This window comes from Petaurus breviceps, unplaced genomic scaffold (genome assembly GCF_028583685.1).
Source record: "Petaurus breviceps papuanus isolate PSGF00001 unplaced genomic scaffold, PetGlider_PUasm1.0 90919, whole genome shotgun sequence".
Classification (NCBI taxonomy): domain Eukaryota; kingdom Metazoa; phylum Chordata; class Mammalia; order Diprotodontia; family Petauridae; genus Petaurus; species Petaurus breviceps.
Window position 1 is genome coordinate 36546334 of NW_027187378.1, and position 72089 is coordinate 36618422.

The 72089-nt window shown below is 38.8% G+C and overlaps 2 protein-coding genes across 3 annotated transcripts in view; one reads left to right on the forward strand and one right to left on the reverse strand.

Moving 5' to 3' along the window:
- The window catches only part of PLAT (plasminogen activator, tissue type), a 38973-nt gene extending 37392 nt beyond the window's left edge, over window positions 1–1581 (forward strand). For both annotated transcript variants that reach the window (XM_069075825.1, XM_069075826.1), the window contains one exon: window positions 585–1581. In XM_069075825.1, coding sequence (XP_068931926.1) covers window positions 585–743 — 159 coding nt within the window. In that variant the 3' untranslated portion in view covers window positions 744–1581. The remainder of the gene's footprint in view (window positions 1–584) is intronic.
- Window positions 1582–4798: 3217 nt separating this feature from the next.
- Window positions 4799–37089, reverse strand: AP3M2 (adaptor related protein complex 3 subunit mu 2). Its single transcript, XM_069075827.1, has 9 exons — window positions 37027–37089; window positions 34757–35089; window positions 19088–19259; window positions 17749–17886; window positions 17147–17232; window positions 16760–16893; window positions 14702–14909; window positions 14139–14283; window positions 4799–6974 (listed from the first exon to the last, which is right to left on the reverse strand). The coding sequence occupies exons 2-9, from the start codon at window positions 35027–35029 to the stop codon at window positions 6874–6876; spliced, it is 1257 nt and encodes a 418-aa protein (XP_068931928.1). The 5' UTR covers window positions 35030–35089; window positions 37027–37089; the 3' UTR covers window positions 4799–6873.
- Window positions 37090–72089: the final 35000 nt, after the last annotated feature.

The window sequence follows — 72089 nt, forward strand, 5'->3', positions numbered from 1 at the left end:
TAGAGCACAGGGCTGGAGTCAGGAAGACCTGAGTTCAAATCCAGCCTCTGACATTTTACTAGCTGTGTGTCCTTGGGCAAGTCACTTAACCTGTTTTGTTCTGTTTCCTCAGCTGTAAAATGGAGATGATTATAGAACCTACCTCCCAGCGTTGTTGTGAGAACCAAATGAGACATTTGTAAAGCCCTTAGCACAGTGCCTGGCACATAATACTATATATTATTATATGTAATAAATAATATAAATATCATATCTATATATCTAGGCCATACAAGACTATATATTGAAATGGAAATATTTTACCTCAATCATTTTTCTATATCAAGTCTAAAATGGATGGGTCGGGGCCTGATTCACCTCAACCTTCACTTAGTAACAATTTAGCTATTTAGGCAGGGTCTCCAGGACTTTGCAAAAGATGAAGAGTATTTTTTCAGGAAATTGACTGCAAAAGAACAAAGGCGATTGCCTGTCATTATTAAGAACTATTCTGGTCCCCACAGCACTGCTCGCACTCTCCAGACATGGTGGCAATGCTCATCTGGGTGGCTAAGGTGGTTTATTGATCTGTCCTCCCATTGCAGGGTGACTCCGGAGGACCTCTCGTGTGCATGAAGGATAACCGTATGCATCTGATTGGGATCGTCAGCTGGGGCATAGGATGTGGAGAGAAAGATGTTCCAGGTGTATACACCAAGGTTATCAATTACCTCAAGTGGATCGAGGACAAGAGGAGGCTGTGAACAATTAAAAAAAAAAGCAATTGTCCTCATAATTTAGTGGTCTCCCATCTACTTCCCTCTCAGATGAAGCACTGAAAAGACTAAAGTGCAGCTTTTTATTTTTTCAATCAGATTTCTCCATAAACTGTCATACAGTGAAAAATAGGAGAGGAAGAAAGAGAAGGAGTGAGCATTTATTTTCTAAGGTACTTTTCCACTTTGGAAGTTATCAGGAGTTAAGGTTTGGTTTTAACTTGCAATCTGTCAGGAGGAAACAAAGAAAGATGAATTGCAATCACCCTGGGGAAATATCACCACCTAGGGACAGATGGGCAGATAGACAAGCAGACCAGAAGATGGGGAGAAGAAAAAAATCAAGCATGAGGTTAGAAAAATGTTTAGGAAAAAACAATATCGCCATAGTGAGAAATAAGGAAAATAAAGAAATTAAGGGAGAAAAGGATGTCATTAGTTAAGAGTGTGTGCCAGGGAATCCAGAGAATGCCCCACTGGGACTTTAGGTATCAGTGACTCACTGGTTGGCCAGTACAGGGATTCTGGTTTTCTCAGATACTGAAGAGCCTTCCAAACAATTCCATTATCCCCATGGTTTCTTTTCCCCATTTGACAACTGCTGAATGACATTCCTGGCTTCTGGGTACACTGTAAATCTTTTCATGTGTTACTACTTTTTAATCTGCTTTGTTGACTCGGGCAGAATTTATATCATTGTAGGGACTGATCTCTTCAGTATATTTATAGCGATCTATATTTTTGCTTGTATTCGTTAGTGACACAATTCTGTACCATATTTCTTCAATATAATAAAAAGATATATTTTTCACATTGTTGACAAACAGTACTGTGTGTTTAGTTGCCCAGCATGGGGTGGTAGTATCCGCCTGCCTGTTCCAACTATCATCACACTTTTAGGAAGCTTTCGTAACTTCAGTTTGTCTCAGACCTAAGCATCACCTTGATGAATCATCTGTAGCCCTAATGTTGGTCTGGATCAGAGGAGATGATATGAAATCTCCATCAGAAAAAAAACAACACCTGCAATATTGTACCCAAGTACAGTTATCCCTTTCACATTGTGACTTTTCCCATTGTGGTTTTGATATATCATGGGTTGGCATGAGAAATTAAATGGGAATTTTGGGGGAGTTTTGCAGAAGCCACAGATGGCATAAGAAGGCCAGCAGATCACAGAGATAATTTAAAAACTCAGAAATACATAAAATATATGTATAGTATTGCATCATAGCAACATATGCTATCTTTTAATACTGTAATAATTCAGACTTTTCCAGTACGAAGGGAGGGCCAAATATTATTACATGAATTTTCCAGATCACAGGGTAGGGGTGGTGGGGTGGGGTGGGGGTTCCCACGCCCCTGACCCCCATGATGTGGAAGGGGTAACTATTTCTAGTCTCTTCTCCCCTTATTTCCAGTTTGCCTTTGCTCACAGATGCAGCCTAGACCTCCTCCTCCTTCTCCTCCTCCTCAGTAGAGCCTGTTGTCTCTGGAGTCAACAACACCCTGTATCCAAGAATAAAACTGATGATCCTGTACTAGCTTTTGGATATATGCTGACACAGATGCAGAGAAAGGGGAGAAGGAAGGTGACAGTTTTCTACTATCTCTTGAGATATTGTCAGATCTGTTCAGTTCAGCATTTTCTTGGTAGAAAAGCAGGTTCAGCTAAAAAAAGAGAGAGAGAGAAACGAAGAGGATATATTTTGTTTGAAGCCTTGGGGCACAATTTGGGAAAAAGAACTCCTCTAAAAATTTGGACTCATACCCAAAGCCAGTTAAATACATGCAGACCACAGAAACTTGAGTCATAGATTTTTGACTTTAGGATGCCTAGGTTTTGACTTTCCCTGAATCAGTGCCAGACATGCAACTGAGCCATTTAAGAAAAACATAGATCGAAGAGAACAGTGTGGCAAGAATCCCAGGCTGCTGCATCTGGCAAGAATTCGAGCAGATCCGACCCCCACCCCCACCTCACCATGCATGGGGCAGGCTTTGTTCCGACACTTTGCTTAATGAAATGAACTGAAGAAGTATGGCCTCCTGGGATGGAAATGCAAAGTTAAAAGACTCCAGCATTCCTCTGAGTGAAGTCCTGGAAACCACAGACTATGTCAAGACAATAGCTCAGAAAAGGTCACTGACTCAGTTATAGGGCAGACACAGAGCCCAGCAAGGAGGGGTCATGTGAGTTACGCTAAAATGTACTCAAACAGCATGATGTGATCTGTTAGCAACACTCTTGTTTAGAGTAGCTTTGGGCAGGATGATTCAGGATGAAATATCCAAAGTGGGGTGAGAGGGAAAAGGCAGAGAAGGAAATCAAACATTTCTTCCTAGCTATCACTTGCTAACACATGGCTTCTAAAGAAGAAAGCTGCCACAATCAGTGAATAAGTATGATTTTCTGCCAATGGCGCTAAAAGTCTCATTGAACAAAAGGGAGAGGGACCCACAGATGACTGGAGCTGGCCCATAATCCTAGGCCTGCCTATCAAAGCATGTCATAGGCTTTCTCATTCAACATTGAGTCAAAGAATCGGATTTAACAAAGCTCCCTAGTGTTAGCATTTTGAGGAAATTTCAAAGCTTGAAGTTAAGCTCCCTTTAAAATACAAAATATTTTCAATCATTTGCTTGTCACTGGCATTAAGTCACCACCTACTGGTCAGAGAAATAAAGTGCTAGTATTGTGACAAATAGTTGTTTGTTTTTTTTTAGTTACATTTATTTCTATCAAAATATCCTGGCCCATTTAAAAGCTACTAAGATGGAAAGACGGGGTATGGAAAGTGTGGACATACCAAGAGAAATCTGTGACCAGCGTACAGTGACTACTGTGCAACGTAGGTCTGTCCTTGCCAGTTCCTACTTGATTAACACACATCTCCCTACTCCCTCCAGGATCAAATTGAAAGTTCTTTGGCATTTAAAGCTCTTCACAACCTGACCCTAACTTTCCAGTCTGTTCCTCTCCTCTCCTCTTCACCCATTCCATGATCCAACCCCACTGGGCTTCTCACCCAAGACATTCCATCTGACAGTTCCTTTGCACTTACTAGCTACTCCTCATGCCTAGAATGCTACCACCACTACCCTGACATGCCCCTACTTTTGACTTTGAGAATCCCCAAGGTTCTTTATGACTCAGCTCAAGCCTCATGTCTTCCATCCAAGGAGGCTTTTTCCTGGTCCCCCCAGCTGCTAGTGCTGGCCCCTCTAAGGTTACTTTCTATCCTCTATCTTGTACACCCCAATTTATATATTGTTATGTCCCCCATTAGAATATAAACTCCTTGAGGGGAGATTTTGCTTTGTATCCCCAGAGCTTAAGACAGTGCCCAGAACATAGTAAAGTTTAATAAATGCTTACTGATTGACAGCTACCTCCTACATATTTATTTAAGTGAATTTCAAAAGACAGCTAGCAATCCCAAGGCCCTCAGTGATAGCATCTTTCAAGAGGGTACTAATCTCCACTGTTAGTTTAATTAACAGTGCAAGTACAAGTTAGCAAGAAGGTACTAGATTAGGAACTAGATCTAAATTCTTAGATCTGGACTTGTCATTAACTCTAAGACCCTTAGCAAATCATAATTTAGTTTTCATGACTGTAAAATGAGGTTAATACTCTCTGCTTTTACAAGAGACCCTATCAAAAATAGAAGTACTTTTAAGGTTTTTTTTAGACAAAAGCAGTAACCATCGAAACCATATAGTATACATAGTAATATATAATGACAGTCACTATATATCACCATTAAGAACTTCCTCAGATGGGACATTCATAGCGTCCTACATGGGTTTAGAGATGGAAGACATGTTAGAGATCATACAGTTCAACCCCATCATTTCATGAATGAAGAAACTGAGGCCCCGAGAGACAGACTTGTCCTTGTGATTTGTCCATGAACATAGTGTTAGTAAGTAGCTGGGTTGGGATTCTGAGCCAGGCCCTTTGACTCTAAGCTCAGTGCTTTTGCTACCATGCATTTGTGGTAGGCCACATGAAACAAAACACCTGGGACACAGAGTTCTGGTAAAATTAACCTTTACTGAGGCTTGGGTGAGCATCCAGTTCTGTCTGTGCTAAACACATGGCATCTGAAGAGCTCTGAGACAAGCCGGCATCACTCATGCCAACAGCACACAGAGCTGTGTGGCTGGAACAATGGACCACTACACACCAGCGATCCACTACACAGCTCATAGATGATGATGATCCTACTGTGACTTTATATGTTTAGCATTGCACTCAGGAGGATGCCCCCCTTCCTCTTAGGTGTTTTGCCTGCAATTAGCATGAGTTGCTCAAGAGGAAAGTGAACAGCCTCTGGAATTTTAGATTTATAAACTCACACATATGCAGTAACAACAGGAATATATCACACTATGGAAAACAACGCACTGGTTACACTGTCATCCCAGGAAGCCGAGACGTCATTCAGGGACCTGGGAAGAGGTGAGTCTAAGTGCTACAGAATTCCTAAAAAGGGGGACTCCAAAGCTCATGTGATTCCACAGCAGGTTTTGAGCCCAAGTCAGATTCTGAAGTGAGACCCAACTGCTGTTTGCACAGTACCTAGGACACAAAGTAGAATGCCTAGGGAAGTTGGGAAAGAAACACATTTCTCTATTCACAGCACAGTTCAACCCAGAGGAAAAATACAGTGCAATACAAAGTTACATACTATTCATTAGCAAAAACAAGTCCAGAAAAGTAAAGACTTATGGAACTGAAAATTCACAGAAGTATCAGCAAAAATAGGATCAGGAAATAGATTTCTTTTACTTCTTTCTATCCACCACTCCTGCCAGGAAACAGGGAATAGCACCTTCATTTAAGCTAAAAATGAATGTTCATGGCTTTTTAATATCTAAATCAATACTACATATATTCCCTTGAACAATTATGAAAATTGCAAGCCACTTAGTCACCCAGTGACTGAGAACAAAGACTAAGTAACTGTTAAGCAACCATAGCATGTTCTTCATGATCCAGGTGGCCAGTTCTGACCTCCTTAAGAATAGAACTTGAATTTTTTTTCTGCATGGAATCTAGCCGTATAACCTGTGCCCCAGACCCTTCATTTCCCAATACTGAGACATCCCTGAACAAGCTAGGCTAAAATATGTGGGGTCAACTTTCCCCAACCCTCTTCACCTTGTGAAAGCTAGATATCAGAAAGGAAGTTAGTGAAAGTGTAGTGAGTTAAATTATTTGGGGTTAGGCAAGGAGGAGTGAGAATTGTACAGCTTGTCTAGCCACTAGCTACGAGAGAGGCTCAGGTATTCTCTTCTCCCTTTCTGCCAATGATGGAAGATCTTACCTCCTCTGAATATTGAGATTAAAAATAATGGCCAGGACCTCATTAGAGTAATTTGTATAGGATTCTAGGTCTGCAAAAACAATTCTTTTTTACTGGGTTTTAGCATTTTAGTGATAGGTTTAAAACAATTTTGAGAATTCCCAGTTTATCACCCCAGTCCAAATTTAGTGAATATCTGACAAGTAGAGAAATCTATATATAAGAAATTAACCAAATCGACACTCATTTCTTTCTGCCCTCCTCTGAATGGGGTCTTTAATTACTTCCCATATCATTCATCCTCCTTCATATAACCTCCCTTACACAAAACTGTCCTCCAGGGATTTCTTATTCCTTCCCTCAAGTCCACAGTTGACCCTTCCTTGGCTAATATTCACCATTATTCAAATGATTGAACTTTCTTATCACTATCTTTTAGAAAGTACTATTTTCCTAGCTTTAAAAAGAAAGGTCAGGCAAGCAACATATGCCAGCCTTCTTCAGGAAACAGATTAAAAAGAGTTAAATATAAAGTCAAACAAATCTGCCATGTCTCATCTCCTCTTTGAGAATGAAATTATTACTGATTCAACTTCAGATAAGTCCAGTTCTCCTAGTGACTCTCTCCCTTGATTTGTTCAGTGAGACGAAAGGCTCAGTAGATTCAACACAGAGAAAGGGAGAGTGTTTGTTGTCCCGAGAAGAAACTGATGTGCAGAAGACAGGCTGGTTCTTTACTTCTGGGTAAGACAAAATGGAAAAAGTAATTGTGGCTCTCCCCTCAATCTGCTATTCTCTTCTCAGGTTCGGACTTGAAACTTCCCAGCTTTGGTCATGTATTTTATGCCCTTGAATGGTTTATATTTTTCTCCATACATATCTAGACGGTTCACTTTCAATCCTAGAATAGAGGAATATAATATAGGTGTTATTTCAAGGAAAGAGAAAACAAAATTGTATGAAGAGAAGAGAATGACACTATTGTTATATTATTATGCACTGCTACATTTGACATAACTGATCACTCTTCTCCTGGACTCCTTCCCCTCTCTGCATTTTTGGGTTCTCCTTTCCCTATCTGTCTTGCTCCTCTATCTTCTTTGCTGAACCATTAGCCACATAAAGCCTCTTAACTATGTGTATTCCCTTGACTCTTGTCCCAGGTCCTCCTCCTCTCTTCACTCTCTGCATCAGGGCTTCTTAGCCTTTTTTTGGTATCGTAGACCCCTTTTGGCAGCCTGGTGAAGGCTATCAACTCCTCAGAATAGTGTTTTAAATGCATGAAATAAAATACACAGAAATACATAGGAAACCAAAATAACCAATTTCATGGACAGTCGATTAAGAATCTTTCTAGTATACTCTCTCTTAGTAACCTCATCATTTCTATGGGTTTAGTTATCATCTCTATGAAGACAAACTCAGAGTGAAACAACCCATACTCCTGAGGAGCTCATATTCTAGTGGAGAAAACAACAGAAAATCTCTAAATGTATACAGACTAGGTAGAAAGACAACATAAATACAAATCAATTCAAAGCAGTTAAGTACGAGGCAGTTTGGGAAGGAGGACACCAGCAATGAAGGGATCATGAATGGTTCGTATAGGGAGTCCTGAGCTGCATTGTGGAAGAAGAGAGGCATTCTATATATCAATATAGCAAACTAAAGCCTCTTCTGTGCTTGAGTCTCACATCACCAATAGTTTATTGGACATTTCAGACTGGATATCCAAGAGATATCTCAAATTCAACATATTCAAAACAGAATCCATTATCTCCTTCCTCCACATCCTCCTCTCTTCCATTTCCCCCATTTTTGTTGAAGACATCACAGTCTTGTCACTCTCCCTAGTCTGTAACCCTGGCACTACCCTCCCTCACCTCATATATCCAAATGGTTGCCAAATCTTGCTGTTTCTATATCCACAACATTTCCTGCATCCAGCCCTTTCTCACAGAGCTACTACCTTACTTCAGGCACTCATCCACCTTTTGTCTAGAGCAGGGGTGGGGAACTTGCAGCTTTGAGGCCATATGTGGCCCTCTAGGTCCTCAAGTGCAGTCCTTTGACTGAATCGAAACTTCACAGAACAAATCGACTTAATAAAAGGATACTTCTGTAGTACTTGAACTCAGTCAAAAGGCTACAACCGAGGACCTACAAGGCCACATGTGACCTCTGAGGCCACAGGTTCCCCACCCCTGGCCCTAGACTACTACAAAAGCCTTCTGTCTGGTCTCAATTCTCTACCTCAAGTCTCTCTGCGGTTTATTTTAACAACTGCCATTAAAGTGATTTTCCTTAAGCACAAATCTGACCACATCAGTCTCTTAATCAACTCCAGTATCTCTTTATTGCCTCTATAGGATACTATGTCAACTTCTCTGTTTCATTTTTAAAGCCTTTCAGAACTTGACCCCAGCCTACCTTTCTAGCCTCAATGGACATAACTCACCCTTCGGCTCTCTACAATCTAGCCAAACTGGACTTCGCACATAACACCAGAGCTTCTGAATCTGTGATCTTTTTTTTTTTTTTACTGGCTGCCACATACCTGGAATGTTTTCCCTTCTCACCTCCTCCTCCTGACTTTAAGACTCAGCTTAAACCCCATCTTCTGTAAGGAGTCATTTTGGTCCCTTCCAAGCTTCTCTCTCCTCCCTCTATCCCCACCTGCCACTTGTAGGGGCTTCCCTCTGAGATTTCCTCCCATTTATCTTATATGTACATAGTTGTGTACATGTTGTCTCCATTATTAGAATGTAGGCTCTTTCTTTATATCCTCAACACTTAGTCCAGTACTTGGTACATAGCATATCCTTAATAAATACTTGATGGTGATGATGATGATGATGAAGAGGAGGAGGATGCCTGGAATATACTCCTTCCTCTGCTCTACCTCAAAGAATACCTCTCTTCTTCCACAATGCAACTCAAGACTCCCTTTGTAAACTGCCTTGGACTTAACTGCCTTGAATTTATTTGTATTTATTGTCTTCCATCTAGTCCATATGCATTTACAGATGTTCTGTTGCTTCCCCCACTAGAATATAAGCTCCTTGGAAGTATAGACAGTTTCACTCTCTGTATGTGTATCTCCAACACCTTGTACAGTGCTTGGCACATAGCAAGAGCTTAATAAATGCTTGTTGATTGACTGGTTATTATATGCAGAAAGTGAAGAATTGATATCATGCCCTCCTTTACAACATACTGCTCTGTTTTGGAGGAGGCAAGAAAATGAGGAAATTAAGGTTTTTGGACAGTGTTGGAAAAATCTCCACAAAGTTCCACTTTTATGCCATCATTATATGAAGGTGACCTTCAGTTCTCTAAGGCCACACCAATGGAGCACAAGCTTCAGAACGTTCTATCACACTAGAAGTTCTGAGTACAGTCCCCATTGCCCAATGACCAGCCTAGTGAAGTACTGAAAGGCTTATCATGAACAAGTTGGTCACTGTATGATGAATTCTTTGACCATGGCAGCCCACGAAAAAGAAAAAAATAAATAATGATTTTTAGCCCCATCCATGATAAGAGTAGCAAAAAAGAAAGAAGGTCCTACGAATCACACTGATTTTAGATCACATATGACCATTAGATTCTTATCTAATAAGAATTTGTCAATATAGTTGAATTCCTACTAAAGGAATGTCCTACTAGAGAAATTCAACTGTATTGACATACTCACTATAAATTAATTCAAAAAGTATAAGAATGTTGTAGCTACCTGGAAAGAAGGTTCACCAGATCTCTTTGAAGAACAAAAGGGGGAACTGGCAAAGTTGTTTTCAGTGTGTGCTCAGTGCCTATGATGAACATAAGCAAAAAGACTCTTAATGAAGACAACTGTAGCTGACAAACCAAAAACTGTTGAAGAGGATGAAAAGGTAGAGAATTCTATGAGGAATTTGACAAAGTTCTCCAAAACAAGTCAAGATATATCTCATTACTTAATGGCTTTAATGGGAAAAATAGTGAAAAAAAATGTTGAAAAATGCAATTCAGAATTAAGAATTGAAAGAGCCCAAAGATTATAGACTACTTAGAAGCCTCATGTCTTAATAATACTAATATTCCTTAAAAGAACAGAGTTAACCAAAGAAGAGATATAAAAATGAATCTTCTAGAAAACAGAAAGCTGGGAAACTATTTTTATAGTTAGTGTTTCTGATAAAGACTTCATTTCTCAGATATATAGAGCACTGAGTCAAATTTATAAGAATATAAGTCATTCCCCAATTGATAAATGGTCAAAGGATATAAACAAGTAATTTTCAAATGAAGAAATTAAAGCTATCTGTATTCATATGAAAAAATGTTCTAAATCAATATTGATTAGAGAAATGCAAATTAAAACAACTCTGAGGTACCACCTCTCACCTGCCAGACTGGCTAATATGACAGAAAAGGAAAATGATAAATATTGGAGAAGATATGGGAAAACCAGGACACGAATGCATTGTTGGTGGAATTGTGAACTGATTCAACCATTATGGAAAGCAATTTGGAAGTATGCCCAAAGTGCTATGAAGCTTTTTTTTGTTCCAGTAATACCACCAGTAGGTCAGTATCCCAGAGAGATCATAACAAAAGGGAAAAGAATTCACAAGTACAAAAATATTTATGCCACCCTTTTTGTGGTGGCAAAGAACTGAAAATTGAGGGATGCCCATCAACTGGGGAATGGCTGAACAAGTTGTAGTATATGAATGTAATGGAATACAATTGTTCTAAATGATGAGCACGCAGATTTCAGAAAAACCAGGAAAGACTAATGATGCTGAGTGAAGTGAGCAGAACCAGGAAAACATTGTATACAGTAACAGCAACATTGGGGATGATCAACTATGATAGATTTAGCTCTTCTAAGTAATACATTGATCCAAGACAATTCCAAAAGACTCCTGATGGAAAATGCTATCCACATCCAGAGAAAGAACTATGGAGTATGAATGTATATCAAAGCACACTATGTTCACTTTTTTTGCTTTTTAATTTTTTGTCTATCAATTTGTTGTTTACTTTTAGTTTACAAGATTCAGTTTCCCAATTCCTTGAGTTTCAAATTTTCTCCCCCTTCCTCTGCCCCTCCCATGGCAGCATGCAATCAAGTATAGGATCTGCAAATACTTTCACATTAGACATTAATCAGGTTATAAAGAAGGATTGCATTGGATGGAAAGAACAATGGGAAAGAGGAAACAAAACCAAATAAGAAAAAGGTTTTTTGTTTTAAAGAATTTTTTCTTTCTTGTGATTTTCCCTTTTGTTCTGATTCTTCTTTTGCAACATGACTAATGTGGAAATATGTTTAACATGATTGTATGTGTATAACCTATATCAGACTGCTTGTTGTCTTGGGGAGGGAGAAAAATTTAAGACTCAATCTTACAAAAATGAATGTTGAAAACTATCTTTACATGTAATTGGAAAAAATAAAATACTATTAAGTGCAAAAAAATAAAAAAGAAAATGAACTTTCTTCTTTGTAGAGATAGGGGATTATGGGTGAAGAACAACATAAACATCACAACTAGTTGATGAGTTGGTTAGTTTTAATGAATTTTTTTTTCTCTCTGTTTTATTCTTTGTCATAAGAGATGGCCCTCTAATAGGTAGTAAAGGAATGGATATATTAGGAAATAAAGGTATTTTAAAAGCTAAATCTGTTAAGAAAAACTTTAAAATGTCAAAAGGCTTGTTGACTGAATGATTGGTGAACAACAAAAATAGAACTATGTTAACTGACAGGAACTGACAGATGAGCCATGTAGGTGTCATTTTTTAATCAGCTGTCAGTGTGCAGTCAACTAGATCAAAAACTAGTTAGAACAAAGGTCAAAATCAACCCCCAATTGGAAGCGAAGATCAAGATAAGAAGAAGCTATGTATAACTACAATACTTCTGAAGTGATCTACATAAACCAGATACTGACAATGAGAAATGGGAAATAGAAACCAAGGAAAAGATATTAATAGATAAAGATGATCACAATATTTCCTACAAAATTTAACAAATGTAATGCAGTCACATCAAGGAGGAGACCAAAAAGTCCCAGAGTTAACCTGAACCAGCAAACATTTGATCTCGCCAAGGCAGAGGCAGGCTAACACTACTTTAGAATATGTTCATTTATGAAATATGATAGAAGCAGATAGATGCTAAGAAGAAGAGCCTCCCAAAAGAGTGAAGAAATATGGCAGGAGAATGAATCTCAAAAAAGTCTGGCATAAGACCACAATAATAAAAGAAAAATAGAACAGATCTGTCTGCATTTTATAACAAACTATTTTCATCATCAATGACAGTAGAAACAATATATTTGGACTCTAATACTTTAGTCTCAATATGGAATATGGTAGAAATGACACTAAGGGAAATTAAATAACAGCTAGATCAGACCAAATATAAACAGAAGAATTCAGAGACATAAGTGACAGGTCTGAAAGGTCTGCGAGTGATTTTGAAAAGATATCTCAAAGACAGGAATACTAAAAAAAAAAACAGAAAAAATCACAGTGTTTTTTGAAATTCATTTAAAAAGGCATTGATAACTACTACTCTATATGCCTACTTTTCCATGTCTATAAAATCTTTCAGAGAATACCTACCTATACATATGTCAAGAGTATCCTTGAAGAGAATAGGAGAAGGGAACAGGTAGACATCAATAAATACTTTTTCTGAGAGGCTAAGTAATTTACCTACAGTATTGACTGCTTGACACCCAAAAATATTAAGAGTCTCCTCAGTGAGTTCCAAAACTCCTCAAAATAGATCAATCTAACAAATCTAACAATTAAAAATCAAATGGATGAAGAATAACTACTGTTCAGATTATGACATGCAATTACATGAGCAGTTCATTGAATCTGTTCATCAAAAAGCTACCTGGATAGGTGAATAATCAAATAGGCCCATATATGAGTAGGTTAGATAACATTTGTGAAATTATATAGCACTTTAATTATTCCAAACAATTAACCCATCTTTTAACACCAATGTTCTTCCAATGATATTATATGGGTAGACACTTCTAGAACACTTCAGTCTTTTAAAAAAAAATCAAAATTGTGGTTGAGTCAAAAGGCAATAAACACAGAAAGTACATAAAGATATGGTAGTTCTAGTGGCACATGCTGTATTGGCACTCATGGAATGTTAAAAAAAAAAAACCTAGAGGAAATCCTCTAGGATGGTGGGTAGATCCTCCATGGAAAATTTATGGAAAGGCAGGGACAAGAATCTCAAAGGATGAAAGGGAATGTGTAGGTCATTATCTTATATCATATAAGGAGATATTCATATCAATAAAATCACTGATCCATCAAAGTATAAGTTAGAAAGTCTACTCTTTTGCTCTTTGACTGGGTGTGACTTGAAAGTGATTTATTTGGAGATTGCAAGAAAAAGCTAAGAATAAAACAGATTCCAAGTTATGTGTCATTAACAAGCTAATATTAACAATGTTCTAATTGTGATAGGACTATGATGATGCTGATGCAATCTTCAAGAATCTCATGTTCTAAGTTAATTCTAATCACCTGACTCAGTCAATAGCCTAAGAGTTAGGGGGGAAAGACTGATTTTATAGAGTTCTAAAGGCAAAGAGACTTGACAGAGCAACTCCAGGTTATGGTATGCTGATCTAGGTGATTTCAGTGGGTCAAGAATGATTATCAAATATAGGTAGGAAAAAAACATTTTTGATTAAAGCCACCATCTTAAAAAAAAAAAAGACATACCTTCAAACTGTAGATCTTGGGAATTAAGGGCAAGAACCTTCTCAAGTCAGAAAAGATTTAAATACAACCTCTTATCAGTATTTATTCATTCTTATTTGTGGCTAGTTCCTTTCATTTAGATGATTTTGGTGATTTTACAATCAAGGATTATTACATTTTCCCTGAAATATGTTGGAAAAGAACCACACACTTTCTAGTCTAAAACTTGTTAAAGAAACAAAACTCTGTAAATAAATAGTAAGCTGTCAGAAAGGCTTTTCAAATCAGAAAGTCATTTATATCTCCTGACATCCAGCTGTTGGTTACTTACCAGAGATGGCCAGTTGCTGGATTTTAAATTGCAGGTTGATGGTAGGGTTCTCATCAGGTTTGGAAGCCCCAGCTTGAAGGCTCATAGTCCCCTTCAAACTTGGCAACTTTTGGGGATTTATTTTTCCTACATCCCAAGAGAGCAACTTCAGAGAAAAGAAAAAATGTAACAGAATTAATGAGTTAAATGTATCAGAAAAATACTTTCAGTAATCCTGTTTCTATACAACAAAGAGTCCATAGTACTCTTCTTGAATGTATTTTAGCTATGTTCTTACAGGAAAAAAAAAATGGTTTTTAAACAAAAAAATTAGTTGCACTGGGATTAACATTTGAAGGAAGATGTTCTTAGGGTCCCAAGAATGTAACATAAGCTGCCCCTATGGTGTTTTTACCACCTATGTGTAATGATTATATTTTTCCTTTTCATTTCATCCCAATGAGGGCAAACTCTGTCCCAACCACCTTTTCAACAAATGACGCAGTCACTTTTGGAAATGCCTAAATAGTCACTGCTGTATCAGACATTTACAATTCAAAATGTACTAATCTAGAATCACTTACCTTGGTAACTGGGTCAAAAGTGTGCGCGCCCTGAGATGGAGTAAGGCTCATATTCAGGACCCCTTTGGGCATTTGGCTGGTGACAATCACTCCCTCTATAGTTTTTCCCATAGTCTGTTTGGGCCCCACTGTAATCTCAAAGCGTCCTAGTGAGCTACTATCTCGGAAACTGATGTTATGTTTGACATACACTGGAATTGCAACCAAGCTGAGAAAAAAAAAGATAGGCAATTCATTTTATTATTGCATTGAAAACATACAATATCTCTTCACCTTTCCCTTTTTCTTCTAGCATCATATTTTCCTCTTCACATGAATGAACTTATGAAATTACTTAGCATACCTTAAAGTACTATAGAGATGCTAATTATTACTATTTTTATAATTATGTCTTCATCCCTTACCTCAGCCAGTATACAAAGAATAAACAACAAAAATACTTTTCTCCCTTTTCTTTTTTCAAGGATAGGACAGTATCTAATAGCTAAATTACTAAATAGATAACATACTTTTTATTCTAAATTTCCAACCTTGCTGAGACAGTAGATTTTTTTATTTTTTATTTATTTTTTTTAAGCAATTGGGGTTAAGTAACTTGCTCAAGGTTACACGGCCAGTTATTTCTGGGTATGGTGCTAAGTATCCAAGCCTGGATTTGATCCCCAGGTCATCCCAACACTGGAGCTGGTGCTCTTACTCGCTGAGCCACCTGGCTGCCCCTAAGCAATTGGGGTTAAGTAAATTGCTCAAGGTTACATGGCCAGGTGTTTCTGGGTGGGTGCTAAGTGTCTGAGCCCGGATTCGATCCACAAGTCATCCCGACAGTGGGGCCGGTGCTCTTACTCACTGTGCTACCTGGCCAGTAGATTTTTTAAACACTAGTCTAAGATTCAGAAAACCAGAGTTTGAATCTTGGCTTTACCACTCACTAACAGTGTGGCTTTGGGCAAATTACTCTCTGGGCCTTAGCTTTCTTACCTATTAAATAATGTAGCCAGACCAAATGATCTCTGAAGTCCTTTCTGGCTCTAAAAGTCAATGTTTCTTTTTTTTTTTTTTAAGAGAAGGAAAAAGATCAGGTATTTTGCTTCCACCTGGATATAAACTCAGTTCTTTCTAGTTCTTTCTCTGGATGCACATATTTCTCTCCATCATGAATCTTTCGGCATTGACTTATATCACTGCATTGCTAAGAGGAGTCCAGTCTATCAAAGTTGGTCATCACACATACGTTGTGTCTGTAATTGTGTACAAATTTCTCCTGGTTCTACTCTTCTCATTCAGCATCAGTTTGTATAAGCCTCTCCAGGTAAACATGAAGACCGCCTGCTCCTTGTTTCTTATGGCACAATAGTATTCCATAACATGCACATACCACAACTTGTTCAGCCATTCCCCAATTTATGGGCATCCCCTTAATTTCCAATTCTTTGCCACCACAAAAAGAGTGGCTATAAACATTTTTGTACATATGGGTTAAAAGTCAATGTTTCTAAAAGTAAAATCAATAAAACCCACAAATGCTAAGTACAAGATATCCCATATGACAATAAGAAGTCACTCTTACTCCTGTATTTCCATTTTTAGATTTATGAAGTGTGGTTAACACTTCTTTTCTTGAGAGTGTAATACTATCACCTTCTATTTATATAGTGCTTTTAACTTTTTTCAAAGGCCTATTACATTCATGATATAATTTGATCCTAATAAACCAATAAAATAGGTGGGGCATTATTTTTTCCACTTGAACAAATAAATAAAGTGAAGTGGGTCATTTAAGAAGTTACTGGCAAAGTTGGGACGAGAACCTGGATCTCTGTACTTTTTTCTATGCCTTATACTCTTTTTATTAACTCGCACTTTCTCTAAAGGAATTTAAATCCTCAGATTAAAGAGACAAATGAAATTTTAACAATTGTTGTTTTTTATAGTTTTTAAAATGTTTGTTGAATATAGGAACACAAATCATACAGGCATGTTCACATTCTAGGTTGAGAAAAATATTCTGATTCAGACACATATAAATATGTTTCCTTTACATTGAGGATTTCTGCTTACTTCTGAGCACTGACATGGTAGGAGAGCAGGCGGAAGTTTCCATCAGGTGGGATGAAGGAAAGGATACGCTCAGATTCCCAGCGCTTGAAACGAACACACGGATGAAAGCTGACATCATCCAACAACCTAGGATTCTAAAGTTACCATAAAAGGAAGAGTAAGGAGCAGGTAGTAAACACTCGTATATCAGTCAGGGAAATTATTTAGATGTTTTTCATAAAAACAAACAAAAACCCTCTAGTTATGTAGAATGAATGTAGTTAGCTAAATACAAGTCTTTTGGACAAACCTTTTATTCCTCATTTCATTTATTTCTTTTTTCTTTACCACTAAGTGTGCCAACATCTCTTTTCTCAAGCACTGTATCTCTACCCCAGTGTTTGTTACCATGAAAGACAGTGTGAGGTCTGGCATCCCAGTCAGCTTGACACAAGCATCAATGACTCCTTGGATCTCAGCAGTGATTGTAGAACCTCACACAAAAAATAAAACAAAACAGATAATAAAAGGTCATTGAACCAGAAAAATGTCATCATTCTAACTAAAGTTCTAAGATATTTCATGTAAGCTAAAGGACCATAATAAAATGTAATTTTCCTCAAATTCCCCAAATTCAGATATTTATCTCAATATCTGTCAAACTAGTGATTTTGTTAGAGATAACCTTTACCATACGGGTAAAGGGATAAAATACCTCAGGAAAAGCAACACCACTAATTTCTACTGAAAAAAAAAGTTCAAGATGGCAAGGAGAATTTTCAGAACAAAGCTTAAGTCATATGAAATCATTAAACTTCCACACTAAAATCATAAAGTATCAAGACAAACTAACTACTGATAAATGGGACACGTTATTATATACATAACAACGGTCAGTTAAGTCATATAAGGGGAGCATGCTTCCAATACAAATTTATACTACTTGAAAAAAAATCATTGCTCTCAATTTTCTTAGTGCTCAAACACTTTTAGATCATAGCTGCAGGTACCTGATTTATCAATGATGGCATCAATCTCCTCAATCACATCAAAATATGCTTCATTATTAGTATATTTCACCCCAGTTCGTCGCCATGGTACCACTGATAACTGCCCGGTGGGAAGTTGATCACCCACATTTGTGCTTCCTAAAACAGTAATTAATACAATTTTATCCATATTTGATTCCAACTTCCCATTCCCCTTAACCAGACTTCTACACAATTAGCTGAAGTTTCCTAAACTAAAGATACACTTTTCCCCAAAGGCTTTTTTCCTCCTTACACCAGAATGACCTGATCTATTTTAAAAATTTCTTGTTGCCATTTGGTCTGGCACTCTTAAAATGAATACCACCACCCTTAGTCACCTTCTCCCTTCCTTCTCCTGGAGAAAAAAATAAAGCTACCTGAAGAACAGACTCCATTATTACGGTTTTGAATGTAACCCGAACTTACTTTCTCAAATTCCACAATAGTCTGCAGTTTAAATAATGTAATGGCTTCTACCAGGGATATCAGTATATACAGCAGTGTTCAATTTTCATGGGTAAAATCATCTCATTCTTGCTGAGTTCATGGGTACATCAGGGCTCTGGTAGCAGAGTGAATCCATCAATACAATCTCTCAGATCAATATTAAGGCCAGGGGTTTAATGGCATAAAAGACTACTGCAATTCCTTCCTATTATATGCCAGCTAAAGATGTATTTTCAAGCCATTTTTATATTCCTCATAAAAAGGTAAACCGAGATTTAAAAAGCACTAGTACTAAAATTCTGTAAGATTAGTCTTGTAAGCTTTCTTTTCCCACTCTTTCTTGCACTTTCTCAAACTGCAGGCAGACATAATGAATTTTAAGCCACGCCCTTAGCAGCATCTTCACAGTCAGGTGTTGGGGAAGTTGTTCTTAGACATTAGTGTCCTAGGACTGAATTGGATTCAGGTCAGTTATGACTTTATAGTGTTTTTATAAATGACCTACACTTCATGAAAAATATATGGAACAAAGCTGTAAAACTCAATTCTGACCTTCAGTGGTCTATTTCCCTTCCTTGTCAGAATGCTCAAACATGTGGAAAAAAGTTTTTTTTTTCCTTGAAAAGAGGTAGTGTGAGTTCCTTGGACCTGAAGAAATTTTATGTCTAATAAAGAGAATCATTTTAGTCCATGTTCAACATGTAAAGAATTCAGATACAAAGCAAGCATTAAAATTAAAGCAACCATAAAATCAGAAATCATTTCTCCCCTGAGACTAGCACTCAGCCAATACAAAACTTTACAACAAGCAACATGATGACTTCAGCAGTCAGTGCCTACTGAGTTTTGAGTTTTGTATCCTTCTCCATACCTGTGATAGTGTTAACAACAGTTCGAAGGATAGTCGGAGGTTTTATCAGTTCTTTCAAGATGTTTGACTCAGTAGCCAGTGGAAACCCATTGTCTAGCATCTCTTCGAGTACTTCATAAACCACAACAACATTGTCTTTGATAACTAGCTCTGAACAAACTCCAAAATAATCCTGGAGAAAATAAAACAAAGATATTAATCACACATAGAGAGTAAGAAATATAATAACTTTCCCATTGAATGGAGATCTAGTCTTATCCATATTACTTTTTTAAAAGTTTATATTTTTCTCAATAACATATAAAAGCAATTTTAACATTTGTTTTTTTAAAATAATTTTTGAGTTCCAAATTCCCTTTGTCTCTTTTTCCCTCTTCTTAAGAAGGCATTTTGACATAGATTATACATATGCAGTCATGTAAAATGTATTTCCATGTAAGCCATGTTGCAAAAGAGAAAAACAAAAAAAAAAAAAGAAAAACAAGAAAAATAAAAAAGTATGCTTTGATCTGCATTCAGACTCCATTAGCTCTTTATCTGGAGGTAGTAGCATTTTTCATCCTTCAGAATTGTCTTGGATCACGATATTGATCAGAGTAGCTAAGCCTTTCACAGATGATCATTGTAAAATATTGCTGTTGCTGTGTACAATGATCCCCTGGCTCTGCTTACTTCACTTTGCATCAGTTCATGTAAGTATTTCCAGGTTTTTCTGAATGCAGTCTGTTCATCATTTCTTATGGCACAATAGTATTCCATCAAAATCATACACCACAGAACAATAGAACTTCAACACAATCACATACTACAACTTGTTCAGTCATTCCCCATTTGATGGGTATCCTTTCAATTTACAATTCTTTGCCACCACAAAAAAGTTCCTATAAATATTTTTGTACATACAAAAGCTTTTCCTTTTCTTTGATCTCTTTGGGACAGAGATGTTGTAATGGTATTGCTGGGCCATGCACACCTTTATAGCCCCTTGGGAACAGGTGCAAATCACTCTCCAAAATGGGCTGGATCAGCTCACAACTCCACCAAGACTGCATTAGTGTCCCAATTTTTCCACATCCCCTCTAGCATTTGTTATTTTCCTTTTCTGTCATATTGTTGTTGTTCAGTTGTTTCAATTGTGTCCAACTTTTTGCAACTCCATTTGAGGTTTTATTTGCCATTTCCTTCTCCAGCTCATTTTATAGATGAGGAAACTGAGGCCAACAAGGTGACTTGTGACTTGCCCAGGGTCACATAGCTAGTAAGTGTCTAAAGACAGATTTGAACTCAGGAAGCTGAATTTTCCTAACTTCAGACCTGGCACTCTATCCACTGTGCCACCTAGCTGCCCCTTCTGTCATATCAGCCAATCTGACAGTGTGAGGTTGCACCTCAGAACTGTTTTAATTTGCATTTCTCTAATCAATAGTGATTTAGAGCATTTTTTTCATATGACTATACATAGCTTTCACTGCTTCTTAGGAAAACTTCCTGTTCATATCCTTTGACCATTTATGTGTATTCTTATAAATTTGACCCTGTTCTCTATATATTTAAGAAATAAGACCTTTATCAGAGAAACTTGTAAAAAATTTCCCTTAGTTTCTTGTTTTCCTCCTAATCTTGGCTGCATTCATTTTGTTTGTGCAGAACTTTTTCAATTTAATGTAATCAAAATTATACATTTTATATCCATAATGCTCTCTAGCTCTTGTTTGGTTATAAATTCTTCCTTCATCCATAGATCTGACAGGTAAAGTATTACATAGTCCCCTAATGTGTTTACGTCACTCTTTATTTCTAAATCATGTACCCATTTTAACCTTATCTTCGTATGTTGTGTGAGACATATCAGTCTGCCAAACTTATTTCCAGTTTCTCCAATTTTTGTTAATTATAAATTCTTTTCCCCAAAGCTTGAATTTTTCTGCTCATCAAACACTAGACTGCTATGGTCATTTACTACTGTGCACTGTGTACCTGATCTATACCACTGATCCATCACCCTATTTCTTAGCCAGTACCAGATAGTCTTGATGATTATCACTCTGTAATACAGTTTGAGATCTGGCACTGCTAGTCCATCTTCCTTCACATATTTTTCATTGATTCCCTTTATATTCTTGACCTTTTGTTCTTCTAGAGAAATTCTATTACTATTTTTCTAGCTCTATAAAATAATTTTTGGTAGTTTGATTGGTACAGTATTGAATATGAATTCATTTAGGTAGAATTGTAATTTTTATCATATTGGCTCTGCCTACCCCTGAGAACTATTTCTCCAATTGTTTAGATCTGACTTTTTTTTATAAGTATCTTATAGTGTCTGTAGTTATTTTAAAAGCACTTTCTCTATCTCTTCCTGCAGGACTTTATTGGTAAATATATTACCTTTTTTAAAACACTTTTTGCTGAGGTTTTCAGACAGTTTTTAAAAAGAGGTTTTTTCCTATTCCTTTTCAATATTTCTGTGTCTCTGTGTGACAAACCAATAACACAAAAACTACAGCTTATATTCTATTTCTATTGATTGGCAAAAATTTATTATAGAATCTTAGGAGTTGCAGGTGCCTCTTAAAGGTCATCCAACCCAACTCCAATCTAGTGGGAGAATCATTTTTACAATAACAGTGTGGCCAAAGTACTGTCTATTGAAAAGAAAGTATAAAAGTCTTGTTTTATTTCTTCAGAATATCTTCTATTATCTGGAAGTATCAAAATAAAAGGGAGGGGCATGTGCAAGTTTGTGAATAATTTTACATTGGTAGAGCATTTTATAGTTTTTTCTAATATCCTTGAACAATTACTTGTTCCAAAATCAAATGGACTATTTTGATAGGTAGCAAGTTCCTCATCACTAGGAATCTTTAAGCAGAAGCTAGATGACTACGTGGGAGTATACAGAATCCCGGGGTTAGAAGGGACCTCATATGTTATCACAGTTAGAAGCTCTGAGCTGCAGTAGGTGTCTGCAACAAATCTAACATCCAACACAGTTTGGTAGACCTTCAGTTTGGTAGGCAGCCTAATAATACCTCTTCTCTCCCATACTTTCCTTTGGAGTCTCCCAAACACTGAGCTAGCTTTAGCAATGCGTGTGTCAACCTCATTATCAACATGAACATCCCTGGAAAGTACACTACTGAGGTAAATGAACTTATCCACACAGTATGTGCTGATTTCATTGTTATATGCCGGTGAAACCTGGACAGCATACCAACGCCAGTGCCACGCCAGAAAGTTAAATCACTTCCATTTAATTGTCTTAGGAAGATTCTGAAGATCAACTGGCAGGATAAGGTACCAGACACTGAGGTTCTTCCTCGAACTACCTTGATTTCAAATACATTTGACCGCCATTTTAGTGCCTGAGAATAAATTCCATTTGTGTCTTCATCTAGTCCTTATGACTTGAAATCATAAAAAGCAGCTAGGTATTCTCTTACCTCATTATCTTCTGCCCCACCTTTAAATTTATCCCTTCTCCAAACTTTCCTATTTCTGTTAAAAGCATCACCATCCTGCAGGTCACCCACTTCGAAGTTATTCTTGACTTTTTCCTTCTAGTTTCCCACATAAATAATAATCTGTTGGCCATATCAGTTCTACATCCTCAACATCTCATGTCCATCCCCTTTTCTCTTCCCTCAAATCCATTCTCCATAAAGTTGCCAACTTGATACTCCTAAGGCACGGGTTTGACTATGTCATTCCCCTCTCTAGAAGCTACAGTGGTTTCCTATTGTCATTGGGAAAGACACAACCTACTCTTGGGGGCACTTTAAGCCTTTGTTTCTGGCTCCAATCTTTTCCAAGCTCATTACACAGAAATCTCCTTTATGTTCTCTATACAATCAGTCCAGTTGGATTATTCGATGTTAGTCTGTATACAACATACCACCTCCAGACTGTGCCTTTGTACTCCCATGCCTCAAATGCCCTTCTTCATCACCACTTCCATCCCTTAGAATCTCTAACTTCTTTCAAGGCTCAGTTTATATGCAACTCCTTATAGGAAGCTTCTCTTCATGTTTGCTAATGCTCTCTCCTATCAAATGATCACATATATTTATGTTCTATCTTCTCAGTAGAATGCAAGGTCCTTAAGGATGGATACTCTTTTTCATTTTGTTTTTATATCTGTAATGCTTTGCAGTACTGTAATTTTAAAACATTTATTAATTTAATATTGGAGTCGGTCACTTTACTAATATTGGGTACTTATCTTAGGTACCAATTCTCTAGTATTCATTTTTGTACTGTCTTTGACAGTCCAAAGAGCATTTTTCTTGCAGGGAAAAAAATGCACAGTAAGAGGTCAGCTGCTCTGCCTACTGGCCCCATGCACTCAGAAGGGTGATTCCATTCCCTCTTGAATTTCAACCACCTCTTTGTTGTTCTTTCCAGCCTTTGATCATTCTGAACTTTACAATACACCCCCCTCCCATTATTCCAAGCTTTTGTATTTATCATCTATAACCTATCTTTGCTTCCATCTTATGTGTTTCTCTTAAATCCAAGTTGGTAACTAAGTTCCACCTCTGTAACCAGTGCCTTATCATTGATGAGAATCAGATCCAGAATAGAATTTCTCCATATTGGTTCCTCCACCATTTGAAGGATGAGAAAAGAAATGATGAGACATTCTGCTTTTTGCACAGTGAGAGCACTCCAGCAGATGTCCAGGTAACTGAAATCTCCCATTACTCCTATATTAGTTTGCCAAGCCTCTGAACTGTTACTTTAACTGCTCATCTATTTCCTCTTTCTGCTCAGGTTGTCTATAGTATATTCTGATGACAACAGAGTTTGTTTCTGTTTCTTCAGGTGTTCACTCAAAAGCTGATCACCGTGCTTCTCCCTGGTGGTGTCCAGATTTCCTCACTAGACTTTCCCGTGGAGAGCAGAGACTGCTTTTTGCCTTTCTTTGTGTCCTGTGTACTTAGCACAGTGCAGTGAGTGGTACATTGGGAAAGGGATGGAAATAAGCATTTATATAGCACCTACTATATGCCACAAACTGTGCTAAGCACTAGGGATACATCATCATCATCATTACCACCATCACCATATGGGAAAAGAATGTATATATAATCCTTGTCATCCTGTCTCTTATGGGACTTATACCAAGAATACTTTCAGCAAGTCTACAGAAGATGAGCTTACATCCTAATACTTTTATTCGACTATAAGAATAATTCTTTTGTTCACTAGTTCAATAATCTACAGAACATTAAATATAAAAAACAGGATAGCAACTTGTCTCAAGATCATTTTTATCTGCAATCTATCAAACACTAAGAGAAGAATGAGCTTTTTGTTGTTATTTTATTATTACTATCAAATAATAACCTCTCAATGCCCAAATCATCATTGGTAGCATGGGAGGAGGGGAGTGGAGATGGCAAAATGGGGGAATGTCAGCTAGGATTACATATAGTAGAAATTTTGTGTGCCCTGAGACTGGTAGCTATGAAGCTCTTACAGGAACCCTGAAATGTATATAATGTGAGGTGTTGATTGAAACCTAATTTCTGCTAGACTACTTTCCAGTTTTCCCAATGACTTTTTGGCAAATGCTGTATCCTTCCTGCAGTAATTGGGGTCTTTGGATTTATCAAACATGCTACTGTGTTTGCTTCTACATGCTGTATATCTGATCTATTCCATTGATCTCTCTCTCATTCAGTACCAAATCAGTTTAATGATTACTGTTTTGTAACACAGTTTGAGACCTAGTACTGACAGACCTCCTTACTTCTCACTTTTTTTTTCATTTTTTTCCTTCAGAGTACTGACCTTTTGCTCTTCCCTATTTTATTATTTCTTTCTATAAAATATTTTTGAGAGTTTGACTGGCACTGCACTGAATAAGCAAATTAATTTAGGTAGTGGGGACATTTTTATATTGGTTCAATCTACCCATGAGCAATTAATGTTGCTACAATTATTTAGGTCTGTCATTTCTGCAAAGAGTGTTCAATAGTTAAATTCATATAGTTCATGGCTGGATCTTGGAAGATACATTCTCAAGTATTTTATAGCTTCTGACATTATTTTGAAAGGAATTTTTTAGAACTCATTGCTAGGAGTTGCTGGTTATATATAAGAATGCTGAAGATTTATGTGAATTCATCTTTTTCCTGTAACTTTGCTGAAATTATTATATTTGTTAGATGACTCTGTAGGGCTCTCCAAATACACCTGCAAAAACAGGATAACTTTTCCCCTTTGATATGCTTATTTCCTCAATTTTTTTTCTTGTATTATTGCTATGGTTAGCATTTCTAGCACTGTTAAAAAGTAATGGTAATACTGGACATCCTTGCTTTACCCCTGATCTTTTATTAGAAAGGACTATACACTGTCTTCTTTTGCATTGAAATAGTATTTGCTAGGGGCGGCCAGGTAGCTCAGCGAGTAAGAGCACCAGCTCCAGTGTTGGGATGACCTGGGGATCAAATCTGGGCTCAGATACTTAGCACCACACCCAGAAATAAGTGGCCGTGTAACCTTGAGCAAGTTACTTAACCCTGATTGCTTTAAAAAAAAAAGTATTTGCTATATTAGGGAAATGTCCATTTATTCTAATGATTTTTAGAGTTTTAATAAAAATGCGTATTGTATTTTGCCAAAAGCCCTTTCAGTATCTGTTAACACCATAGCTTTAAAAAATTATTTATATTATTAAGATGGTTTATTATATTTGTAGTCTTCCTTCTGACAACCTAACCTACATTCCTTGTATAAACCCTTGTGGCAAACCTGGTCATAATATATAACCTTTATAATATGTGGTTGTAGCTTATGAGATATCTTACATAAAATTTTTGCCTCAAGTGAAGTAAGTAGAACTACATCATACATAGTAACAATATCGTAAGGATGATCAACTGTGAAAGACTTAGCTACTCTGATCAATACAATGATCCATAACAATTCCAGAGGGCTCATGATGAAAAATGCCATCTACTTCCAGTGAGAGCTGATGAACTCAGTGCAGATTGAAATATATTTTTTTCAATTTATCTTTCTTTTTTTGTTTGTTTTATAACATAGCTAATGTGGAAATATGTTTTGCATGACTTCACATGTATAATGAATATTATATGTTATCCCTTCTCAATGAGTAGAGAAGGGAGTGAAGGGGAGAATTTGGAATTTTTTTAATTGCACCAATGTTCATTAGGGATATTAGGATCTATTTTCTTTTGTCTCTCCCTGGTTTAGTAATCAAGACCATATTATATCATAGAGATTAGAAGGATGTCTTTCTTATTATTACAGTTTATGTAGTATTTGAATTCATTGTTCTCTATATTTTATTTTATTTTTTGTCTTCTGGAGGGCAATTGGGGTTAAGTAACTTGCCCAAGGTTACAAGGCTAGTTTTTTTTATGTGGGTGTTAAGTGTCTGAGGCTGGAACTGAACTCGGATCCTCCTGACTCTGGGGCAGGCGCTTTACTCACTGTGCCACCTAGCTGCCCCATTCATTGTTCTTTAAATGTTTAATAGAATTGGCTTGTGAACCCATCTGAGGAGTTGCTTTTTTTTTTAATTTGGGAGTTTATTTATGGCTTATTCAATTTATTTTTCTGATACTGAGTTACATAGTCTATTTCTTCTTTTGTTAACCTAGGTATTTTATATTTTTGTTAGTATTCATCCATTTCCTTTAGGTCATCACCAGTTTTGTTGACATATAATTAGGCAAAAGAGTTTCTAATAATTTCCATTATTTCCTCTTCAATTTTTACACCTTCTTCTTTTTAATTTTTGATATGAACAATTTAGTTATCTTCTTTTCTTTTTAAAAATCAGGTTAGCTAACCACTCCTGAAAAAGAAGTTATCTACTCAAGATGCCAAATAAGTAATATAAGTAATAATATAATATAATATATAATACAATTTATTTTACTTAACTGTGAATTTTTGCAAAGGTTTTGTTTTTCTTTTCTCCTTTTTTCAATGGCGGTAGAGTTGGGACAAAGTATTTAGGAAAGGGAAGGAGGATGGGGATAGGATTGTTCTAAAAAAAAGAAGAAAACAAAAAGAAATTTGCTTTCTCAGATGCAAGTGTGTTTCTGTCAAGACTGTTGAACACCAACTTTTCACAAGGCTAGGGTTTTTATGTCCTCAGTGATTAGGAAAGCATATCAAGGATCATAAGTTTCCTAGATCAAAAAAGGACAGTTTCTCTGCAACTTTAAGGAAAAACTATGAAACAAAATGTTGCCCCTAACACAGCTGCACACTGCTTTCTATCAATGGTATCTTTATCTCTAAGTTATACAGTGATGTATTGGAGATCAAAGCTGAGCAACTCTAAGAAATAACTTTATTTTTTGTGTTCAGTCATTGTTTCAGTTATATCTTATTCTTTGTAACCCCTTTTGGGGTTTAGTGGCAAAGAGTAGTTTGCCATTTCCTTCTCCAGCTCATTTTATAGATGAGGAAACTGAGGCAAACAGGGTTAAGTGACTTGCCCAGGGTCACACAGATAGTATTTGAGACTGGATTTGAATTCAGACCATTCTGACTCCAGGCCTAGCACTCTATCCACTGGGCTACCTAGCTGCTTTATTTATTATAAGGTTAAATAAAATAAGAGCCTAATCCAAGGAGCTAAACCTAAAGAGGTAAAAGCTGTTTGTATTACAAGTTTATATATTTTTAAAATGCAATCCTTTTATCCATCTGCCCAATAGTTCAAAGAACACTAAATGCAAAAGGATATTAGACTGTTGACCTATCTATGTGAACATCATTAAATATAAAATGAGAAGAACAATAATAATACTGAAATTTATATAGCTCTTCAATGTTTGCAAAACATTTTATATCTGAAGCTCAAAAACAACCCTATGATCTCTACTTCATCTAGCTTGTTATACCTACTATGTGTATGCCATGAGATCTTTCTTCAATGTACAAGCTAATTTAGAGATCCTAACATGAAGAACATATTTGATCTCATAGGTATCCCTGAGATTTGATAGAACTGAATCTAACATTGCTCTAGAAAGGTATCTTATTCAAAAGGAATGGCATAGGTAAAAATGAAGATTAGTCTGGGTGGTAGGAAAAAAGCTGCAAATTAAGGGCCATTCATATGTGGAAATCTGGGAACCAGTGGAGTTAAGCATGGCAAAGATCATTTTGTTAAAGAACAATGAAGGAAGGACTTCCAGTGCCAAGATGGCAGAATGAAGAAAGAACTCACATTCCCCTCCAAACAACCTTGAAAAAGGCCTCAGAGATACCACATGTCTCAGAGAAAACTACAGACCACCTGCCTCTTACCTCTTCAATCCCTTCTCCACAGAGGTCCCAAAGTGAAACACAGGTTAGACCATGTCATTCCCCTGTTCAATAAACTCCATTGGCTCCAGGATCTAATAAAAACTCCTCTCACATTTAAAGTCTTTACAACTGGCACCAACCTAGCTTTCTATTCTCATTATATACTATTCACTTTCCAGTACTCCTTGGTCCAGTCAATTGACTTTCTTCCTATTCCTCACACACATTCTATTTCCCATCTCCAAACCTTTATTTAAGCTATCTCCCATACCTGGAATGTATTCCTTACCTCTGTCTCTTAGAATTAATAGTTTCTATCAAAGTTTTGTTCAAACATCACCATCTCTAACTTAAGTCAGACCTTTCCTGACTGCCGTGACCCAGTTATTAGTATACCTCCATTTCAAAATTACCTTGTATTTAGTTTGTATATATTTTTCATATACTTCTACCTGTACATGTTGTCTTCCCTTCTAGAATTTAAACTTCTTGAGGGAAGGGACTATTTATTTTTACTTTTGGCTCCCCAGTTCTTAGCATAGTGCCTGGCCCATTATAGGAGCTAAATCAATACCCACTGACCAAAGGATTGCTTGATTAAGTTAAGGAAACCATTTTAAAGACTTATGATACAATGAATTTTTGTCCCTGTCTGGATGGGATGGCAGCTGAAGACTCAGTTCTGTAGTTGAAATTCTAATTTTGTGACTCTGAAATTCTGGATTCTTGTCAATTCTTCCTTAGATAAGATCTGTCTTAAGTAAACATTTCTTTCCTACTAAAATGAGGAGTTAAGGACAAAAGATGTTTTACCTATAGTTATCAAGTTTTTATCCCAAAATGTATCTTTTTTTTAAATCACAAGATATTGGTGTCACCCCAGACCTTGAAAAAGAGGCCTCTAAGATAACAAGCCTTTAGTAATTATGAAGTGAACACTTTTGTACCAACTAGGCTACTCCTAAAAGCAAAGTGTAGGTATCACTTTCCAAAGAAGACATAAAACGTAGGTCTTGTCTGATTACCCTCAAAACCGTAAGTTCTAAAGTCAAACCTGAAACCCAACTAAATTTTTGTCTTCCTAAACTCCTCTGTGGTTTAACTAGCTCTTTTCCTACTTCCTGTATTATAATCAGTCATATATTGCTGCTATGCGGATGTTAACTAGATGTCACATGTTTCACCACAGAAACCGTTACATCTTAGGATAAGATAAAGTATCATATGTGTGGGCACCTAAGCAAAGAATGTACAGTTAAAGTGATTAAACACTAGCTCTCAGAGATCAAGTATCAGTATATACAAATCTTTTCTCCCTACCTTCCACTCTTCTCTAGATATTTCCCTAGGCCCTACTCCTTCAAAGTCCAAAATTTTCCCCTGTATATATATATATATATATATATATATATATACATCCTGTATCCACTGTATCCTCTAGAATTACCATGGCGGTTAACAAATACCCCCTTGGTCTTGGATCTCTTTGCTTAAACCTTGAGGGGCCAGAGCACTAAAGGGCCTGCTCCTAAACAACCTCAAAGCCTCACATATCCTAAGCCCAAGCATAGCAAAGGTACTTACGAGGGCTTTACTTTGCAGAACTCAGGGATTTGGAAGCTTAATGCCTGCTCCAATGTAGGCTATTTTCTGGGTATGCTTCATCTCTACCATTCTGGGAAATGGTCTTGAAACCTGAGTCCAGTTGTCAGCTGTCCATCAATCATGTTATTCTTTCTCTACCCTCAGGGTCTCAAAATTATAAACACCCTAGGCCTGGGAGAGCCAGCAATAGTAACAGAACCCTTAATGACTCTGTACTCAAGCATAATATGTCACTTAAGCATTGGGGTTCTGACCAACTGAAAAGGATTTTCCTCATGCTGTGGTAGGCTAATTCTCAGGCCCTACACTCTTTATCCGAGAGATTCAGGTACAGTCAGTGACTTCTGAGAGGATTTTTTAATATCTCCATGTATGTTCATCCTTAACTATTTTAGTCTTATCTTTTAAAAGTCCTCATTTTCTTTGGCCCTCCCATTCTACTGCATCCTTTAAAACCGAAACTCTCTTATTACTGCCCCTTCATCCTGAATTTCCTGACTTCACATTATTTCCCCTATAGGAGTAAAAACCTGGCTTTCCCCAGAGGGCAGTGTATCTGGTCGCCCATTTTAGTCCTGGATGCTCCTTCTTTCATGAATTCCAAAGAATTGGGTCAGGAGGAGGAGCAGACAAACTACTCATTAGCCACCATCACTCAATGACCTCTCCTCCATTGAGGTTCACTCCATACACTTCACTAGATCCTAGGAGGTAGCCAAGAGGCATAGTGGATAGACTGCTATACTTCAGGTCAGGAGGACATGAGTTCAAATGCTGTCTGAAGACGCTTACTAGCTATATGGCCCTAAAGCACCACTTAATTGGCTGTAAAACGAGGATAATAATAAAATTTACCTCATAAAGTAATGAGGATCAAATGAGATAATATATGTCAAGTGCCCTGCAAACCTTAAAAGTGCTATATAAAGCTATTATTTAATATTCATCTTTATCACTGGGTCCAAATCCTTGTTATGGTTATCAACTGACCACAATTCTCTCCTCTTTCTTAAGGGTTTTTGTATGTGGCTCATATCTTCCTCTCTCCCACAATCTTGCCTCCTGATAAAACAGTAGACATTCATCTCCTTCCTTAAAACTTGTATCCTCTTTTGCTCCAATCTGATGAAAAGGCACCCTTTCTCCTTGGTGAGGCTAACACCTTTACTTGTACCTTTGATCCAACTACCTTACCACTATCTTCTCTGGGAGCTTTTCCCTTAAATCATTCCCTCTCTCACCTTTAAGCTTTCCTTACCTGCTGGCTCCTGTCTTGAGACCAACAAACACATTCAGCTTGATCTCTTCTTTGAAGAAGCTTTCACTTGGCCCTGAGGTTCCCTCAAGCCATTACAGATTCTCCCTTTCACAGTCAAATGCCAGCAACTCCATACTAACTCTGGGATAAAACACAAACTCATTAGCCTGGCATTTAAAGCCCTTCACAATATGGCTCCAACCTACATCTCCAGTCTTATTTCATTACTCCCTTTTACACACTCTTTGTTGGAAACAAACTGGTTTACTTGATGTTTTCCATAAATGACATTCTCACACCTCGACACGTCACCACCAAGTCTATAATATACTCCTTCCTCACCTCCACCTCTTGGAATCCCCAGGTTTCTTTAAGGGACAACTCGAGGGCTATCACCTACACGAGGCCTTCCCTGATTCTTCCTATTGTTAGTTCTCTCTCCCTTTTGAAAATACTTTGTACATACTTCCCTGTTTACATATTGTAGCCTCCCAGTACAATGTAACTATAAAGGCTTTTTCAGTCTTGTCTTTGTATCTTTAATGCCTAGCACAGTGCCTTGCACAGAATAGGTACTTAATTCATTGGTTGAAATGACTTACTCTAGCTCCATCTCTATTACTTGCTGGATCATTTGCTTTTATAATTTTCATTTGCTTTCGTTTCATCCATAATTATCACTTGCTTCTATAATTTTCACTTTATAAAGTAGTTAGTCCACTAAAAGCTACCTTCAATGCCTTATAATGGCATGGATATTAAACTGCCAAGGCTATGCCAGCAGAGTAGAAGTTTTGGAGGGTCTCAGCAATGGGCTGCACACCTGTCATCCGAGGAACTCCCTAGACAAGTGAGGAAAGACTCATCTTCAAAAGGTTGGCCATCAGGAAACTTTTTGACCAGCCGACTCATAAAGATCAAGAAAGGCTTAGAAGGATTGTTCTATTTCCCCTCTTACTGTAGAGGGCAAAACCATCCTCCCAGGCACTCTGGCTCACAACCTAGAAGCCATCCTTGATTTCCCACTATCTCGCACCCCTCTCCCCCCCATGTCCAAGCTGTTGCCAAGGCCTGTCCATTTCACTTTTGCAACATCTCCTGAATACACTACCTTCTCTCCTCTGAGACTGTTACCATACTAATTCAGATTTCCCTCACCTCACACCTGGACTACTACAATAACTTGCTGTTGGATCTGCCTGCCTCAAGTCTCTCCCCACTCCAATCCATCCTCCATTCAGCCACTAAAGTGATTTTCCTGACAGTGTCACTCCCCACCCCTCCTTAATAGATTACATTAGCTCCTTGTCTCCAGAATCAAATACAAAATGCTCTGTTTGGCATTCAAAGACCTTTATAATCTAGCTTCCTCCTATCCTTCTAATATTCTTACCCTTTACTCCCCAGTATGTATTCTTAAATTCAGTAATACTGATCTCCTAGCTGTTCCACCAACAAGACACTCTATCTTTCAGCTCTGGGCAATTTCTCTGCTATTTCCCTTGCCTGGAATGCTCTCCCTCCTCTGGCTTCATTCAAATTCCATCTAAAATTCCACCTTTTAGAGCAAGTCTTTTCCAATCCCCCTTAATTCTAATGACTTTCCTCTGTTGATTATTTCCTATTTCTCCATAGTTTGTTTTATATATTTGTCTGCATGTTGTCTTCCTAAATAGATTTTAAGTTCCTTGAGTGTAGGGACTGTCTTTAACCTTTTTGTATCCCCAGAACTTAGCACAGTGCATGACTCATAATAGGTACATACTAAATGTCTACTAAATGATTTATTGATTGATTGCAATCTGTATCAGTAGTACAAGTACCCACACTGATGAAATTATGTATCTCTGAAGTATGAAAGAAGTAATTAATGTTGCATATCAATCCTGAGATCTCAGAACTGCTTTTTTTGTGTGTATATATTATATATGTGTATTATACCTATATATGCACATACTAAATTAAGATTATAAAGTATTCTTTGGCTTTCCTTGGGATAAAGAAGTTTTAAACGTGTGATAGAGCTAGTTTCTGACAATGCTTTTCATTTATATTATCTAAATGTTTCAGTGGTCATGTTCTTCTCTGCCAATCCTCCAACTTCTGTATTCATACAGCTAATTCCAGAACTCACATGATGCAGAAGTTAAATCAGAGAGTCGTTACTTCTCATCATGTAAATGCTGATCATGGGAACTGAGCAGAAAGTTTGATTTGGAAGCAATCATAGTTAAGTAGAACATTTTACTGTCTGAAGTCAGAACCTTGGCTAAATTGCCCCAAATAACTGAGAAACTTGTGTTTTACACTGTAGTGATGGTCTTGCATAATTTAACTTTCTCCTTGAAGACTTGAAGCCTGCCTACCTTTGAAGTCAAACTCTAAAAGAGAATACCACCTTGTGAAACTATACAAACTAATTTTAGTAATGAAGTCTTCATAGGTTTCTATCAGCAATAAAGGTTTAACACCATCATTATGAACTCTTCATTGTTGTTCCATCATGTCTAACTCTTCATGATGACACCTGGGGTTTTCTTGGCAAATATACTGAAATGGTTTGCCATTTCTTTCTCCAGTTCATTTTTACAGAAAAGGAAACTGAGGCAAACGGGGTTAAGTGACTTGCCCAGGGACACACAGCTAGCAAATATCTGAGGCCAAATTTGAACTTAGGAAGATGAGTCTTCCTGACCACCTAACTGCCCCATTATGAACTCAGTCACAAGCTATAGGCAAACATCCCAAACTAAAGACTATTTGGGAACAAACTATTCACCCTTGGAACTGGCATGCTGCTACCATAATAATTAACTTATGGCACTAACTTATTAAAGCACATACCTTTCTTTTCTTTTAAATGATAAAGTAAAAAGGTATAAAATTGCATGTAGTATCAGTCACATATACTCCTTTAATGATGTTTTCCTTAAATTTCCAGTGAATATACCTGGTTTGTGATTTGTTTGTGAAATTGTTTGCTGTGTGAAACAAAATTTGTCAATAAAAAACATTAACTTAGCTTGTTTCTTTTCTCTTTAACAATCCTCCGTGGTTGTTCTTATTTTGATGTAACTCAAAGCAATTTATTACTGTGGTTAATATCTACAAAGAACCATACTAAAACATGATATTTCTAGTCATCTAGCTTAGGAAGGAAAATGGAATTCAAACTAGTCACCAGAATTGAGAGGACTGTAAACCAGCAACTTTAGTATCATCCAAGTATGCCTGGTCAAAGACAAGTAGTACCACCCAGTGTTTGAAGTGGTGTCCAACTTTCAGAAACTGCGATTGTCCTTTCAAGCAGTTGGTTAAAAGTGACCAAAACACAATTTTCATCAGCTTATGAGGCTATTTTTCTTTTGAACTGAACAATAGCAAGACTCTCTGGGGAAGCTGCTTCTCTCATCATTGATACTGCTAACAGTGAATGCAACAGAATCGTTCACTCGTACAGTTTTAAGAGACACTACAAATAAGTCTTTTCCTGAATCACGCACCTGGAATGTGTCTACCACACGGTGAAGGAACTCAATGACAAAAAGGGGCGGCACCTCTGTCTGGATCACAGCCACGAAAAAGATCTTGTGGCGATAAACACTCAGGAGATAGTGATGAGGGGTAGGAATCACAGGGGGCACGTTCTCTGCCTCAGGAGCTCTCTCCTGGGCCTCAAAGAAGTAATCACAAACAGAACGGCTAACCACACTTTTCCAGTGCTTCTCCAGAAAAATATCTCCAGAGGAGTTGATCAAGAACAGGCTGTGAATCATGGTGAGAGAAGAAAGCCCTTTTCAGTAGAGATGACTCAGAGCCTCGACAGAAATGCAACCCTGGAAAACAAAATTCGTTAAGTAAGGAGAGTGATGCTCCACCTGTCTGGAATGCCCACCCTGTCCTTTTTTCCGCTATGTAAATCATACCTATCCATCAAAAACACAAGTGATATTCCAATCCCTCAATAACAGTCATAGCGACAAACTAAATATTTCCCTCTTCTGAACTCCAATATTAATTACTATTTTTGTCTGTTAGCAATGAATTATAAATCATCTTGTAACATCTCTTCTATTATACTGAATTATCACTTAAATCTTTTATCATTTCATTTTTAACACATTTGTCTTGACTCCCAAAAAAGTACAAATTATTTATGGGGAAGGTCTCTGCCTTATACCTGCGTGTACTCCTTATTTAACAAATATAGGGTCCCAAAAGTTTTAGTGCAAAGTTTTAAGCTTTGATAGCTTAAAATTTAGTTAAAGCCTAAAGCTCTGGTTGCTTAAAACACGGCACTAAGACTTCTGAAACCCTTGAATTAGGAGCCTACTGTATAAAGAACATTGTGCTAGGTATGAGAAAGCTACAAAGTATAGATAAAACAAGTAGTTATTTATACTGAAAAAGCTTTCTTCTCTTGCCTTGATTCACAAGGTACCTCATGTAAGACATAATCATAGACTGTAAAACTTAAAAGATCCAGAGATGATCTAATCTCTTCATTTTACAGCTGTGTAAACTGAGTCCCACTGAGGATAAGTGACTTACCCCAGGTTAAACAGGTAGTAAGTGGCAGTCATCACTGGAAACTTAGTTCTGACTACTTCCACTGCACCACTGCAGCCTAGGCTGTCCCAAAATGCAGTTTTCAGCCATTAAAGCTGCATGGACACCCTGTCTAGCTGCCTTATGTTAATTGCTTGTTTCACCAATTTGGCCACAGTTTACTCACACTCTACACAAAAAAAATGAACTCTCTGAGGTACAGTTCAGACCTTTCCTGCTGCAGCAACATCTCTGTATCTCTAAGAGAGAAAGAAAGAGGGAGGGATGGTGGGGAGAAAAAGAGAGGGAGGGGAAAAGGGGGAGAAAGGAAGAGAGGGTAAGAGTGGGAGAGAGATAGAGGGAAGGAGAAAGAGAGGGAAGGGAGAGGAAGAGAGAGAGAAGGGAGGGAAAGAGAGAGGGAGAAGGAGTGAGGAAAAAGGGAGGGAGGAGAGAAAGAGAGAAAGGCAGAGAAAGGGAGAAGGATAGAGGGAGGGGGAGAGAGAAAGAGAGCTAGCTTCCAACATGGCCGAGCAGGGGCAGAGGTGAGTTCTACCAAAAATACTGGCGCAAGGCTCCTCAAACGCGCTGCCCCCGAACTTACACAGGAAAGGGGGCTGGAGAGTGGAAGCCTCAGCTGATGAAAGGAAGAGATGGAGGCAGGGGAGGGAGGAAGGAGGGATGGAGGGAAGGATGGATGGCGGGGTTGGAGGTAGTGGAAGATGCCAAACCCGGTCATTCCAGAGCTGGTCCCAACCTGGTTTCATGAAGGCCAGTGGGCCTGGGTGACACAGATGGAGGGATGGATGGGGAGGGGTAAGGGAAGCAGAAGGATGGGGTGCTGGGGCCTTCCCCGTTTCCATACATCCGCTGCCATGGCAACGAGGCTTTCCACCCCCTCCTTCTATTCCCCCCCTCATCCTCCTCCATCCCCGTCCCCGACAGTCTCCAGGCGGGATCCTGAGCCTCCCCAGGACTTCGCCTTCGTGGCGAGCCCCCCCCCCCCAACCTCCTTCAGTATGTCGCATTCCAGAGGGTCGGTTTCTGAGGTCTGGCACGACCCTGACTCTCTCCATCGCACCCCGAGAATACGCCGCTGAAGGCGCCCCTCATCGCTGCTCTCTCGGACCCCGCACGAACCCTCCCTGGACCCTCCAATCCCCGGCGACAAGGCGCTCGCGCTGCCCCCACCCCCGACCTGGCCCGGAAAAATAAGCGGCCCCCTCACCCGGCTTCTTGCCGACCCGCTACGCCGCGCTTGACAAGCCCCGCCTCCACCCACTCTCCTGCCCCGCCCACACCGGAGCGCGCGCCCCGCCCTCCTCTGCGCTCATTGGCCGACATGACGAACCCGCGCTCCGCCCCCAGGCAGGGAAGAGGAGGGAGTCGCTGATTGGATTTGTCGTTCTTCTCCTCCTCGGTCCTTTGGTGGGCACCTCCCCGAGGCGCCTCCTGGGCCTCCAGGCTCTGAGCTTCGTGATTGGTTGTCTTGGTGCGACCTCTGATTGGGTCTTCCCAGTCGCTCGGCGCTCTGATTCGTCGGGCAGAGAGGGCGGGTGGGCGGAGGGACAGTGGGCTTGGGCAGGTCTGAGGGTGGTTGCCCTATTTTCAGTATCACAGGCAGCTGAGTGTCGCAGCTTCCCGCATAGAAACTGGGACGGTACAAGATGTCTGTTTTGAAACAAAATTATTTTTTATCATTTATCACATTTATCACAAATGGGAAGGAAAATAATATCTTCGATCAGCATGGTAAAGGGAAAAGTGTGATGAATTTACAGAGGAGTCGTGGGTTGGAATCCAGCCTCTGCCACTTATTACTTGCATAACCTTGAGCAAGACCCTTCTCCAAGGGCCTCAGTTTCTCTGTCTAGAAAATGAGGTGGTTGGACCAGATGATCTTTGAGGTCCCTTTCAGCACTAAACCCTGTGCATGATTCTCAATATTTAACGAATGCCGGATCTTCTGATTTCCAAACCATTCCTTCCACTTAGGGTGCTTGTTTTATCTTATCTTCTGTTGAGACAGTATCCAAAAAGACTAAACCATTGATACATTGGTGCAACAAAGAGCTCTGGACTCGGCAGTTAGGAGAGTTGGATTGCTTATTCCAGCTTTGCCAATTTACTGGCTGTGTGACCTTGGGCAAATCACTTCCCTTTCTGGTCCTCGGTTTCTTAATGAATTTTTAAAGAGATGGTTTGTGAAGAAAATAAACAGTGAAAAGGTAAAATCCGCCGTCAAGAACAGGTCATCTTTTTTGACAAGGTAACTAGACCGGTAGATCAAGCGAATGCTGTTAGGCATGACCTACCTGAATTATGGCAATTCCGTTTGACAAACACTACTGAGTAGGAGGCACTGGGGAGAAAAAGGCAAAAATGAAAGTCTTTTTCTCGAAGATTTTTGCATTCTGCTTGAGGCAGAGGACATGTGCACATATTAATATAATAAAAGAGAGGGAGTGAAGAGGAGGGAAGACAAGGAGGTCTAGGATAATTTGAAAAGGACTAGGATGCTTGACAAAATCTCTCAAGGTATAATTTTGAACAATTTGTAGAGATGTGACCTAAAAGAAGCTATAGTTAGGTGAATTCAGGACTGCTTGAACAACCAAACCCAAAGGGTAATCATTAATGGGCCTCTGTCAACTTAGAAGGAAATCTATAGAGAGGGAGCAACCCAGAGGTCTTGACCCTATAACACTCAACATATTTTTTTTTACCAATGGCTTGGATGAAGCCATAAATGTCATTTTTGCCAAATTTGCCAATGCCTTAAGCTGAGAAAAATAGCAGAGAAATCTAAACAATACAATGGGTTAAATCTATTTTTTCTTTTATACTACAAGAATCTGTAATTTCATCGATATTGATATTTCCTCCTTGATGGCTCTTATGTAAATTAGTAGGTAGTCTTTGAGAGATGTTGTGGTCCCACATATATTGCTCTATACCCAACCTAGTGATCAGGACTTATCTAAAGGTGGCTAAACTGAATTTCTTTTTTCTTTATTTTTGACATTCATTTTTCAAAAGTTTAAATTCCAAATTCTCTCTCCCTCCTATCCATCCCCCACCCACTGAGAAGACTTAGACTGAATTTAGAACTATGCTCCAAATGTAAATAAATGACCCAGTATCAGTCTTAGGCCTATACCCCAAAGAGATCAAAGAAAGAGGAAAGGGGATCTCACATCTACAGAAATAATCATAGGAGTTCTTTTTGTTATAGAAAAGAACTATAAACCCATCAATAGGGTAATGGCTGAACAAATTATGGTATACGAATGTAGTAGGATATTATCATGTTGTAAGAAATGATGAAAAGAAAAGTTTCAGAGAAGTCTAGGAAGACTTGAACGATCTCATGAAGGGTGACATGAACAGAGCCAGGAGAACAATTTATACAATGACTACAATATTAAGATAAATGACTTTGAAAAACCTAAGAACTCTGATCAATGTAAGACCAACAGCATTTCCAGAGGACTGATGATAAGGCATGCTATCTACCTCCTGACAGAGATGTGAAGGACCTGAAATGCAAAATAAGTCATAAATTTTCAGACAGAGCCAATGTGGGAATATAGTTTGTTTAACTATGTGCATTTATATAGCACCTACTATGAGCCAGGCACTATGCTAGGTACTTGACAAATACTATCTCATCTGATCCTCACAACATCCTGGAAGGGAAGTACTAATATTATCTCCATTTTACTGTTGAGGAAAATTGGGCAGAGATTAAGTGATTTTCCCAGGGTCATACAGGAAGCGTTTGAAGTGGGATTTGAACTTCCTAACTCTTGTCCCAGCATTCTATCCATTGTGCAAGAAACTCACATACTAAAGGCAGGAATAGCTTATAAATAATTAGACACCTTTAGACATCTATAAGATATATATGGAGTTTTGGGAAGGTGATTTCAGAGCTGGAAGGTTCTAGCAGTGGGGCATTGGGAAAGGCTTCCTGTAGGAGGTAGGATTTGAGCTGAGTTTTTAAGGAGTCCAGGGAACCTAAGAGGTAGAAGGAAAGAAGAGGAGCATTCCAGGCATACGAAATAGTCTTTGCAAAAGTCCAGGGCTAGGGAATGGGGTGCTGTGTTCTAGGACTAGAAAGTAGGTCAGTGTAGCTGGATCAGAGGATGCGTGGAGGGATGTAAAGTGTAAGAAGATTGAAAAGGTAGAAAAGGGCCAGGTCATGAAGGACTTTCGGTGTCGAACAGAGGATTTTACGTCTGATCCTGTAGGCAATAGGAAGCTATTGGAGTTTATTTAGCAGGGGGAAGGGTGAGGTAGTCAAACCTATGCTTTAAGAAAATCACTCTGACTGTTATATGGAATATGACCTGGAGTGGAAAAAGATCTGAGGCAATGACACCAGTCAGAAGGCTGCTGCAGAGGCCTAGCAGCAACCACCTCCTTGTTTCTTCCCATAAGATATTTAAAATCAAGAGTTTTTTTGCAAAGAAGTCAGAGCAAAATTGTCTCATTTTTCAGTTGACTCTCATGAAAAGTGGCCATAAGTGTAAGTGGGACCCCAAGAAAAGAGTCTGGAGAAGGATGGAGAAACTGCCAACACCATGATGTTCAGATTTATTTTGTACCATCTCCAAACACCTCACTGTGGCACCGCCCCTGATAAGAAATTAATGCCACAACTCTCCCATTTTGGAAGCTGCCTGCTAAGGGACAGACATAAAGAAACTTATTGTTATAGAGACTGCTCCTGACCTTTTTAGTTCAGTAATAAATATGTACATATTTTAAACTGCTGACCTCTGCATCCCTGTTTGTGTAATAATTGTATAGTGAAGGTTGCCTTGTGTGTAGCAGTGTCTATAGTGAATAAAGTGCCAGACTTGAAGTTAAGACGGGTTCAGATCCTATCCCAAACACTAGCTTTGCTAACCTGAACAAGTCATTTAACTTGATGTGTAGGGCAGTTAGGTGGCACAGTGGATAGAGCCAGAGCGGAAAGACTCATCTTTCTGTATTCAAATATAGCCTCAGACACTTACTAGCTGTGTGACCCTGAACAAGTCACTTAACCCTTTTGCTTCAGTTTTCTCACCTATAAAATGAACTGGAGAAGGAAATGGCAAACTACTCCAGGATCTTTGACAAGAAAACCCCAAATGGGGTCAAGAAGATTTGAATATGACTGAAAATGATCCAATAACAAAGAACAAAATAAAGTAGAGATTGTGGTGGCGCCTACCTCGTGGAGTAGTTGTGTGACTCAAATAAAATAATTCATGATGTGATTTGTAAGCCTTCAGTGCTACATAAATGTGACCTCTCTTAGCCAACCCATGTATGGCACAGTCAGAAGAGTTACCTATTGACCCATAGGTTATTTTTACTTAAGAAATGAACTTTCTTGTTTAATTTTGTTGGGAGCTTGTGATTTTTGACATAAACAACTTCAGACATAGTATGTGCATGTTAAGTGAGCCCAGCCATTGTGGAAACTGGACTGGGGACAAGTGAATAGTTTTTCAAATTGTTTGCTGAAGATGAAATCCAGTATATAAATAATATATTATATATTATGTAATAAATAAAATAAAATAAAGGACTTCTGTGGAAAAGACAATTGAAACAGTCCAGATGAAAGTAGATGAGGGCTAATACTAAGGTAGTGACTATCTGAGTGGAGAAAAGGAGGTTGTGTACGAGAGATATTGTGAAAGTAGAAATTAGATTTGGCAAGAGATATATGTAGTTGATGAAGTTAGGAGTTGAGGATGACATTGAGGTTGTGAGTATAGGTGACTGAGAGAAGGGGTAATATACTTAACAGTAATAAGGAAGCTGGGAAGAAAGTAGGTTTTGGGAGAAGATAATAAATTAGGTTGGGACATGTTGAATTTGTGATTGTATACCTCCCCAGAGACAAAGGTTGGATAACTAGATGTGGGAATCACCTGCATGGTGATGACAATTGAACCCATGGGAGCTGATGAGATCACCAAGATAGAATAGATGGAGAAGAGCAGAGACCCCAGGACAGAACTGTGTGGTACATCCACCATTAGTGATCCTGACACAGATCCAGCAAAGGGGACTGAAAAATGATCACTTAGAAAAGGAAGAAGAGAACCAGGAGGGAGCAATGTACTGAAAACCTAGAGAAGACAGAGTATACAGGAGGAAGTAGTGACCAGTGGTGTCAAAAGCTCTAATAGAGAATGATCAAGAAGGATGAAGACTGGGAAAAGGCCATTAGATTCACCAATAAAGAAATCACTGGAAACTTTGGAGAGGGTACTTTCAATGGAAAGATAAGGTTGAAAGTCAGACTTCAGAGGGTTTAAAAGTGAGAGCAGATGAAGTAGATGTGTGTGTAGATGGCTTTCTCAAGAAATTTAGCAGAGAAGGAAAGAAGGGATATAGGATGATAATTTGCAGGGATGGTCAGATAAAGTGAAGACTTTAAACTGCTGACCTCACTCTATCTTACTCACTCCCTTACCCCCTGCCCAATCCAGGCTATACTCCAGAAGAAAGGTGCAAGAGAAAAAGCAAAAAGGAGATAAGTTGGCTCTCCTTTGCAGGCCAACACAGTGGGGTGGCTACTCCAACAAGAATTCATCCTCCTCGAGTCTGGCCAACGAAATCATCTTGGCTACAATTTCAGTCACTGAATACCATCCCCAAGAAGGTACAATGTGATTGCCTTGACATATCCCAGCCATTTCATATTGTTGCAGCCTTAGGATCTAAAACTTAATCAAAAGTTGTCTTTATCCTTTTAACAGAGTGTCAGTGATCCTATCTATATACCATAGGAAGAGACGCTTTCAAAAACTTCAGACAAAAGCTTACCACTAATAAGTTCATAATGTTAATTGAGGAACTCCATAGACGAATCCTTCCCCCCCCCCCATTTAAATAAGTTACTGAAAAAGATTGTAAAAAGCAGAGGGCCAAGCACCAATCCCTAGGAATTCTGATGGAGATTATTATTGACTCTTTCAAGAAAATACTCCAGAATTTTGCTAGGATTTGAAATTAAGTTCATTGGTCTATAGTTTTCAGATTCCATTTCTCTTTCTCTCTCTCTCTCTCTCTCTCTCTCTCTCTCTCTCTCTCTCTCTCTCAAATTAGGACAGTCTTTCAGTACATTTCCCATTCTCCATGATCCTTCACAGATCACTGATAGTGATTCAGCAATTGCACCTGCTAGTTCTTTCAGTCTCCAAGGATGTAGTTTATCATCTAGGCCAGTTGATCTAAATTCCTCGAGGGCAACTAGGTACTCTCTTACTATTTCCCTGCTCACTTTGCTTATCAGCACCCAATTAGCTATTTTTTCCTGACTTTGACAGTCCAGAGATTATTCTCTTCACCTGAGAAAACAGAAGCAAAAATGAATCAAGTAGCAATGTCTTATTTCCATCACCAGTTATAATTCTCTCATCCACCTTAAGCACTACTTCTATCTTTTCTTTTAATATTTATTTATTTTGTTACATTTTGAGTTCCTATCTGTCTCCCTCCCTCCCAACCTCACACTAGAAAAGGTCAACAGATATATATGTGGAACCATACTATACACACTTTTAAAATATCAGTTCTCTCTCTGGAGAGATCTCCCTTTATAGGTCCTATGCAATCAAGTTGAATATTCATATCACTCAGAACCGCTTAGTCATTCAGTTACTCTTCAAACAATATTGTTGCCACTGTATACAACATTTTCTTGGTTCCACTAGTTTACTAGTCACTATTTCATGCAAGTCTTTCTATATTTTTTTTTCTAAATTCAACCTGCTCACTATTTCTTACAGAACAGTGGTATTTCATCACAATCATATACTATAAAGTATTGAGCCATTCTCCAATTGATGGACATTCCCTCAATTTCCAGTTCTTTGTCACAAAAAAGAGAACTGCTATAAATATTTTAGAACATATAAGTTCTTTTCCTTTTTCCCTGATCACCTTGGGAACCAGACCTAATAGTGGTATTGCTGGGTCAGAGAATACACAGGTTTATATCTCTTTGGGCACAATTCCAGATTGCTCTCCAAAATGGTTGGATCAGTTCACAGTTACACCAAAAGTATATTAATGTTCCAATTTTTCCACATCCCCTCCAACACTTGTCATTTTCTCTAGTCTTATCCTTTCTATAATCCTCTTTTTTCCCTGATACAGTTTTAAAACCACTTTTTTTTTTGGTTAATCTGTTCTTTCCTTTCCAGCCACCAGTCAGTCTGAACATTAAGATGCCTCACAAGACAATGCCATACTTTTGAATTCCTCTTCTATAATCAGTTCTTGCTTCTCTCTTCAATGCATGTATTTTTTTAAAAAATCTAAGTGGATTAGAAATGCATCAATATGGTTTATCTTTAGATAATTATCTCTTTTCCTATTTTCTGGAATTGTTTCTTCTTGTGTTGTCAGCATTTTATTCTTAAAAATTTCTTATCCCTCTTGGGACTTACCCTGTTTTGTGTCATGGAAACCCACAATTTTTCCCCCGAACCCTCTGAAACCTCCTCTTCCCAAATCTAGAATGCATGTCCTGTTGTTCTCAGCTTTCCTCTCTTTCTCTATCATAAATACTCTGGTAGAGTGAGTATTATTAGATCTCTAGATGCTGGTCTATATGGAAAGACTTCTTTAACTGGTCTGGATGTATTTACAACTCAAAAATACATCTCCAGACCAGGATGATTATGTTCTGTTACTTTTGAAATCTTTTTGGGGGGTGGGGTGGGGGTGGAGCTACACATAGATCTCACCATCTCTGTCCTTCCACTCTACCAGCCTTTCTGAGTTCTATAGGAATATTCCTTTCTTACACTGCTTAAATGCGTCTCTTCTTTCAATCCCATGCAAAATTAAAGAGAATCACTTCTGGTTTTCTCTCATCTTCCCGAAACCAAGTTGGTATGCCTCTCATTTGCCTCAGTATCACCCACTAAGTCATGAGATTTGAATGGAAGGTCCTTCCTCTTTTCACTTCTCTTTTTAGCCAGTCTTCCTTGGGGGTAACTGGCTTGGTTATTCAAATTACCTCAGGTATGCTTCTGGAAAGATCTTTCCCTTCAGAAGGGAAAAAAGTCAAACTCTCCCAGAGTAAGTTGTATACATTTGAAGTCCTACATACAGTGTAATTTTCTTTGTTTCTTTCTTATAACCAAACTAATTTGTAAACTCTTGAGGACTTAGACCAAGCCTTATTTATTCTTATTTGATCTGAATTTCACCCAAGTCTATAGTTGATTTACAGAGATTCTTTGAGGAGACATGAGGATAAAAGACCTTTTGGGAGGCAGTGGAGAAAGACTTTTGAATGGCAGACTAGAGCCCTTGGAGCCAATGACACCTATGGGAGCCAATCCCATCATGCTCCTTGACCTCCAAGGCTTGAAATGATACAGACTACTAAGACAGGACTTCCCTGGGTGAGATCATGTTCTTTCTCCTGATCTAGGTTCCGATCATATTTCTACTTCATTTCTAGGAGAACTTATTTACTCCTGTCTATTTCCTGTAGGACTTCTCTAATCTCTGTTTGCTGTTTTGTTTACATAACTAGAATTACTTGCTATTCACTATTTGAGACTGTCTTTTATGCAACTAGCATTTAGTTGGAGAGGGATTGACAAGTGTAAACTACCCTTCTTCTTAAGACTGATCAAAGGAGAGCTTTCCTTCAGAATCCACACTTGAACCCCCTAGACCAGAGGGCAGATAGATAGAATTTTAGCCCAATACCCCTCTTGGGGACTGGAGAAGAAATTGCCCAAAGTTGACCGACCTGGTCCTTGCCTTCCTCTACCCACTGGTTACATGTGGTTGGTGAAGGCAAGGCCCCTTTCCTACTCTCTACAAAGAGTGGGCCAGAATTCCTAGTATATCAACCCATGCCACCTAAGAGCCATATATATACACACACACACACATACACATACACACACACATATACTTATATACATATGTAGTATTTATGTGTGTATGTATATGTATATATAGGCATACACACACATATACAACCCCTCAGTCCCCAAAACATTTATCTTATAGCTTGGTTTTATTTCTCCTTAGAACAGACTTCCCTCTCCTTAGACAAGCTCCTCACACTTAGCACAATGCTTTGTCCTAAACAAGCATTTAATGAATGCTGATGGATTGAGTGAATTAATAAAGTGATAGTTCTAGGGGAAGAAGTAGTTCCAACCATTAGCACAAGCCTAGGGAAATAGTGAGGCCTGGAGTATTGATTGATTCAATAACGCTTTGGTCAGCCTCTTTGGAGAAGAGTAACAACTTTTGTGGGTTTTTATAAGTATAAACTTGTGAAAACAACAGAAAGTCTGACATATGCTGTAGGAATCCAGAGGGCCTGACACAGAGATAATCTACTCAAACTATTTACTTCAGACAATCTTTGTTTCCTCACTTTGAATTGTTTTATACCTTGGCCTACTGTGTATCCATGGAATTTCTCTCTCTGTGTTTACACAACATATGGTACTGGATTTCCCTTTTGTGATTGGTCAAACCTAGGTTTACCTGTGCTACAAAGCTTGATTCCTATTGGCCATTTCTTAAAGCTGTGCATTCATTAATTGATTTGGAATGAATAAAGACACTTCCCCTCCAATCACTTCAGCTCTTGATTAGTGAAAGCTCTGATAACATCTGTGTCCCTGTCTTTTCCACAGTTTAGGAGTCTTGGAGCAGAATATAATTATTCCCATTTCTGCATGCATCCTTTGCCCAATAAACAGCCTGATTTGATACATTAATAAGTAAGTTTGATAGTATATTTGCTGGCTCAATTCCAATTACTCTGAGTTTATCTGTCTGACTGATACACAAGTGAAGAATTTTAGGGAAACATTCAAAATCATTCCCCTGCAGCCCACTTAATCAAGAGTCTAATAGTTCCTAGGAAAAGTCACTTAATTAATTGGAAAAAAAACCCACCACTAGTTCCAGAGTCAGTGGATTTGGTTTCAAATCCCACTTCTGCCACTTATTACCTGTGTGACCTTGGGCAAATTGCTTAACCTCTCTGGGACTCAATTTCCTCATCTATAAAATGAGAGGTTAGGACTAGATGACTTCTGATGTACTTTTTAGCTCTAAATCTATGCTCCTATGCTTTTTCAAACTCAGTTTCCTCATCTGTAAAGATGAGGATAATAATAGCTATAGTGCTTACCTAGTGGGATTATACAGAGTAAATGAGATGAAGAGGTTACCCAAAAGAGGGTTAGGATTGCTCTGGAAACCCTAAAATACCAACTCCTGCTGAATGAATTCGATTGCAATCTTCTCAGATAAAGAAAAGTAAAATTTATTAAAAGTTTGCTTGCATTAGACACAGAGTAAGTCTGTGCTAGGTCATTCTATGGGGCTGTCACTATTCTATGGCGCTCTCACAAACATGAAGACAGGATGGGATCTTATATACAGAAAGTTGTGGGAGGAATCTAGGGGTGGTCTTGGGAGGAGTTTGGGGAGGGTCTTCAGGAGGAGTTAATGAGGTCAATGAGTGATTAAGGGTGGGAAGTCTTGATGGAGGCTACAGACAATGGTGGGCTAGGCCAGTTCAAGGGTGGACACTTTGATAGGCTCAAAGGTGGGAAGTCTAGTGACAAAGGGTGGGAAGTCTAGTAAAGGACCTGTCTCACCAAATGGCATGATTCAATCAAGAGTACAAGGGAGGTTCCCAGAGCTTGTACCTCAAGGACTCAAGGAGAGCTGAGGGGACTCCGAGAGCCCATACCTCATCAGAGATATGTGTAAATTACTTTTAAAAACCTTAAAATGCTATATAAATTTCAATATTTACTTTTAGTTGTCATGGTTATCATTATTATCATCAGAAATTTTTCTATCAAGACAACAGAATCCCTTCCGTCATAGTTTGATACCTGTAATAAAGTACATATATACACATCAGCACATGTATAAATATCTCCTTTATTTATTTTTGGAGGGGGGAAAGGCGGGGCAATTGGGGTTAAGTGACTTGCCCAAGGTCACACAGCTAGTAAGTGTTAAGCATCTGAGGTCTGATTTGAACTCAGGTCCTCCTGACTCCAGGGCCAGTACTCTATTCACTGTGTCACCTACCTGCCCCTAAATATCTCCTTTTATAATTAATTGTCCCACCACTCTTGGCCCAAAGAAGAGATTTGAGAAGATTCTTCTAATGAGGTATGGGCTCTGGGTGCCCCCTCAGCCCTCCTTGAGTCCTTGAGGTACAGGCTCTGGGAACCTCCCTTGGACTCTGGATTAAATTGTCTCATTTGATGAAGCATTTGCATGAGGCAATAAGCCTTACATTGTGGTTGGGCTTCTAGCCTAGTTACTAACTGCTAACTACTAGCCTAGTTACTAGTCTAGCCCTCCATTATCCATCCACCCTTGAATTGGCCTAGCCCACCATTCCAGCTACTTCCCACCCTTAGTCACTCATTGACCTCATTAACTCCTTCTGAAGACCCTCCCCCAAATCCTCCTCTAGACCACCCCTAGATTCCTCCCACAACCTTCTATACATAAGACCCCATCTCACACCACGTGGTGTGAGAGCACCATAGAATGACCTAGCACAGACTTCCTCTGTGTCTAATGCAAGTGAACTTTTAATAAATTTTACTTTTCTTTGGCTGAGAAGACTGCAATCAAATTCATTTGGCAGGACCCAGTGTGTTGGTATTTTGGGGTCTCCAGAGCAACCCTAACCCTCTTAGTGGGTAACCTCTTCACTTCTTTTCCTTTTTTAGCAGAATGTGGGACCCTTGATATAACAGCATACTTTTTTAATATGTAGTTTCATTTTGCTAAACTATTTTTCCCTTAAAAAATTGGGTTTTTTTGTTACAGATTTGGCTCTTTGGGTGAGGGAAGGAGGAAGGATAAATAGGGAAATGTCAGTAATGTAAAAGACAAAAGACATTAATAACAATTTTAGAAAAGAATTGTCCCATTTTGGGAAGGGGCATGAGAGAAGTAAGAAGGAAGGTCAACAAGTGATAGCATCTTTCTAACCACATTATAGAAAGGGTGAAGTCTTAAAATGAAAGGCTTGGACCTAATGAGCTACCTTCCAACTCTAAAATATTGGAGGCCCTTCGAGGTTAAGTAACTAAAGACCCTCACTAAGAACTGGTGAGAACCTCTACAGAAACAGCCTGCTATGGATAAAGGTTTGTGTAAGAGGATTTGGACTGACACATGCCTGACCTAATTAGAATCCTAGAGTTAGCAGGGATTTTAGATGTTAATTCAGCCCCCTGCTTAGAACATGAATCCCTTCTACAACTAGCCAATCTCAAGTTTTTCCCCTACATGGTTAAAAAAAAATTATTAAATATATTCCTGCTATACAGTCTATGTTCCTAAACCCAATAAGCAAAAAAGGTTAAACACAAAATAATGTGAAATTGCAAATAGAGTCAAGGGTAATTATTTCAGACAGAATATGAAGTGTTTTGAAAGTTTTGCATCTTAGTCATTTTAAAACTCTATTAAATCATTAGCTAAGGTTTAAGATAAGAACACAGCATTATTATACCTCTCCTTTAAAATCACTGGGAAAAAAATCAACTTTAACTAAATCGGACCAACTAGTACCTCAGCATGCTCTCCAGAATTTATCTTTGGAAACATAAGAAAGAAAGATAACTTGGTTCCTGAGACTGAGAAAGTTTTCAAAATTAGGTGTTTTACTATTTTGTAGATAGTTGTCTAGATGAGAATTAGTCAGAAAAATTTTCCTCTGCCAGACTTGGCAATTTCCTGTTTACCAGCTGGAGTACTTAACAACAGGAAAAAAAAAAAACAGAGCAATTTGCTTCTTATCCTTCACCCTCTGGACTTCTCATCACTATATGAACGGAGACCAAAAGTGAAACTAGAGATAGGTTGGGGTGGGGACAGGCTGTGAAAGCTGGGATGGCAAGAATTGGCCTTTCTTGGTAGAAGAGTTTCCTGACCATTTGTTATACCTTAACATTGGGCAAAACTTTTGCATTTATTGCTTCAAAGTTAAAAGTTTTAGCTTAATTGGTTGGCAAAAATATTAAAATATGTTGGCAACAGAAAATGACACATATTTTTAATGCATGGAGGGGCAAGGTCTTATCATCTGGAGCTGTGATTCCCTCAAACAAACCTCATCCCTCACCTGTAAAGTGAGGAGGCTGGGTGAGATGATTCTTTCATCTCTCAATCCTATGATCTATCATTTTTCCTGGCAAGCACCAATTTCATCATTAGACAAAATTTCATGACTCTTCTAATTTTTGGGGGGGGAGACAATTGGGGTTAAGTGACTTGCCCAGGGTCACACAGTAAGAGTCTGAAGCCATATTTGAAACTCAGGTCTTCCTGATCCCAGGGCTAGTGCTCTATCCACTGGGCTACTTAGCTGCCCCAGTCTTCTAATTTTTCAAACATTTCCTCCCCATTCATGTCCTACAGCATTTCATTGCTCCCGTAATGCTTCTATGTTCCACGCCCCCCTTTGACTTTTTCCTCTCTCACAAATGGCTATTATTGTTGGTCCTTTTCCCTCGTGATATCTTGACTCCTTCAGCCTTTGTACCATCACCACTACATTCCCTTCCCCTTCCACATGAACTGAAGATGACCTCTTCACCATTACACCTCGAGACTAGTTTTTTTTTCCCTTTTTTTTTGGGGGGAGGGCAATTGGGGTTGTGACATGCCCAAGGTCACACGCTAGTAAGTGTTAAGTGTTTGAGGCTAGATTTGAACTCAGGTCCTCCTGACTCCAGGGCCAGTACTCTATTCACTGCACCACCTAGCTGCCCCTCCAGACTAGTTTTGGGAACTGGTCAGGATGTATTTATTAATCTCAAGAACTCAAAGATGATATCTGTTTTTGTGGGAGGTGGGTAGTAGGAATAGGTTCATCATATTATGGAACATAGTTAATTGGATAAGGTGCCGGGCCTGGAGTAGGGAAGATTCATTTTCCTGAGTTCAAATCTGGTCTCAGATACTTACTAGCTGTGTCACTCTGGGCAAATCACTTTACTCCTGCTTGCCACCATTTCCTCATCTGCAAAATGAGTTGGAGAAGGAAATGGCAAATCACTCCAGAATCTTTGTCAAGAAAACCCCCAAAATGAGGTCATGAAAGTTGGACAATGACAACAACAGCATTAGGAGCACAGACGTCTTCAAGGAGAGGCTGGATGTCCTCTTCTTGAGGAATGTTGTCGAGGGCATTCCTGTTGGACCAGATGACTTGTAACTGAGAGTCTGTGATCACTGGGTCCTGAGCAGGTCCATTAACTTTCTTTCTTTTTTTTTTTTTAAGCAATTGGGGTTAAGTAACTTGTTCAAGGTTACATGGCCAGGTGTTTCTGGGTGGGTGCTAAGTGTCTAAGACCAGATTCGATGGGTGGTGCTGGGGCTGGTGCTGTTACTCTCTGTGCTACCTGGCCACCTGGTCCATTAACTTTCAGACATAAGGACATCACATTGCACAAGCAGCATGTATAAACTTTTCACTTAGAGTCACACTAAATCAGGTGATACACATGGATCTGAGTGGGGGACTACTTTGCCAGAGGAATCAATGAACAGAACAGAAAAAGAAATCTGTGGCTTAAAAGGTACATTGCTAGGCCTGGAAATTACACTTTAGGGTGAGAGTCCAAAGTGGGTCCAAGGTGTTTGTATAAGTACAGATTTTGAGAATAGAGAATTTATGTGTGTCTGGCAAGGGTGGGGGTGGGGTGGGGGTGGGTGGGGTGAGCATGGATAACAGAGGAAATGAACAAGAGGGACTTAGGCAGCAACATGCAATGTGGTTTGTCCCTAGCATTTGTTCGCCTCTTGATGAGCCTGGGTGCTGGATGGGGGGAAAAGTTGTGGGGCAGAGAGAAACAGTGGCAATGGGAAACCCAATGTCTTTCATCCTCTTCAGACAAAGAGGTGCCTCTTTGGACAACAGCTGCCAGTGCCACACACACCATACGGCACTAGGGGGGTGAAGGGGGGGAGGATGGAGAGAGAGGGGAGAGAGTGTCTGAAGCAGGAACTGGTTCTGACTTTCAATAATGGGGTGGTTGTCATGGCGACAAGCCATCCATCTAAAGGGGATTGCTGAAAGGACCCATTGTTCTGGGGTTAGGCTGCCCTGGCTGTGCCTGTCTCTAAGAGATACCTTTAAACACCTCCATTCTTTAAGGGAAGGGCTAGGGGACCTTCCTCTGAGAGAATGCCATTAGGCGTTTCACACGAGGCCAACATGCCAAAGACACATCCAGGCACTTGTTCTCAGAAATGCAAACTCCCACACATGCATGCCCCAAACACGGCTCTAGGATACATGTAGTCACAAATGTATGCACACACACACACACACACACACACACACACACTTAACGTGGTAGCACATATAGGTAAAGGACCATAGAACTTACATAACATCACTGAGCAAACAGCTTGAATCTGGGAGAGATCTGAGTGGGGTGATAATGGGAGGAATGCTTGGGGAAAGAGGGTGAGGGGACTGAAAACCTCAACCCCCCCAAACAGAAGCATAGATTCAGCGTTAAAAAGGATTTTTGAGGTGATCTAGTTTAGCCCCTTCATTTTACAAATGAGGTAATTGAGGCCAAGAGAACTCAAAACACTAGCCCAAGCATTAGTAAAAGGTAGTGAGGATTCAAAAACCCAGGTACTCTGACTCCACTTTCTGGCTACTTGCTTCCTGTAACTTTTGCCATTGGTTGAGACAGCAGTCTTTATAGTATTGAAAATAAAGTAAATCAGCACGTGTGCCAGCCTCCTTTATGTCCTGAAGAGGAGGGCAATGTTTGTACAGTGCTTGGAGTTCCTCAGAGTAAAAGTGCTCTCTGAGTATTACAGGGCTTTTAAATATGTGTACATGTACAAACGTGCACTCACATGTCCACAAGCACTCGAAGATTTTCACAGCCTTGCTCAAAGCACACAGGCATGAACATACCTCCTTCATCGCTTTTCTCCTGGAAAAGAGACTACACAGGAGCCAGCTGTCATGTTGAGAGGCATGCTATATAATCCATCTGTTTATTTATTACATCAAATATATTGTAGGGTCCCCAAATAAAACAAACATTATATTAGATCAGGAGGAATCATCCCTATTATGAGACAACACATAATTAAGGAAATGAGAGGTGTTGATCGTCAAGGCTGTTCATGATTTTTCTGCAGGGAAGGTCTTGAGTTGGAGTATTAGGCTGGGAGTTAGGAGGACCTGGGCTCAAATTCCACTTTTGACAATTACTAGTTATCTGAAAGTCACTAACCCCTTCTATGACTCAGTTTTCCCTTCTATAAAATATGGATAATAATATCTGTAGTATCTACCCTGACAAGCCTAGTCTTAGGGCCAAATGAGACCATATATGTAAAGCACTCTGTACACTTCAGAGTGCTATATAAATATCATTTATTATTAGCTATGAATTTTTCAAAGAAAATCTCCCTTATCCCTTCCCCCCCCAAAAAAAAACCTAGACAAAGGCCAATAAATCACACTATGATTCCCAAAAATGAATCAACTTTTCTCTAGTACTGAGCACTGGGTTGCTCACAAAGAAATTTGGATGTTAGAATCCAGTGTATGTTTGGACTCAAATATGTGCTTTGCTCAAATATATGCTTTATTCAAAATAGTTGTCTGTGAAGTTTCAGAATCTGCAAAGTCACCTAAGGCCTCACAGGGTGGATAACCTGTATGTAGTTTATGTTCTGATTATCATCTTAATGCAGATAAACCCCAAATCTAAAGATACAGCCCTCATTTCTCTTCTAACTCCCAGTCTTGTATTACCAACCTTTGCTGAACATATTCCGTAAGTTGTACCTTTTGCCTACCCCTCAACTCATAGGGCATGTATGAAGGCTTTCAGGAAGGAGATAAGCTGTGATAAGGAGAGATTGAAAGAAAAAGAGAGGGGAGGATAATGAGGGAAATAAGATGGAGGAGACAGAAGGGGATGGGATCAGTCATTTATGCAGTGAGGTTGGTCTTGGCCATCAGGTTCACTGCTTAATCAAAGACTGGATTTAAAGAGGAAATAGTGTTTTTGTGGGGAGGTGGAGTGAAACATGGTATCAAAGGATTGTGATATTATGAGGCAAGAAAAAGAGGGAGTTTGGTCCTCATTTTTTCCATGTAAGAGGCTAGGAGGTCCATACTGACCCCAATTAATCCCAAGAGCCCAGACATCTCAAATCTATCAATCAACCAAAAGTGAACTAGAATGAATTTTGTTGCTGAGTCATTTCAGTCGTGTCCAACTCTTCATGATCTCATTTAGGGTTTTCTTGGCAGAGATACTGGGGTGGTTTGCCATTTCCTTCTCCAACTCATTTTATAGACAAGGAACTGAGGCAAACAGGGTTAGGTGATTTGCCCAGGGTCACATTGTTAATAAGTTTCTGAAGCCACATTTGAACTCAGGAAGATGAGACTTCCTGACTCCAGGCCCACCACTCTATCCACTGCACCTAACTGCCCTAGGTGTGAATAAAAAGTTCTTAGTCAATTGGAAAGCTTTTTAGGGACTTTGGATCATTGGATGAAGGTACATGATGCTACACAGGAAGTATCTTGTGACTGGCTCAAAGAATCAGACAAAACTCTGGGTCTATGTAATATAAATACATAATGTAAAAAGCCAGTTCAAATTTTAGATTTCAGCAGTAATGAATTCATTGATGGTTGAATCCAGTGTTAAAAGACTTCTGCCTTTGGGAGGAGGGAAGGAAGAAGGGAGAAAGGATAGAGTTTATCTCATTCCTTCCTCCCCACTTCCCCCAACCAAGTGACAACTTTATGAACTTTGAAAGGTTGGAAGAGCATTGAAGTAAGTGGGTAATCCTAACGACTGCTAGGGTTTCTAGTACTATCATTCATGAACTACCTGCGTTATGTTCCCCATACGTATGAAGCAAGAATTAATTATCTTTTAGAAATGGCATTTTACTAAGCAAATATAAAAAGGACAGTAAAAGAAACATTCCCCTCTCCCTTCCCCCCAAACTGTGATAACACGTTTTCCTTATCCTTGGGGGGCTCAAGCTTAGCAAGTATATATAGCTAATGGGTAAACTCCTAAGTCCTGGTTACCCTGAAGGAAGAGTAGTCAGCCACCCTCTGGGGTCTCAGTTTGCCAGTAAAAGTGCCAGTTGGGCAAGTGAACCCAGAAGAGGTAAAGGTCAGAAAAGTATGAGGCCTCAGTTGAAAGGGTAGGAGGAGGGGGAGGGGAGAAGTCTGAGGAGAACAACATTTGGAACAGACGTTGCAAGATAAAAGAAGGGGGGGGGGGGTAGCTAGGTGGATCAGTGAATTGAGTACCTGCCCTGGAGTCAGGAGAACCAGAGTTCAAATGTGACCTCAGACACTTAACACTTATTAGCTGTGTGACCTTGGGCAAGTCACTTAACCCCAATTGCCCAGTCTTCTCCCCTCAAAACAAACAAACCAACCAAAAAACAAAAGAAGAAGGGGAGGTACTTATAAGAGCTGACTGGCTATCTTGGCCTGAGTGGTTCCACTAGGCTCAGTTCCCTATTTTTAACCTATTTTGAAACTCTCAGTTTCTTTCTCAACTCCTCCCCAAACAACCTTATATTCATTTTGTATATATATTCTCTGTCATGTACCCCATTAAATGCAAGCTCTTTAAGGGCAGGGGCTGTCTCACAGATCTTCAGTGTTTAATATAAAAAGCCCTTAATAAATGCTTGATTATTTATTGATTCTTTAATGAGTGTGTAAGGAAAAGTCACCAGGGCAATCCGTGTCCTGAGGAAGTCTATTGTCTTTGTCAGTACTTAGTGGAGTTTCCTGCGCTTTTCCTATGAAAGTGTGGCCACTCCAAGTCTGAAAAAAGCATGTTCTTACATCTCATTATCTCTGTTACTTGTTCCTAACAGCTTGAAAATAGGGTCTAAATAGTATTCTTGTCCTTTGCCCTTACAAACTACAAGAGGGCTACTTAAATCTGACACCCTGAAATTTTATCAAGTAGATTGGTGGACTCAGTTGATTGAGGTACCTGGATCACTCTCCTTCCTACCTCCCCTCCCACATGGGAATCTCAAACTCAACATTCCCAAAACAGAACACATTATCTTTTCCACAAAATCCACACCCTTGCTAATTTTTGTCAAAGGTAACATCATTCTTCTATTCATTCAAGTTAACTCTCTTGAGCATCTCCAATGTGTTTAATTAGCATCTCTCAGAAGAAGATTCCCAGATCTTTATATCCATCCCTAGTCTTTCTCCTGAGCTCTAGTCCTGCATTGCCAACTGACTATTAGACATTTAAAAATGGATATTCCATGAACAGCTCAGAATGTTCAAAATAAAATTCATTATCTTCTCCCCTCTTCTTTTCCCCACTCCAAAGCATCTCCTGAATTTCTTTATTTCTTATCAAGGCACCACCATGATCACAGGCTATAGGTTTCTTTAAAAAAATTTTTTTAAATTTATAATTTATTTATTTTTTTAGTTTTCAACATTGATTTCTACAAGAATTTGAGTTACAAATTTTCTCTCCCATTTCTCCCCTACCCCCACCCCAAGATGGCAAGCATACTGAATATCCCTTCCCCCAGTCTGCCCTCTCTTATACCACTCCCCCCACCCCATGCCTCCCTTACTTTCTTGTAGGGCAAGATGGATTTCCATACCCCATTGCACAGGCTATCAGTTTTAAAGCTTCAGAGTTATCCTGTACTTCTCACACTCCCTACCCACCATATCTAACCAGTTGCCAAATGTTACCACTTACACAACATCTTTCCTATTTGCCATCTCACTACTCACACAGCCACCACCTTAGCTCATACCTTTATCTCCTCTCATTAGTACTTTTGCAATAGCTGTCTAATTGGTCTCTCTGTTTTAAGTTTTTCCCTACTCTAATCCATCCTCCACACAACTGCCAAAGTGATTTAAGTACATGTCTGACTATGTTATTTCCCTACTCAGTACACTACAGTTCCCCCTCCCCCATGGTTCCTAAGATAAAATATAAATGTTACAGGGGCCTAGCTAATGCGTCCAGTCATTTCAAGCATTTGTGACATGCTTTTGTTATGCAATCCCTATAGTGAGCATGCATAGATATTCTGTAACTGGTTGCAGTCTTCTGGTGAAAAGACAGACTTTTGATTGACAGCTGAACTAGAACTAGGGTATATTCAAAAGACATTCAGCAACCAAAACAATCCTCTAATCTTTTCTGCCTTCTAACTTGAAGGAGGCAAACATGCTGCAAACCTCTGGATGGAGAGAGGCTTTGCCACCTGGGGCTGACTTGTGACCCCTGAATATGGATCCCAGGCCTCTGCCTCTTTGTATGTGTTTTTTCTTATTTTTTGGTGAAGTATTGGAGATAGCTATAGGCTTGTGAGCTTCCAAAGGTCAGAATGGTGAGCCATCAGAGGTCCAGGAGTCATATTCTATGCCAGATTTTGTGGCCAGCTGAGACTGAGAGGAGCAAAGTCCTGAATAACCAGTTTGACCAGAATAGATCAAAGAGAAACAATAGTCATTCATCCATTGGCTGTTCTTTATGCTGAAGTGAACTTGAACTTGGTGGGCTTGCTGCCTTGTAGCAACCACTCTAAGTTTGAGTTCATTCTCCCTAGAGACCCAAGTAGTATAGAGGAGAATATTCCCTCAACTCTTGGGGAAAATGTTTGTGATTTCTGTTCTTGCTGTTCCTTCTGCACATTTCTCTTTTTGAAAGCTTATTAATTGGTTAAGTGATCCTGGGTGCTAATCACTGGTAGTTAACACTGGGAGAACACACAGGAATAGGATCTTGAACTAATAACATTATAGAAAAATCACTCAAAGCCTCAGGGAAACCCCTAGAACCCTGAAAGGAAGATGTAACCTTCTTCTGGGGCATCTGACTCATCAATATGAGTACGAATTGTGGTAAAGATACCCAGAGCTTTATAAGAACTATATGTAGAGGCTATCTGGAAACAGTCTACTCATACTGTCAATCATTCAAACCGTATGACTTCCTCCTCTGATTGGTGAGTCCTAAGGGAATTGAGATGATTAGAGTAGCAAATGGTTAATTGTGGAAATTGAGTGAACCACATCGACTCCATCTTGTGACTCAATTCTAGAGCTCAGATCCCTTTCTATTCAATTATGGGTCTAGTCCAAATTCTGTCTTGAGAGAAAATTTTATTCAACTGTAGGAATTGGGAGAAAACCTTATTGCATTATTTGAACCTAGCCTTTCATGGCTAGGAAACTGGACCACTTCTCCCGGCTGCTTAGAGACCCCTCTCAAGAATCCAGGTTATGCTGACCAGAAACTCAGTCAGATTCAAAGATCAATGCAAGGATTTTTCTCAAAATTGTTTCACAAGCAACCCATATATCTCATCTGAAAACTGACCCCATACTGATCAATCAGTTACTGTTTCCATGTTCCTTTGATTGTTTACAGATACTTGGGGAGAGTGAAACATCTCCTTTTTTGATTTCACAGAATTTCACTTGTTTACTCGTCCCCTCCCAATTTGGGAAGTCTTTAATCTTTCATGTAATTAGAAATCAGATTACCTAATGTTGCATAGTTTCCTTTTAATTCTTTGGCAATTATTCGATTAATTGTCTTTAATGAATAAAAAATCTGTCTCCCCCTGTACTGGGTCCAGACCTAAGTTGAGGAAGGGGTCTGGTCCTGATTTGTTGGGAATCAGCATGTATTGCTTAATAAATTGATATGCTCAGAAGACTGAACATTTGTTTCTTCAGTCACTTCATCTTTCACCAGCTGCAGTTCTCCCAAGAACCTTCATTTGAGAAAACACCCACACTCATTACCCCTTCAAATTTGTCTCATTCCATGACTCTCCAGGCTACTTCTTCACCTTGTCCCTCCTTTGGACACCTTGACCTAACTGCTGCCTAACTCCCCTTTAATGTGTTATCTTCCCCCTTAGAATGCAAGCTCCTGGGGGGCAAGAGACTGTCCTTCTTTATGACTGTACTTTCATTGTTCCACATAGTAAGAACTTAAACAAATATTCTCTCTATAAAGTTGAGCCCTATACATTCATCAAGGATTTTAGATTCTCTGGAATCTTGGCACTTCTATTGCATGCTCTTGTTTTTGAAATCCACTAGAGAAAAATTGGCAATCTCCCCACCCCCTTAGTTTAGGCTAAAATTGAACCATCAGTTTCCTGGAGTGTTCCCTTTATAAGTCAGAGCAGTTCCTTTTTGAGATCATTTTTGCAGACTTCTGCATTTGTTGAATGTTTAAATATTGCTATGTTACTAAATCCTGTTCAAGTATTGATAATGAAACTAATATGAGAATCATATTTTAGTATCACTAGAATGCTGATACCTAGCTAAGTGTTTATATTTTTCTTACACCTAGACCATTTGCTTTATTTCAACATCCTTAAGGATTGAAGATCCATAGAGTAAGGTTTGCCTGTTGACCCAGAAACCTGGAATACTTAACCCCATATACTTAATACCTTTTCTTGTAAGTCATCCCCTACCCTCCACCCCCCACTCCTTGTTACAAGGAGTGTGGAGAGGGAATGTTTATGTAAGTGTCCTTAAACTTTTTTACTTGACCGTATTTTCTACAGTCTCTCATTGTCCCATTACTGAGTAAATTTGACATTACAGCAGAAGTACCCTTTCAGTGGCAAGTATCCATTGGGGGAAATTTCAGATGCCTTTTGGGATGGGAATCCAGAGGAGATTTGCCTGGTCCTCTAAGAGCATTGCTTATGGTAAGGGATTCCTGGAAAATTTTGGGTGTGCATGTGTAGAAAGGCATATCTAGAGATTTGTCCAGATTCCAGGGAAGATGTGCTTATGCTCTAAAGGAATCACGGGAGCACTATCACCCAGTTTGATTTCTCACCTGAGGATGAAGGACTAACTTCCAGTCAACCTCAAGAATTCTTGTGGGGTTCATGTAGGACCCCTATTAGGACCTGAGCTTTCCTTCTAAGATGGATTGGTTTTCCTTTCCCTTTTAAAGTAACATGATGATTAAACACATTCTGTGAGTTTGAGTCCAAAGCAGAGTGAGGAGAGGGGTAGATAGAAGAAAATGAGGGTAAAGTACCCAGGTCTGTATACCTATATTAGTTTAGTTTCTCACCGTGAAGGGTTTTGTGTTGGGGTAGTGGTGGTAGTGGAGTTGGGAGGAGCCTGACTCATCAGTGTGAGTGTGAATTGGGTTAATGATATCCAGAGCTTTATAAGGGTTATATAAATTCCTCTATTTGGCAGTTAAAACCTATTACAACCTGGCAGCAACCTCCTTTTTTTTTAATGAAATTTAACTTTTTTATTTGGAATTTAAACACCAAAAATATTTTCCCCCATACACACAACAAAACACAAGAGGATTCTTTATGAAACCGTGAATCTCTACTTCATACTGCTAGATTTCTTTAAAAGTATTCGATAAATCCCACATGTTACTTTAAAAATATCCTGCTTGTCTGTACTTCTTCCTGAATTTTTTTCTATTCTCTTTTGTGCCTTTAAAAAAAGGCTCTATTTTTTGTGGGGGGAGGGTGTCAGGGGGAACAGCAGGACCCTTTCATCTCCTCTGACCCATTCCCTCCCAACATACTGAAAGAAAGAGAAAAAAACACCCTTGTACACATCATCCAGGAAAGCAAATCCACACAGTGGACATGCTAAAAAATGTATGTCTCTGAACCTTGTATCCATCACCTTTTTGCTTCTTCTCATGCATAATGCTCACATTTCATTCATCTTTCTGCTTTTGTACAAATTGTTTCTCCAAGCCTGAAATACATTCCATGGTCAACTCTACCTTTATAACCTTTAAGACTCTGTTCCATATGAAGTCTTTCTTGATTTCCCTAGCTGCTTAGAATTTGCTGTTTTCCCCAGAACTATTTACTTCAGATGTATTCTTTATACACTTAGATATGTACATGTTATATTCATCAATGGGTTATAAATTTCTTGAAGTCAAAAACTGGTTCTGCTAGTCCCTAGCATAGTGCCTGACTTAACAAATATTTGCTGATTGATTAACACATCCTAGACTCTTCACTTCTCTTTACCCCACACATATAATCAGTTGCCAAGTCTTGTCAATTCTATTTCTGCAATAAACTCTGCGCCTATCTCTCCACTCAGGTAGATATCACCCTGGTTTAGGTCATCATCACCTCTCATGGGGATTATTGTAAGGACTTCAATTGTTCTCCCTTCTCCTAATCTCTCCCCTCTCTAATCAATTCTCCACACAACTGCCATAATATTATTATTTTTTGAAGCAATGAGGTTAAGTGACTTGTTCAGGGTCACAAAGCTAGTAAGTGTCTGAGGCTAGATTTGAACTCAGGTCCTCCTGACTCCATGGCTGGCTGGTGTACTATCTGCTTCATCACGCACCTGTCCCCACAATAATACTGCTAAAACATGTGTTTGACCATACCAAACTCTTGCTCAGGAAGCTCCCATGGTTTCTTATTGCTTCTAGGATAAGATACCTCTTCTGCTATTTTAAAGTCCTTCATAATATGGCTCAATCTCTCTCCACAGATTTATCATACATTGCATCCTTCATAGCCTCTTCTTAAGCCAAACTATCCTATTTGCTGTTTCCTATATATAACATTCTACCTTCCATCTCATACCTTTGCACAGATTGCCCTCCATGCCTACGTAAGGGGGTCAATAAGAGGAATTCATTAATTTGATCAGAAGCTCCCCAGGCAAGAGGCAGCCCCAATCTCTGAAGTTCAATTAGTAAAATGTCACCAAGTAAATCCATCTTCATAGGAGGTGCCTTTTAGGTGTCAATAAAAAGATCCATACCCTGTGGTCCTATCAGACTGATGGGGGCAGGAGAGGAAATCATAGAATTGATCAGAAGCTCTTCCTTACCTCTGCTGCTCAGGATCCCTAACATCTTTCAAAAATCAGCTAATCCTACAATAGGCCTTCCCTGAGCTATGCAATTGTTAGTGCTGTACCCCTCTCAAAATTACTTCTTATATATCTTGTGTAGATTCTATATTTACTTATCTGTGACCATATTGTTTTCCCAAATAGAATGTAAGCAGCAGGACTATGGCTTTTTTTGTCTTCATATACCCAATTTCTAGCATGGTACTTGGTACCTAATAGATGCTTAATTGAGTAGCTAGGTGGCACAGTGAATAGAGCTCTGGGCCTGGAGTCAGGAGGATCTGAGTTCAAACCTAGCCTCAGACACTTACTAGCTGTGTGACCCTGGACAAATCACTGTTTGCCTCAGTTATTCAACTATAAAATGAGGACACACTAGAGAAGGAAATGCAAACCACTCCAATTTTTGCCAAGAAGACCAACAAGGTCCATAGGATCACATAGAGTCAGACATGACTGAACAACAACAAAGGTGCTTAATAAATGAATTAAACTGAATAGTTAAGAGGTGTTGAAAAAGTCTACTCTTTTCTCTAAAATATAACATTTTGATTAGATGCTCTCCAAGGTATTTCCCAGCTCTAAAATTTTATTTTAACCTACTTTCATTTAACTTTCAGTGAAGTCCTTTTCTTAAATGTGAATCTTCAAGGAAAAATAAGAAGTCAAAAGTATCTTATGCTTTTTAATGCTGAATCTGTCCTAGCCTATGAAGTTGTTATTCATATCCTTTTATAAATTCTCCATAGAGGATCCACTCAATATGCGATTGGCCTTTCCTTTGGTTCTCTGGATACCTACCTCTAGGATACCTACTAATGTAGCACTTGGGTGGTCCATCTGCTACCTCTCATTCTTGTTATAGGCCCCACCTACTACTTCTTTTTCCAGTCATCCCTGTCTCTGATGATATCTTTTATGCCTCTTCTCGCATTATTGGTAACATCGTACTGTGCCCTGCGGATACCTACCATATGTTCCTCTGTTGCTTTTTTGGGTCACCTGCAATTTCCAGTAATGTTGCCAAGATGGAAGAGGAATTTGACACTGCAGTTTTTGGACTCTCAGTGTGGGTTTAAGAGGCTGTAACAAGGAGGGAAATACAATAAATAATAATAACATTAACAATAATCATAACAATAATAGCACTTATATAGGGTTTCAAGGTTTGTAAAGTGCTTTAACAAATATTAACTTGTTTGGTCCTCACAGGAATCCTTGGAGGTAGATGCTATTTTTATCCCCATTTTACAGATGAAGAAACTGAGGTAAATCAAGGGGAAGTGACTTAGTAATTAAGTGTCTGAGGCAGGATTTGACCCCAAGGCCTTTTTGACTCCCATCCAGTGCTCTATTCACTGTGCCAACTGAAGTAGTTGAATATTGCCATGGTAATTTTTGTCATGATGGTTGCTGTCATCTTCCTGGAGCATCTCACGGATATTATGGGACTGTTTCATTTTAAAGATTGACATTAATGTCTTTGCCCCCCCCCTAAAAAAATCTGTTAAATTGATAGGAAATTTTATATAGGAAAGCTTACTGGCTCTAGAATCAGACCACCTGAGATCGAATTCTGGCTCTGATGCCTAATAACTTGGGCAAATCACTTAACTTCTCTGGGACCTAGTTTTTTCATTTACAAACTGAATGAACAATAAAGCATTTATTAAGTGCTTACTCTATGCAATGCACTGTTCTAGCTGAGTCCTGGGGGTACAAATAAAGAAGGAGGACAGTCCCTGTCTCCCAGGAGTTCCCATTCTAATGGGGAAGACAACACATATGGAAGTTTTCAGCTGCAATTTAGATGGAAAGGCCCCCTGGTTTCTTATAGCACAGTGGCAAAGATAAAATCGTATCAGTTTCTAACATTCCACCATATGACAGCACCAAAGACTTGGGTCACAGGGACTTTTCTTTTCTGGGTCTTTGCTAGATGTGCCTAGAGTTCCTGCAGGACAGTTGCCAGGCTGTCTCTCCATAGGGGCTGCTTCCCAGGACCAAGGATGAGATGGCTTTTGAAGTTCCTTCCAGATCTAAATTTATGATTCTTATGAAAGGCATTAGAGGAGGGACACTGGGATCTGGTGAAGACAGCTGCCAGTAATCATGGGTAGGAGACTCAGGGAAACTGACCCCAGAAATCCCTTTCTATGCTGTCCCCTCATGCCATCCTTCAGCTGCTCCACGCTTTGTACTATTACACAATGAAAAAATTCTAGGTTGTGCCTATAGATATCCTCTACCTCTAAGAGCCAAAGGTTGTGGGTGTCCTTGGGAGAGGTGCCAGCTCACTTTGAAATTTTGCTTCTATGCTCTGGGAACACCAGATCTCCAGAAGCAACTCCACCCAGCTAACAGCTGACCTGTGTTGGCTTGTCTAATTCACCAATGCGTTTGGCTTCAGTACAGAGTTCTTGGGAAGGGAGCACTGAACTTGTCACAAAACACTTCCCATCCCTCCCTCCTAATCTCTTGTAAGAAGGCTATTTTGTTTGACATATCATCTGGGTTCACAATTACTAATGCAGAGTAGCAAAAGTTTTTATTTGGGAGCTTCATTCCTCCTTGTTAGAAATTTTTTAATTGATATTGATGCCTCTTGTCTTTATGTCAGTCATTTCTTCCACATACATCTGGCTTCCCCATTGCCATTGAACTTTTCCTTGTGACAAAGAAAAACAATTAAGCAAAAACATTCAGTGTAGAGACTTTGCCCAACAATGTGTACTGTATTCTATCCTTGTCACTCCCTATCTCTTTACCATGAGGGAGGAGGTATGTTCCATTATCTTTTCTTGAAGACTTTCATTGGTTTTGCCATTACTCAGAGTTCAACTTCCTCTTAGCAACTGTTTAGTCTACCTATATTGTTGTAGTTATTGTATGTATTATTTTCTTTCTTTAACTCACTCTATTAGTTCATGCATATTTTCCCACAAGATTCTGGTCATCTGCTACCTAGGGACAGGCAAGCTCAAGAGCCCTAGAGAAGAAAAGCAGCCCCTATGGCAACTGGCCCTGCTTCTAGTCAGGCACAGCCACCATCTAGGGAAAGATCCTTGTGTATAAGTGAGCTGGCAACTGCCTTCTTAGTATTCAGAGCTGCAGAAGACCTGGAAAAGAAAGTCACTATCAAATGGTGCAACATTAGTAATATGTATGGTTTTATTAATGGGAGTGACCCTATATGACATGAATTACCATTTGCCCTGCCTTTGCACCCTAAAGACCACTGAACATTTTCATCTAACTTGTAGCTGAAATGTCCTACATGTATTATCTTCTCGTATTAGAAAGTGAACCTCTTAGGAACAGGACTACCTTTCTTTTTTCTAGTTGTATCCCTAATGCAAATAGTAAGCTCTTAATAAATGTTTTTAAAATGTATTAATTTCTCTGAGTCCTTATACTTGTCACTTTGTGCTGCAGAACAAAATTCTATTCCATACATAGAGGGATAGGGATTGGATTGTTCATATCATTGGTATGGAGAACAGCCAGGTGAGGAGCTCCCTCTGTCAATAAAAGTCTATACTTTCTCTGCAACATATATAGTCTTAGAGAATTGTTTAACCACTAAGATATTAAGTAACTTAGCTCAGGGTCACACAGCCAGTACATTTTAGAAAGGACAACTTATACCCAGGTCTTCTTGGCCCCAGTTGATGGGCATCTGCTTTGTTACCGGTTTTTTGGCACTACAAAAAGTGCTGTTATCAAAATGTTGACATATATTAACTTTCGTTTCCATCTCTGACTTTCTTGGGGGTACATGTGTCCAGTAATGGGACTGTATCGTCAAAAGGAATGGATCATTTTTTTAGTTACTTTTCTTTCACAATTCCAAAGTGAAATTAAGAATGGGTGAACCTTTGCACAGCTCTCCCAATAATACAACATGCCTACCTTCCCCTGGTCCCTCCAATATGGATTGTTCTCATTACTTCCCTCTATTTTCCAGGGAAGGAAACAGGACTGATGTTTGGGACATTGGTAGAATTGCTCCAATGAACATCATTCTCAGTTGAGTAAACTAAAGCTGAAAGAAAATAAAGCCACACAGATCCATCCAAGTTAAGTTGTAACAACTTTCACAGATACTTTCACAAATTTTGAGAACATGATAGGAGAAATCATCTGGGTCTATTCTAAGGTAAACAATTCTGAGCTCAGGCTTTTTTCCCCCCAGTTATTGGTCATCTATAAATGTCATCAATATTAACTGATGTAAATAATTAATACTAATTGTATATTTGTATAGTTCCATGTGTCCCAGTGCTATGTTTTATTTCTCACACTTAATTATGCCTTGATTTCATTTAACTTACTTGTAATTCTGAAAATTATACAAAGCACCCTTAATTGTCTGTGTTATTCTCTTATTCCTTTCTTTCTGATCCCCTTAATATACATACACCATCTTCTTCCTGTTGCTCCCAGACTACCCATTAACTTTCTACCTGGACCTTCTTTTTAAGCACATAGTACATGCAAATAAATTAAAATAAGTGCAATGTAATGAATGATCATTGCATATTTAGCTAATTAGACTTTCTTAGTTCATTGTTATGGACTACGAAAACCCCTCATAACTAATATCTTAACATGAGAGAGGGTAGATATTTTTTATAAAGGCGAATATCTTTAGATGAAAGAAAGATCACTTATGATACCCCACTATAAGCCTTTCTAAGTTTCTTCTCCATAAGGGGGACCTCTTTATGTCAGCCAAAGAGAGTAAAACAGGAATATGGGGAGAGTAGATGTAGGTAACAACCATCTTAAGAAAAAAAATAATTATCAAATTAAATAAAACAATTTTATTCTCTCTCAAAAAAGACATTTTTCACTTAGGATATTAAGGTCTTAATTTAAAAAAAAAAGACTTTTAAATTGAACAAAAACCTGGGAATTAGTGGCTAAAATTTTGGATCTCAAATCCTACCTCAGATTTACTAGCTATATGATCTCGAGCAAATAACTTAGTCAACAAGCATTTATAAAGCACCTACTACATGCCAGATATTGTACTAAGCATTGGGGAATTCAAAGAAAATTTTAAAAAACCAACAGATCTTGCTCTCAGCCTCAATTTCCTCATCTGTAAAATGGGGATAATAGTTGCTACTTCATAGAATTGTTGTGAAGGTCAATGAGATGCAATATGTGAGGTGCTATGCAAATCTTAAAGCTTATTATTATTATTATTGTAGTATCTTAGGGCTTTAGTTCACTTAGAGAAGCCCTTGAGTTAATCCTTCTACCATGAGTTAGGGCTTCATGTAAAATAAGCCAGAAAGATAGAATATTCTATTTTTTTTTAAGACACAAAGAACCCACAATTTCCCTTGGCAATGTGCTTCAAAGTATTTTAGTTTCAAAGTTTTCTCTTGCTTTAAAAAAAAATCAAGGTATTGTGATTTTAGTTGTGTGGGCACTCCCTCTAAGGATATAATACTCAACCCTTCTAAGATTTAGTAGATGGTCTCTGATCTTTGAGAGATGTTAGGGCCTCGAACTCTATGGTCAACAACACAATGAACTTCTCCTAACTTAGCTAGGTTGGTGCATAGACAACAGCTATGCAGTCCATCCCTGAGGCCATACTCAATCTTTCGAGCTTGGTAGGACCTGTCCAACCTTGTACTCCAGTTGGATGACCTTGGTGACTATAGCCACTTCCATAACACAGTGAAGAATTGAAATAGGTAGAGGGTGGAAGCCAAGATGGCAGAATAAAAGAATTCAAATAGGCCTAGTGAAAGTCTGCCACCTCAATGGAAGAAAATTCTTCTCAAGTCCATTCTCTTAATTTTTTCATTGTTTTATGTTCACATATAAATGGAGAAGGCCGGTGCCTATCCTTTAGAACCCTTGAATGTTAGATTTGGAAGGGAATTTAGATATTAGCTATTTCAACCTTCTCATTTTACAGAGGAAGTAGTCATGTAGCTGATTAGTGGCTGATACCAAACCCTAACCCTCCTGACTCCCAGGCCAGGGCTCTTTTATAGATGGAAAAAGGGAAGGATGAAGACTATTATTAAGTCATGTTTTTTTTTTCTCTCCAGTATGAACAAACTAATTACTCTATAACCCTTTATTCATAAGTTTGATTCCCCAACCATTTGATCTCTTTCATGTGCTTTTTTTCTCTTTGAGCCAGCTCTATAAAAATTTAAAACTGTAACTAGAATTCTTGGACGTAGAGCAAATTCCACTGAGGGGAGTGAGGCAGTGCAGAGGACAGTCTGCCCTGAATGAAGTCATAGAAAGAGAAGGGTCAGCCATATCCCAGAGGGGTAAAACTGTGCTAGGTATAGATAGTAGTCCCTAACCCCCTCAATTCCTAAGGATTAGGGAGAGTAGGCAGAGTTGGGAGGGGAAGGCAGTCTCTGGAAAAGGGAGCTGGAGAGCGAGCAAAGAAGTGACAAGTCACATCACAGGGAAGGCATGCATTTTCCTTTAGAAGCACCCTGGTCATTCTACCCTAGTTGTGGCTTTGTAATAATCCATATACTATATTGGCTATGATTCTATGATCAGTAAAACTTTGTTAATTCAATCCCCACCAGCTCAGAATCAATAACTTTTGAGTAAATAATTTGAGATAATTTCCTCTGTGAATTTTCAGTGTTTCACTCATGAATTAGGGAGCTCTAACAAAAAATTCATTGCCTTTTTTAAACCAAAGGACCAAGAAATTCAGAATTCCTTCTGTGTACCTCTATAACCAGAAAATACAAGTGAATTGCCTTTTTGTACTTATGCATTATTATAAAATGAAAACACTATTAATGACAATTTCTCATTAATCAATAAACAAGTATTTATTGGTCTTCTATGGGCTTCCAACTGAGTACCTACTATGTGATGGGTATTGTGAAAATTACATAAAGAAACATAAATCATCGTTCTTACTCTCAAAGAGAAACAGGATTATAATTACATAAAACAACAGCATTTATTAAAGGCTCATTATGTGCAGAGCATTGTGCTAGGCCCTGGGGGAAATGCAATGTTTAGTAAAGACCATACAAAGTTTTGTCTAGGCCCAGGGTGGGGAACTTAGTGCCTCGAGGTCATATGTGGCCTTCTAGGTCCTCGGGTGCAGCCTTTTCACTGAGTTCATATTTTACAGAATAATTTCTTTTATTAAGGAGATTTGTTCTGTGAAGTTTGGATTCTGTCAAAGTGCTGCACTTGAGGACATAAGGGCCACATGTAGCAGCAGGTTCTCCACCCCTGGTCTAGGCTATGATCTCCAGAAGCTTGCAGCCAGAGACTCTGAAGGTTAGATTGTAAACTCCTTGAGGGCAAGGCCTACTTTGTTTTTTGTCTTTGTATCCCTAACACCTAACACACTGTCTTATACATAGTTGGGACTTGAATTTAATTCTGTGAGTCCATGAACATTTTCATGAGACAGTCATTTTGTTTTTCAGTATTGACTATGGGCACAGACAAATGGACTACTGTGAAAATATAGTTTCTGCACCAACATCTGTTGCAGTTGATAAAGAAGTAGAAAAACTTTGTAGAAAGTAATGATTCCAGTAAAATGTAAGCTTCTTGAAGACAGGAACTGTTTCTTTTTGTCTTTATTCTCCCAGCACCTAGCCAAATGCACATAGTAAGTACTTAATATTTTTATTTGTTGAATTGAAGATCTGGTAGACTGAGTCAACACATATACCTTATTATTATACCTTCATTCCAAGGGAGCACAAAGGAGAATGGCAAAAGTCGCTACACTAATTTTACTAAAGTACCTTCCTCATGCTACTGTCCTGCTCAAGAATGGACAATAGCTTCCTACCATTGTATTATAGTTTATCCCATAAAGCCTTGGAGGATAGGCATAAGAGGTAGGAGGAAAAAAGGGGTCACCAAAGGAGAAAAAATACAGTTAACACATTTCAGGAGGACAACAGAACAAAGAACAAAGAAAGAGAGATTTCCAAGAGTGAGCAGTCATTAATATAAATGCCATAGCAAGGTCCAAGAGGATGAGGATTGAGAGAAAGTAATTGGATTTGGCAAGAAGGTCATTAGAAGGTCAAGAAAGAAATTATAGTAGAGTAGTGGGGGCTCAAAGCTAAATAGCAGAAGTTAAGGAAGGAATAGGTGCATAGGAAGTAGAGGCAGCAGGTATAGGCTGGTAATGAGAGAGAGAGACACAGAGACAGACAGAGACAGAGACAGAGACAGAGGAGAGGAGAGGAGAGGAGAGGAGAGGAGAGAGAATAGCAATTGGGTTAGGTGCAAAAAAATGGGAGTTTTATTTTCTAAGACTAGGGAAGTCCAAGAATGGGAAAGGAATCCAAGATATTAGAGACAGGGATATAGTTTTGGGAACAAGTTCCTGGAAAAAGTAGAAATGGTTCATGTTTGGAACACAGGTAGAGGGGTTAGCTTTCAAAAGGAGGAAACCTTTAAAGAGGTTTCTCTTCTGAAACTTCTCCTGCTATAACATCTCTCCCATCTATCCCTTTCTTTTCATTCACATAGCCACTCCCCTAGTTCCTATCCTCATCATCTGACCTGGACTTTTTCACTAACCTCTGTACTTGGTCTCCCATCTCCAATCTTTTCTCTCCTCTCCAATGTGTTCTCCACACATTTGCAAAATTGACATTACTAAAGTTCAGGTTTGGCCATGTCACTCCCCATTCAAGAACTAGTGACTCCCTAATGTTCTCTGGACATGACAGTTCATCTCCAGCCTCAATGTCTTTGCACATACTCTTCTCTATCCCCTTATTGTTCTCTTTTTTGACCTCTGTTCACAGAGTCTCCTAGATTAGAGTATGGCTTAGGAATTACTTCTTATAGGAAGCATTTTCTAACAGTCCCCTCTCCCACCTTGCAAGTGCTGTCTTCCACCTAAATTTCATTTGTATTTATACTGTAGACAGGATAGGGACTGTATATGTAATTTCATTAAACTATCAGTGAGAAAAGTCCCTAATACTTAAGAATATTAGTTGTTGCTCAGTTTTAGTAGTATATAACTCTTTGTGACCCCATTTGGGGTTTTTTTTTGACAAAGATACTGGAGTGGTTTGCCATTTCCTTTTCCAGCTTATCTTATAGAAGAGGAAATTAAAGCAAATAAGGTTAAGTGACTAGCCCATGGTCACACAGCTAGTAAGTATCTGAGGACAGATTTGAACTCACAAAGATGGATCTTTCTGACACCAGGCCAGAGCTGCTTAAAGCACCAAGAGTTTAGGTGACTCACTTAAACTCATTATTGCCCAAGATCATACTGCTAGGAGACCTCAGAAGTGGGACTTGAATCCAGATCTTCTTTGCTTCAAGGGCAGTTTCTATCCATTGTGTCCCTCTGCCTTTTTAACTGTTTCATTTCTTTGCCTGGCATTCAGTAAATGCTTGTTGAATTAAACTGAATTTAGAAGGAATAATGAGGGGGTGTACATGTCCAGGATTTTATATACTGAGGTGAAGATGAAGGTATACAAGGGAGCTTGGATGGTCTCTATCTGTTTGTAAAGTACAAAGTGAAGTCATTTGTTAAGAATGAGGGGGGAGAGAAAGAAAGAGGGAATAATTAGGGACATAAGAAGGTATGGAAAAATTGTTGTGGGATAATGCCAAGGAATCAATGAAAAGAATGAAAGTATTGATGAGCATCTTCTAGGACAGATGGAACCTAGAGAATCAAACTTCTGAATTCTTTTCTGCCACCCAGATCCAATGTACTTCATCTTTTATTTTTTGGCATCTCTGTGTTTCTGCCCCCAGAAGACCTAATAAATACTTAGCCCACTTCTGAACTCCCATTCAGAACTTCCTAGATCCTACCTGGCCTTATCTCCCCCAATCTGGAATGGTACCCCAGACCAACTCTTAGCTTGACTCCTTCACAAATGGGTTTAAAATACATTGTCTCCAGGAATGTTTCTACAATGAAGCCAGTCACTTTTTTTTGGGTCTGGTCCCTTCAGCACTAATATTGCATGTTTTGCTTTATATACTGCAGCTATATGTTAACTTTTGCTAGTCAGGGGTTTGTAACCTCAGGCCTGTAAACTTCTGAAAAAAAAATCATTCTACTCCTATGTGTTTTAGTTAATGTATTTAATAAGATTATATTGGGGAAGAATCTACAGGTTTCACCAGCTGTCAAAGGGGGCCCCAAAAGTTAAGAACCCCTTTGCTTTTGTACTGGGCCACTTCTCAAATCCTTCCATGTGTTTGCTTATGATAAATGCTACAGTTACAAAATCATCATTTTTTCCATGAATAAAATGCTTTGGAGACAAAAGCATAGA

Excerpts from the sequence above, each read along its gene's own strand:
- AP3M2 (XM_069075827.1), bottom strand. The coding sequence starts at position 35,029 with ATGATTCACAGCCTGTTCTTGATCAACTCCTCTGGAGATATTTTTCTG. Across the intron at positions 17,887-19,087 it reads TGTTGTTAACACTATCACAG|GAAGCACAAATGTGGGTGAT; the intron begins GTATGGAGAAGG and ends TTACTGTTTTAG. Across the intron at positions 17,233-17,748 it reads TGCCATCATTGATAAATCAG|GTTCTACAATCACTGCTGAG; the intron begins GTACCTGCAGCT and ends TTTTTGTGTGAG.